The sequence below is a fragment of the Oncorhynchus tshawytscha genome, linkage group LG11, assembly GCF_018296145.1.
Source record: "Oncorhynchus tshawytscha isolate Ot180627B linkage group LG11, Otsh_v2.0, whole genome shotgun sequence".
Lineage (NCBI taxonomy): Eukaryota > Metazoa > Chordata > Actinopteri > Salmoniformes > Salmonidae > Oncorhynchus > Oncorhynchus tshawytscha.
In genome coordinates this window covers 3,156,501-3,228,589 of record NC_056439.1, presented here as the reverse complement: position 1 = coordinate 3,228,589, position 72,089 = coordinate 3,156,501, and the positions used below count along the sequence as shown (strand labels likewise).

At 42.3% G+C, this 72,089-nt stretch overlaps 2 protein-coding genes across 5 annotated transcripts; one reads left to right on the top strand and one right to left on the bottom strand.

Annotated features, from left to right (window-relative positions):
- Nucleotides 1–36,287: 36,287 nt before the first annotated feature.
- Nucleotides 36,288–46,590, bottom strand: cep44 (centrosomal protein 44). Of its 4 annotated transcripts, none has more exons than XM_024436579.2 (11): nucleotides 46,404–46,590; nucleotides 45,731–45,829; nucleotides 41,682–41,829; nucleotides 38,465–38,611; nucleotides 38,181–38,276; nucleotides 37,829–37,981; nucleotides 37,424–37,639; nucleotides 37,071–37,137; nucleotides 36,817–36,935; nucleotides 36,541–36,578; nucleotides 36,288–36,413 (listed from the first exon to the last, which is right to left on the bottom strand). In XM_024436579.2, exons 2-11 carry the CDS (start codon nucleotides 45,820–45,822, stop codon nucleotides 36,365–36,367), a joined length of 1,125 nt encoding a protein of 374 aa, XP_024292347.1. In that variant the 5' UTR covers nucleotides 45,823–45,829; nucleotides 46,404–46,590; the 3' UTR covers nucleotides 36,288–36,364. The 4 variants fall into 4 exon arrangements, with proteins under 4 accessions (XP_024292347.1, XP_024292349.1, XP_024292346.1 ...); XM_024436581.2 differs by lacking the exon at nucleotides 46,404–46,590 and adding an exon at nucleotides 46,090–46,380 and having other exon boundaries at nucleotides 38,190–38,276; XM_024436578.2 differs by lacking the exon at nucleotides 46,404–46,590 and adding an exon at nucleotides 46,090–46,378.
- Nucleotides 46,591–46,691: 101 nt separating this feature from the next.
- Nucleotides 46,692–59,014, top strand: LOC112261312 (F-box only protein 8). Its single transcript, XM_024436582.2, has 6 exons — nucleotides 46,692–46,976; nucleotides 50,710–51,107; nucleotides 52,258–52,384; nucleotides 53,002–53,120; nucleotides 53,233–53,429; nucleotides 56,260–59,014. Exons 2-6 carry the CDS (start codon nucleotides 50,719–50,721, stop codon nucleotides 56,445–56,447), a joined length of 1,020 nt encoding a protein of 339 aa, XP_024292350.1. The 5' UTR covers nucleotides 46,692–46,976; nucleotides 50,710–50,718; the 3' UTR covers nucleotides 56,448–59,014.
- Nucleotides 59,015–72,089: the final 13,075 nt, after the last annotated feature.

Genomic DNA, 72,089 nt, shown 5'->3' with positions numbered 1-72,089 from the left:
AGTTAATTTGGGGGAGAAAGAGACCACAGATTAAATATGCAACATAGAAGAGTAAATGGTTTCAACAATTAGATTACAATATTTATAATTTTCTGGATTGACTACTAAAAACTGTGCATGATTGTTTGGACCCAATATATCATACTCTGAAAATGTGTGGAAACTACAGAGAAGTATATGAGATCTAATCTTAAATGGCATTTATACTCTCCAGTATGTCGTAATAAAGAATTCTTAGTGTGTAAGAAATCATTTCTAACAGATTCTTGGTCTAAGAAAGGTATTTATACTTTCAAAGACATATTCAATATGAATGGACTCCTCAGTTTCCAGGAAATCCGCTAGTGTTTTAATGTCCCAGGTTCATCATTTTGTATTTACCTTCAAAGACGCCCATCCATGCAAGCCTATGGGGTCCCCTGGGGAGCAGAATTAGCAGTACACCAATTGGTCAAACTTCTAACGGACAGACACCCCTCAAAAGGAGTTGTTTCTGATATCTATAGTCAATCCATTTGTGCAGCACAAAAAACATTAACTCTATCCACTGTGTGGGGAAAAGGATTTTTCACTTGCTGACAGACAAATCAATTGGGAGACTGTATGGAGGAATATATTTGTATCATCTAGAAACCCCAATCACCAATTAATTCATTAAAGAATTTGCCATGAACCTATCACCTCACAAAAGACATCACACGGGTATGAGTCCGTTGCCAATATGTGTGTTCTGCACCACATGGGACCTTCGTAGTTTTCAGCATGTGCTGTGGAAATGCCAGGGGGTGGTTGAATTCTGGGGGAAATTCAATGATGTCATCTCTGTACTTATAGATCAAATACTGCCATTAGATGTTGCTTTGTGAACCACAGCTGCTAAGAAAATGATTGTACAAAGGTTGGATTCCACCTCATCAGTTACCATTGCAACAATGGCTGCTAACATTGAAATAAATTGTACTCATGGAGCTCTCCACGGCCAGGATCCACATGGCCAAAGTGTCCACTCTGGTTGTATTTATGGAGCTCTCCACGGCCAGGGTCCACATGGCCAAAGTGTCCACTCTGGTTGTACTTATGGAGCTCTCCACGGCCAGGGTCCACATGGCCAAAGTGTCCACTCTGGTTGTACTTATGGAGCTCTCCACGGCCAGGATCCACATGGCCAAAGTGTCCACTCTGGTTGTATTTATGGAGCTCTCCACGGCCAGGGTCCACATGGCCAAAGTGTCCACTCTGGTTGTACTTATGGAGCTCTCCACGGCCAGGGTCCACATGGCCAAAGTGTCCACTCTGGTTGTATTTATGGAGCTCTCCACGGCCAGGATCCACATGGCCAAAGTGTCCACTCTGGTTGTATTTATGGAGCTCTCCACGGCCAGGATCCACATGGCCAAAGTGTCCACTCTGGTTGTATTTATGGAGCTCTCCACGGCCAGGATCCACATGGCCAAAGTGTCCACTCTGGTTGTATTTATGGAGCTCTCCATGGCCAGGATCCACATGGCCAAAGTGTCCACTCTGGTTGTATTTATGGAGCTCTCCACGGCCAGGATCCACATGGCCAAAGTGTCCACTCTGGTTGTATTTATGGAGCTCTCCACGGCCAGGGTCCACATGGCCAAAGTGTCCACTCTGGTTGTATTTATGGAGCTCTCCACGGCCAGGATCCACATGGCCAAAGTGTCCACTGTGGACACATGGAAAAAAGCAGCAGCGGACATTTCTGAACTCTTAGCCAACTAACTTAAACATACATAAATGTGTATCAATAATTTGTCACTATTTCTGAGGTTATATGATGTATTGTTCAGTAGATTTACTATGTAAATCTATCTATAGATCTATAAATCTATCTATCAGATTGCAGGTGGGGGGTTTTTTAAAATATATCTATAAATGTACAGTCGTGGCCAAAAGTTTTGAGAATGACACAAATATTCATTTTCACAAAGTCTGCTGCCTCAGTGTCTTCAGATATTTTTGTCAGATGTTACTATAGAATAGTGAAGTATAATTCAAGCATTTCATAAGTGTCAAAGGCTTTTATTGACAATTACATGAAGTTGATGCGAAGAGTCAATATTTGCAGTGTTGACCCCTTCTTTTTCAAGACCTCTGCAATCTGCCCTGGCATGCTGTCAATTAACTTCTGGGCCACATCCTGACTGACGGCAGCCCATTCTTACATAATCAATGCTTGGAGTTTGTCAGAATTTGAGGGGTTTTGTTTGTCCACCCACCTCTTGAGGATTGACCACAAGTTCTCAATGCGATTAAGGACCCAAAACATCGATGTTTTGTTCCCCGAGCCACTTAGTTATCACTTTTGCCTTATGGCAAGGTGCTCCATCAAGCTGGAAAAGGCATTGTTTGTCACCAAACTGTTCCTGGATGGTTGGGAGAAGTTGTTCTCTGAGGATGTGCTTGTACCATTCTTTATTCATGGCTGTGTTCTTAGGCAAACTTGTGAGTGAACCCACTCCCTTGGCTGAGAAGCAACCCCACACATGAATGGTCTCAGGATGCTTTACTGTTTGTTGGCATGACACAGGACTAATGATAGCGCTCACCTTGTCTTCTCCAGACAAGCTTTTTCCGGATGCCCCAAACAATCGGAAAGGGGATTCATCAGAGAAAATGACTTTACCCCAGTCCTCAGCAGTCCATTCTCTGTACCTTTTGCAGAATATCAGTCTGTCCCTGATGTTTTTCCTGGAGAGAAGTGGCTTCTTTGCTGCCCTTCTTCACAACAATTGGACCGCTCTCCTTGAAGTTCTTGATGATCCGATAAATGGTTGATTTAGGTGCAATCTTACTGGCAGCAATATCCTTGCCTGTAAAGGCCAGCATCCCGGAGTCACCTATTCACTGTTGAAATTGAGACAGGTGTTTTGCAGATTCTTTTTAATGAAGCTGCCAGTTGAGGACTTGTGAGGCGTCTGTTTTTCTCAAACTAGACACAAACTGATGGACTTGTCCTCTTGCTTAGTTGTGCACCGGGGCATCCCACTCCTCTTTCTATTCTGGTGGCATGACGTTGCCCTCTTTGGGTACAGAAAGCCCATTCCCCTCTCCCTGCCTCCCCCTTTCCTCCTTCAACTAGGCTGCTGTGGTCAGAGAGACCTCGTAAATTCCTGAGGATCTCCTCACGGACACACAGTATAGAGAGAGTCAATTTTCATAGAGAACAAAGGAATTTCTCCCACCTCACAGAACTCGAGGTCCGAACAAATTTCATGTTCCGGAGAAAGTATAAAAGATCGGTGAAAAATACAGCTACGAACTTGTCCATTTGTTACAACTTGGGGAAGCTCATGGGAGACGGTGTGGCCACATTACCATAACGCTGTTTATATAATAGCCTCAGGTATGAGGTTACATCTAATTGTTGTATAAGATGAATGACTGAGTATGATACTGTTTGTAAAATTGTGTAATATGATTTTGGACTGTTTAATGCAGGAAAATACAATTCCCTTTTGATTTGAACTAAATCAGAGGACCGCCCCTGAGCCCAGTTAGGGTCAGGCATCCTAGTTAATTACAGTTACATGATTAATCAGTTGATCGCGTAATACTAATTACAGAGAATCTTTGATAAAAACTATAAGTCTTCAATTTAATGATAGTAAAGACACGACACTGGTTAGAGCCAGTTTGCACTGGTCTGTGAAGGGAGTAGTACACAGCGCTGTACGAGATGGAATTCAGTAATTTCTCACATGGAATAGCCTTCCTTTCTCAGAACAAGAATAGACTGTTTCAGAAGAAAGTCCTTTGTTTATGGACATTTTGAGCCTGTAATCGAACTCACAAATGCTGAAGCTCCAGATACTCAACTAGTCTAAAGAAGGCCAGTTTTATTGCTTCTTTAATCAGAACAACAGTTTTCAGCTGTGCTAATATAATTTAAAAGGGTTTTCTAGTGATCAATTAGCCTTTTAAAATGATAAACTTGGATTAGCTAACACAACGTGCCATTGGAACACAGTTGCCATTGGAACACAGATGGTCGTTGATAATGGGCCTATGTAGATATTCCATAAGAAAATAATTTTCCATAAGAAAATCCTTTTCGTTTCCAGCTACAATAGCCATTTACAACATTAACAATGTCTTCACTGTATTTCTGATCAATTTGATGTTATTTTAATGGACAAAAAAATCTGCTTTTCTTTCAAAAACAAGGGCATTTTTAAGTGACCCCAAACTTTTGAATGGTAGTGTATACACGAAAGGAGGTTCATGAACATTTCAATCTATTAGCTATAAATGGCAATGATAAAGCTCTAGAAGTAATAAAAGTATAGAATTACTTTAACGTTGCCCCTGACACCAGGGTTACAAAAATGTCGAACTATTTCTAAATTCCCAGGTTTTCCATCAATTTCGGTTGGAAGATTCCCGCAATCAGAAGGAAATGAGCCAGAAATCTGGTGTCCTCCAACCAAGATTTCTGGAAAGCTTGGCAACTTTGGGAAAGTTACCAGAATTGTGCATCCCTTCATGTGATACAGACCAACTTATCTGCCTTATGTTTAGAATGTCTCTGCCTGGCACTCAGCATTAAAGTTGCAATAAGCAGAAATCGCTCAGACATTTCCTGGTTGCGAAAATTGTAATAGCTCTAATTTGTAATAGCTCTAGCTCTAATTAACCTAATTTCAGTTTATGTGACAAAACAAGCAATAGTGGGGAGAATCATTGTAACATCTGAACCGCTGTAAAATAGATTTTCAATAACCCAAAATGTTGTATTTTCAGCTGTTTGAAGCTGGTGTACAAAACCGAAAGTAAAAGATGCAAGAACGAAAGTTAGGAATGGAAGCACAGAAATAACGCACATAGAACATATCTACCACTTCTTAGACTTCCTTTCAGTGAGAATGACAGATCTATAACTCACATTTCTAGTGAATGTGGTCAGGTTGCCCAAAAAGTGACATATTGCAGCTTTAAAGAGATAGATTGGTGGTAAGGCCCTGCGATAGACTAGAGTCCTGTCCAGGGGGTGTACTTGTCCATCAACCTGCCTCACAGAACAGAAGAGAGACTCCTGCTCCTATGAGCAGTTTTGGCTTGCACAAGCCAAGGCTCGTGCAAGACTACTTATACAATGTGATACAATACAACACACCCATGCTAAGTACGATAATGTGTCTGCCTAATTATGTCATAGGTCCTTATTAAATGGAGAGATGGGTGGAATTGTATAGTGATGGAATGTGTGTGTGTGTGTGTGTGTGTGTGTGAATGTTCTTTCTGCTGTTGTTGGGCTTCTAGGCCATATGTAATGATAGGGTGGGTACATTGACTAGGAGCTGGGTGTGAACTTTATAGTTGAAATCATATCATTAAGTTAACACCACCGGTCATAAACCTATATTTGCATCTACCTCCCAACCGCTGTGAATTAGACAGGATGTTCTCTCTCCTGTTCAAAACTCACATTGTGATCAATTGAAGCACGTAGCTGTTTACTCAGAATGGCGTGTACGCATGATGTATTCATCACACTGTTGAGTGCAAACTATACAATGACTAAAGTGCATGTGATAATATGGTATTTCCGTGTATCGGGGTGTTGAATGAATTTGTACAAGAGAAGGTTACACATCCTAATATGGTCCATGATGTTTCCTTTTGTGATGGTGTGCAATGTCACGCACCGCCACAACAAACAGCTTAAAGGGGCAGTTCAGTTAAAACACATTTCTTTATGATGCTTCCACACTATGAGGTAAAAATAACACTCTGAAATTGTGAAAATGATGTTAATACCGTTTTTGTGTAAGACCTGTTTGAAATAAATGCCTGAAATTTCAGCCTGTTAAGGTGGGATGGAACATTTGGCCCACATCATGATTATAAAAAACCAATGACAGCTCATCTGGTTAAGGGGGTGGGTTCTAGACCATCCTATCAGCCAATCAGGGATGTGTGTGTAAATATATGTTTATGTTGTTTCCTATTGCCCACAAGATCAGACTGAGCATTTCAAGTGTCAACGGAGGCTCAGGGAAGTAAATGATTCAAAATATATTTTGGAGTTATGTTCATTAAATAAGAACAGTGATTTATTAGAAATGTCATTAAATTTTGGCTCAAGGTAAAAGGTGTAAAAGCTGAATTTCCCAACCTGCTTCGAGAAATGCATACACCTTCAGGTGTTTAAAGAATGCTCCTGGTGAAAGTTCAAATACCATTGCCTCACTCTGTCCCAGGTACAAACATGCGTCCTTTGTCCTGAACTTATCCACCTTCTGATAAAAGACAAAAGTGTCTGTATGCACATTATTTGACAGATATTCTTTCAAAATAATATTTAATTATCTATTTTAACAAACACATTGACGCCATAAGTCAATTTTGCCACCTGTCAATGATTTTAGAGGCCGATATAATGATGATTTCACTGTGCAGATCCGTCTACACTTGTAAGATATCCAGACACAATGGAGGTGGTCGGAAGATCTGGTCACAATCTTAATCGTCTACAACTGTGGGCACAGTCAGAATGTGGACAAGATCAGGACAAAGGTTAGAACCAGGTATAAACAGGGCTTTTGAGAAGTATGGCTCAATGATTCATTAGATATTTAGAGAGAGTTTCTTTCCAATATGGCCCTTTCAACATGCACCAGTGGGAATTGAACTCACAGTGTTGTTGTTGGTAGCTTCCCACTCATACCCACTGAACCAGACGGGACCTTTTTTAAGGTTGGCAAGACGATTGGACAGACGAAAGCAAAAGCTCCACCTCAGTTTACTCAGATACACTGATTGGAAAAGTCTTGACGGTGTAAACAAAATGGTGTGTAAACAAAATGGTGGAAGCCCATTGTTAGGCTGGCTTTCACCAGAAGGATATGCTATAAAGCAGCATCAATGAGTAAGCCAACTAGCTAATTTGCCTAAATCTTCTTTAAAATTATTTTAATTTTAAAATAAAACTTGAAATTGGCATGGTCTAATTGACTCGACAACCAACAACCAAGTTAAATGAACCAGAAAATATATAGTTATTTCTGGTTGTTTATCAAGGTTAGCTGGCTAACTCATTGATCCAGCTTTGTAGTGTACCCCTCTGGTCGGTTCTTTCTGATCAGTGAAATGAATGAGGAGAGAGGACAGGCCTTTCAGTCCATGCAGAAAGAGCTAAAGCCACACAGTGATACTGGTCGCGTTCCCCTGCTCAGACGTTGCATGCATCCTTCGATGGCCGAGTGCCATGTAATCAACTGTGCAGTCGGACACCATATTGCTATAACACATGATGTGTTTAGCTGATACATAAAATTCCTTTCCAGGCGTTGAAAGATCTGGCATGCGTCGACAACGCCTGGGCAGAGGAACGCGCCCATTGTAGGAAGTAGGATACACAGCCCTCTAGTGATCTTCACTAGGCTGTACACCTGCACCTGCATGGATCCACAGCGAAGACTTATCATCACATCAAGAACCAAGCCTCTTTACCTGAGTTTTAAGTTCTTGTTTACCCATAGACTCTATGTTATTCTTACAGTGACTCGTGTTTACTTTTTATCCTCTGGAAATGCTTTTTTTAGATCTGGTTCATCTGCAAATATTGAGCAACAAGATGACTACTGTCCATGAAGAAACCCATGGGAAGGGTAAACCCATAGAGCTAGATAGAGGACTCATCTTTATGTCTGTGCCATTATAGAATCGGTGACAGCATGGGCAGGGCCATTGAGGCTACAACCCATAAGAATCGCCACCCAGTTGACTACACAGACTACTTAAAATGGCAACAAAAAAAAGAATGGTGAAAGCCCCCATGCTAAACTGGCCTTTTGGCCACTAGAGGCATCTATCATTCTCTATGGGTCAACCCCTTGAGGATCAGACATCTAGTTTCATCTAGGGAATCCTGGTGAAAACCAGTGACACAATGACTGCCATCTTGCAGGGTAACCCCACAACATGCCAGAGAATACGGTAATCAATACATTTGATAACAGGCAGTAAGAAAGAAACCAGAAACCTTTCAACCACCCTTCATACATTTAGCCATAGTGTTTCTTTCAATATTGTGTCACGCAACACAATGTCCGCATAAACAAAATGCATAATGCTTATGTCAACTTTAGCAGTATGTCAGTCTTGTGTAAGCACTATGATGATTACTTTACAGTAGTGTCACTGGCAGTTCAACACGTGATTTATTAAAACATTTTGTCTGCACATTTAGTGATATGATCTTTTAATGGCTGGGCTTTGTAACGCAGTGTGTGTGTGTGTTTTTGTTGTATTACTGTCAAATAGGTGCATCAGCTTGACCTTGTGTAAAGTACTGTGACTAGCCAGTACTGAGACAGATGGGTAGAACACACTAGGAAAATCAGTGGTGTAAAGTACTGTGACTAGCCAGTACTGAGACAGATGGGTAGAACACACTAGGAAAATCAGTGGTGTAAAGTACTGTGACTAGCCAGTACTGAGACAGATGGGTAGAACACACTAGGAAAATCAGTGGTGTAAAGTACTGTGACTAGCCAGTACTGAGACAGATGGGTAGAACACACTAGGAAAATCAGTGGTGTAAAGTACTGTGACTAGCCAGTACTGAGACAGATGGGTAGAACACACTAGGAAAATCAGTGGTGTAAAGTACCTAAGTAAAAAATACTTGAAGTACTACTTAAGTCGTTTTGGGGGGTATGTACTTTACTTTTCATATTTTTTGACAACTTTTACTTCAGTACATTCCTCAAGAAGAAAATGTACTTTTTACTCCATTAATTTTCCCTGACACCCAAAAGTACTTGTTACATTATGAATGCTTAGCATGACAGGAAATTTGTCCAATTCACACATTTATCAAGAGAACATCCCTGGTCATCCCTACTGCCTCTGATCTGGCGAAGTCACTAAACACACATGCTTCGTTTGTAAATGATGTCTGGGTGTTGGAGTGTGCCCCTGGCTAAAATGGTGCTGTCTGGTTTGCTTAATACAAGAAATGTGGAATAATTTACACGTTTACATTTGTGCTTAAGTATGAGAAATTACATTTATGTTTGATACTTAAGTATATTTAAAACCAAATACTTTTTGACTTTTACTCAAGTAGTATTTTACTGGGTGACTTTCACTTTTACTTGAGTAATTTTCTATGAAGGTAATATTTACTTTCATTCAAGTATGAAAATGGGGTACTTTTTCCACCACAGAGGAAAAGTGGGATCCCACTGGGCACAGATGTCAATTCAACGTCTCTTCACATTGGTTCAACATAATTGAATTTAAATGACGTGAAAACAATGTTGGTTCAACCAGTGTGTGCCCAGTTGGATCCCGCTCTTCTGGACACATAGAACGAGCACACAACAACATGGGGACTTTCTCTCCCGTAAGGTTCTCGTGAACTCCTGTGACTCGTTGCTTATGTTGTCTGAGGAGAAAATGGCACAGTGGAAATGACTTGAGTCACCGCTGCCAAAATTGATTTCCCTATTCTATTTTTGACTATGATGATTCTCTTCATTTCAACCAACTACTGTTACTGTAAGGTCAAAGCAGCATGTTCTGGCAGCATGAGTTCAAAAATAAAAAGTGATTTACACATAAGTTATCGATATCAGCAGGACTACACCAAACTCATGAAGCAAACTGTTGCCTTGTGCTTTATAAGATTGGCTAATTGGTGGTGGATGGATGGTGCCCGTGTGAGAAGGTTACACAGACAATACCTACCAGACAAGAAGGTCACTGACTGGCTGCCATTTAATCTGATTGGCAAACGTCAACAGAACCAGTCAGTCAACAAACTCCCTTCACGGTCTGAATAGAACACCCTTTTAAACCATATAAGCCAACACAATATGTTGTCAGTATTCCTATGGAGCGTGTAAAGCAGAAAATTATCAAATTCCTGTTGCATAGTAATTACGTTGACTCCGAGGATGGTGTGGTATTAGTGCCTCTGCTTTAGAGAACTGAAAAGCAACCAAAAGGTCAAAGGTCATAGAGAAACAATATGAGTATATATGTCTGTAAGTCGAGCCGTCAACTTTCCCAGCATTGTTGCTTTCGCAAGAATGATATGACAACATGGAGCACATGTAGCAATGATGATTGACAGCCAGGGATAAAATTAGTCACTCAAAAATAACGGCCCAATTTAAAAGAACACGCATCCATTGAAAATACCCTTAGGCTCTAATTACTGGCGACCCCTTAGAAAAAGATTGAGAGACATTCTCATTTGTTCATGGAAGTTTACTCCTTTACCCTCTGTTTATCATTTAAGCTGCATTACATGACACCTTGCTTCAGAAATGTCTAGATGTTTACGGAAACGTGTGTGACCTTGTCCTATCCTCTGCCGTGGTCGATTGGTTATCGACCACAGGGTGTAGTTATTGTTTTGGAGGGGTTCGGAACCGATTTAAGATAAGAACTACAAAAAGGTTAGTTAATATGTTCTTTACAAACTATGGTGGGAACGAGAGAGAGAGTACAACTCTCTGCCAACTCCCAGTGTTGCTCGGGGTTGAGATATCTTCAATGTAAACAGAGGCAGAAGGGCTTACATTGGTTCAGCATTCTATAAAAACTCTACAAACCCTTTGCTCGGCGAGATAGTCTTGTGTTATTTATTCTCTAAACAGCCTTTATCCCAGGCCTGTTTTTAAACCATGATGAATGGCCTGTTGCCACAAGGTCTGACAATCCGGCTGGCCTTTGCAGCAGATGCTGTTTCTGTTTTACACGGTCATGATAGAACAGATATATTTGATTAATTTTTTCCTGGACAAATACAGTTGAAGTCGGAAGTTTACATACACTTAGGTTGGAGTCATTAAAACTCGTTTTTCAACCAATCCAAAAATGACTTGTTAACAAACTATAGTTTTGGCAAGTCGGTTAGGACATCTACTTTGTGCATGACACAAGTAATTTTTCCAACAATTGTTTACAGACAGATTATTTCACTTATAAATTCACTGTATCACAATTCCAGTGGGTCAGAAGTTTACATACACTAAGTCGACTGTGCCTTTAAATAGCTTGGAAAATTCCAGAAAATGATGTCATGGCTTTAGAAGCTTCTGATAGGCTAATTCATTTACATCATTTGAGTCAATTGGAGGTGTACCTGTGGATGTATTTCAAGGCCTACCTTCAAACTCAGTGCCTCTTTGCTTGACATCATGGGAAAATCAAAAGAAATCAGCCAAGACCTCAGAAAAAAATTGTAGACCTACACAAGTCTGGATCATCCTTGGGAGCAATTTACAAACACCTGAAGGTACCACATTCATCTGTACAAACAATAGTACGCAAGTATAAACACCATGGGACCACGCAGCCGTCCTACCGCTCAGGAAGGAGACGCGTTCTGTCTCCTAGAGATTAACGTACTTTGGTGCGAAAAGAGCAAATCAATCCCAGAACAACAGCAAAGGACCTTGTGAAGATGCTGGAGGAAATAGGTACAAAAGTATCTCGTTCCACAGTAAAACGAGTCCGATATCGACCGCAAGGAAGAAGCCACTGCTCCAAAACCGCCATAAAGAAAGCCACACTACGTTTTGCAACTGCACATGGGTACAAAGATCATACTTTTTGGAGAAATGTCCTCTGGTCTGATGAAACAAAAATAGAACTGTTTGGCCATAATGATCATCGTAATGTTTGGAGGAAAAGGGGAGGCTTGCAAGCCGAATAACACCATCCCAACCGTGAAGCACAGGGGTGGCAGCATCATGTTGTGGGGGTGCTTTGCTGCAGGAGGGACTGGTGCACTTCACAAAATAGATGGTATCATGAGGAAAGAAAATTATGTGGATATATTGAAGCAACATCACAAGACATCAGTCAGGAAGTTAAAGCTTGGGACGCCAAGCATACTTCCAGAGTTGTGGCAAAATGGCTTAAGGACAACAAAATCAAGGTATTGGAGTGGCCATCACAAAGCCCTGACCTCAATCCATAGAAAATTTGTTGGCAAAACTGAAAAAGCATGTGAGAGCACGCTACAAACCTGACTCAGTTACACCAGCTCTGTCAGGAGGAATGGGCCAAAATCCACCCAACTTACTGTAGCTTGTGGAAGGCTGCCCGAAACGTTTGACCCAAGTTGAACAATTTAAAGGAAATGCTACCAAATACTAATTGAGTGTAAGTAAATGTCTGACCCACTGGGAATGTGATGAAAGAAATAAAAGCTGAAATGAATCATTCTCTCTACTATTATTCTGACATTTCACATTCTTAAAATGAAGTGGTGAACCTAACTGACCTAAAACAGGGCATTTTTACTAGGATTAAATGTCAGGAATTGTGAAAAACTGAGTTTAAATGTATTTGGCTAAGTTGTATATAAAATTTCGACTTCAACATTATGTTTTCACCACTGATTTGTGGTGTGTAGTGGACCAATGTGCCTCTTTCGGTTCTATAGCCTTCTTTCCCAGACTCTGATGCAGGTCCTGCCAACAGTCCACTGTCAGTTTGTAGCGTCTGCTCGGGCAGTGACCTCAGCAGCACATTCACAGTGTGAGAGTCGCAGTGTTTATTTTTCAACCCCATGTCCGAGTGACCTCCACAGCTCACCTAGTGTGCTCGCTCACAATGATAAGATGTTATTGTAGGACTTCCCATAGCCCTGTGGAAACTGTTTTGATTGGCAACCCAAAGGGCTTTTGGCCCGGGTCCAACTATAACAACTTGGCTTCTATTGGCCGAGAGAGTGAGAAATAAGAGTACATTTGCAATCAATCATTAGATCTAGCCGAGGAAATTATTTTCGGAACAAAACAATGAGGAGAAATAGTGGAGTTAAATTGGAGTGTTAGAAAAACAATCCTCGGGGCGTGAAGTAGGTAAATTGTTCGCAGGATGACCGGCTTGGAACCGAGACAAATGTTAGGTAAGATAATAACTGAATCTTATTGTGAATCAAATCAACAATGACTGGATGTTCTTACACAGGGGCCCTAAGCAGGATATGGTTCAGCCATGAAGGTTTAGATAGCTGGCTAGACTAACTTACTGAGCAATCTTATCGACTTTCTGACATAACAGAAGAAAAACTGCTGATGCACTAGCTACCAAATTTCTAAATTGCGCGTGGTGTATTCTTCTATGCTATTTTTCAACAATAAGTTGAGAACTGAGGTCCCCCCCCCCAAATAGTCCCCCTAGCGGCTGCGGGGCCCTACCTGCAGCGCATAGTCTGCGTATAGGCAGATAACAAAACATCAAAGTCACTCTCCTCATGAGCCCAGGAAAGAGCTGACAAACAATAACTACCACTTACTGTGGACAGTCATGGGGGGAATCCGCTATAAGCTAAGTAACACATTTGATCGCAGGCATTTCACTTCACTGCCCGGTTTGGGCCCATACATTTCAGTCATCTATACCCGCAGGGGGGGGGGTGAACTTGAATGTGGACTGGTGTGAGAGGAGGGAGGAGTGGCGGGGCGCACACAGAGGCATATAGCACCCTCACACACTCAGTACTTTGAAGGAATGTGCCGAGTGCCAGCTCCCTCTTAGATTATCTCTCCTTCTTCCCTCTCTCTTTCTTTCTCTCGTTCTGTCTGTTTTCTCAATACTGTTGAGACTGATGAAGGCTGGAGTGGAGATGCAGATTAAGGTAGATGTGGGGAGCGACAAAGCCATGTGTTCCAGGCAAGGCTAATCAACAAAAGATAATGACACATTCACTATGAACTTCTTTTCCTCTCTCTCGCTCTGTCTTAATATCAGCCTCTGGGGCTCTTAGTCTTGAGACACATTGTGATTACATCATGAATCATAGTGGTGGCTAGCGTATTTGTTTTAGAGCAGAGTGAATTGGGACTCTGATGGTTTCTGGCTTTCAGTTAAAAACTGTAGCTCAAATGGTAGAACATGGTGCTTACAAAACCAGGATAGTGGGTTTGATTCCCGGGACCACCCATATATAAAATGCATGACTAAGTTGATTTGGATATGCTGAATGGCATAGACACTGAACAAAAATATAAACGCAACATGTAAAGTGTTTCATGAGCTGAAATAAAAGATCCAAGAAATGTTTAATACGTACACAAAGCTAACTTCCCTCAAATGTGTTTAAATCCCTGTTAGTGAGCATTTCTCCTTTGCCAAGTTAATCCATCCACCTGACAGATGTGGCATATCAAGAAACTGATTAAACAACTTGATCATTACACAGGTGCACCTTGTGCTGGGGACTATAAAAGCCACTCTAAAATGTGCAGTTTTGTCACACAACACAATGCCACAGATGTCTCAAGCTTTGAGGGCAAAAGGCATGCTTACTGCAGGAATGTCCACCAGAGCTGTTGCCAGAGCTGATGAAACTGTGGGTTTGCACAACTGAAGAAGCTATGGACAACCAACACATTCAAATTTTACTGATGGCAATTTGAATGCACAGAGATACTGTGACGAGATCCTGAGGCCCATTTTCGTGGCATTCATCCACTGCCACCACCTCATGTTTCAGCCTGATAATGCAACGCCCCACATCTCAAGGATCTGTACACAATTCCTGGAAGCTGAAAATGTCCCAGTTCTTCCATGGCCTGCCGACTCACCAGACATGTCACCCATTGAGCATGTTTGGGATGCTCTGGATCGACTTGCACGACAGCGTGTTCCAGTTCCCGCCAATAACCAGCAATTTCGCAAAGCCATTGCAGCGCGACACAACATTCCACAGGACACAATCAACAGCCTGATCAACTCTATGCGAAGGAGATGTGTCGCGCTGCATGAGGCAAATGGTTATCACACCAGATACAGACTGGTTTTCTGATCCACGCCCTACCTTTTTTGGTCTGTAACCAACAGATGCATATCTGTATTCACAGTCATGTGAAACCCATAAATTAGGGCCTAAGGAATTTATTTCAATTGACTGATTTCCTTGTGTGAAATTGCAACTCAGTAAAATAATTTAAATTGTTGCATGTTGTGTTTATATTTTTGTATATATGGAGGGAAGGAATTTTCTATTGAAACAGCTACTTGTGCAGATGGTGTTTGACTTACGGTATAGTAGGTATGTTGTAGCAATAAGTCAACACAGACGTAATACTAGAGCCTTTTATCAGAAATACACTTTGTAGTGAACAGGTGGCATAGTTTGTTTATTCCTTGTTGGACACGTGTAGGCCTTTCTGCTGTAAAAGACACATTCCTTTAGGGTTGAAGAAGCATATCGGTTCACAGTCTAGTCCATAAAACAAGAAAACATTCAAATTATGACAGAAAAAATGTATAAAATATATGTATATAAAATGTATATAATAATTAAATCCAATGCCTTGGAGGATTGACTGTTTTACTGCACTTCATATTGAACTAAACTGATGACTGAGAAGACAATTGCAAAGAAAAAGATTGATGAAATCAATGGGCTTCATTCAACATGCCTTGGAGGGCTTCCCTTTATTCAATACATATCAACATTAGGGAGGGAGGGTGTATGTTTCTAGTGAATACACTTCCTCCCCTTCCAAAAGCCCTACAGCTCCGGGTAATTACTTGAAGCTGAAATGGAGCGGCTCTCTTCAACTCCACACAATGCAAGAGATGTGTTTGTTCAGGCAGGAGATCACAACAGTGCTTCATTGTACTCTTTAGTCGTGTGTTGTATTCAATTCATAGAACATTCTTTTTCTTGGGAGAGGAATTTCTCTTGATAGACTACATACAGCAAGACATAACCACATAATCCCAACAACAGTCAACACACACACAGAAAACACAGAATGCACAGTGCAGAACATAAAATTAAAACCCTCGCACACAGCCAGTAAAAACAAGCAGGGCTTAGGGAACAATCCTGAGGAAACATACCAGTGGAGAAGAAGGACTTCTCCCCGGCTTAGCCACATCTGGGTAGGGCAGGTCTCACAGTCAGGCCGCAGCAGTCCTGTAGTAACCCAGACTGGGTGTTTCAGTATGGGTGAGGGTTAGGGGTGGTCCAGGGTCTCCTGTTGGATTTGGGGGAGGAAAGGAGGGACGTGGGGAGTTTTTAAAAGGAGTTACATGCTGTTTGTTGAGTCGAAAAGGAGGAATGTGTGGATCTGCTACTTTTGGTTCTCACTCTGTAGGTCTATGATCAGACTTTACGACAGAGACTGTGTGGTCTCGCTCTGCCAGCTGGCACCCCTGCTGAGCTCCCATCATCACAGAAAGCTGCTCCACACACACACACACACACACACACACACACACATACACACACAAACAAGCAGAGGGAAACATGCACACATTCACAAACAACTAGAGACAGACACACACACCACCTCCACTGTCAGGGCTCACCTCTGATCTACCCATGTTTTCGCTGAGCTGCGTCACACACTTACTCCTGACTCACACTGAAAGTCAATAACAATGTTCAGGAACAGTGCCTTGGATTTGCAATAGCAGACTCTGTTCCAGAATACTAATGTGTACATCCTTCCAGACAGGTCCAGACACATGACCTGGATGTTTCACCTCTCCAACAGCTTCAGCCAGCTAGAGGCCTGGGAGCTGAGCTAAACAACAGGTAAGAGGGAAGGAGAGACGGAGGGAGAAAGGTCTGAGAGGTTAGGCTAGCTCTGTTCTAACTTGCTGTCTCTAGAACAAGGGGTCAATGAATGGACCCTCTAGGAATGAGCATTCAGATTTAGAGTGGCAATTTGCTCTGGAAACATTCCATCTCACAGAGCACTTTGCAAATATTCAAAGTAGCAGTGAAGGATAAGACAGATGTATTGTTCTCTTATACATAGAATGACCACTAGAGGGCAACGATGAAGCATGAATTAATCACGTCAGCTGGAATATACTGTCTGTTAGTGAACTCTAGTGGTCAAATCCATACATCACACTGTGGTCAGGGAAATAAAGGATCAGCAAAAGCGCCGCATTTTTCTACGTGCTTAATTGGTGAAATATAAAGATTTTGTATGTGAAATATACAAGCATGAAAATCAAGAGGCATTTGAACACATCGAACACATTTGTTTTTTGACTCTGTTAATACATTTGGTAATCAAATCAAATCAAATCAAATTTTATTTGTCACATACACATGGTTAGCAGATGTTAATGCGAGTGTAGCGAAATGCTTGTGCTTCTAGTTCCGACAATGCAGTAATAACGAACAAGTAATCTAACTAACAATTCCAAAAAAAAAAAAAAAAACTACTGTCTTATACACAGTGTAGGGGGATAAAGAATATGTACATAAGGATATATGAATGAGTGATGGTACAGAGCAGCATAGGCAAGATACACTAGATGATATCGAGTACAGTATATACATATGAGATGAGTATGTAAACCAAGTGGCATAGTTAAAGTGGCTAGTGATACATGTATTACATAAGGATGCAGTCGATGATATAGAGTACAGTATCTACGTATGCATATGAGATGAATAATGTAGGGTAAGTAACATTATATAAGGTAGCATTGTTTAAAGTGGCTAGTGATATATTTACATAATTTCCCATCAATTCCCATGATTAAAGTGGCTGGAGTAGAGTCAGTGTCATTGACAGTGTGTTGGCAGTAGCCACTCAATGTTAGTGGTGGCTGTTTAACAGTCTGATGGCCTTGAGATAGAAGCTGTTTTTCAGTCTCTCGGTCCCAGCTTTGATGCACCTGTACTGACCTCGCCTTCTGGATGACAGCGGGGTGAACAGGCAGTGGCTCGGGTGGTTGATGTCCTTGATGATCTTTATGGCCTTCCTGTAGCATCGGGTGGTGTAGGTGTCCTGGAGGGCAGGTAGTTTGCCCCGGTGATGCGTTGTGCAGACCTCACTACCCTCTGGAGAGCCTTACGGTTGAGGGCGGTGCAGTTGCCATACCAGGCGGTGATACAGCCCGCCAGGATGCTCTCGATTGTGCATCTGTAGAAGTTTGTGAGTGCTTTTGGTGACAAGCCGAATTTCTTCAGCCTCCTGAGGTTGAAGAGGCGCTGCTGCGCCTTCCTCACGATGCTGTCTGTGTGAGTGGACCAATTCAGTTTGTCTGTGATGTGTATGCCGAGGAACTTAAAACTTGCTACCCTCTCCACTACTGTTCCATCGATGTGGATGGGGGTGTTCCTTCTGCTGTTTCCTGAAGTCCACAATCATCTCCTTAGTTTTGTTGACGTTGAGTGTGAGGTTATTTTCCTGACACCACACTCCGAGGGCCCTCACCTCCTCCCTGTAGGCCGTCTCGTCGTTGTTGGTAATCAAGCCTACCACTGTTGTGTCATCCGCAAACTTGATGATTGAGTTGGAGGCGTGCGTGGCCACGCAGTCGTGGGTGAACAGGGAGTACAGGAGAGGGCTCAGAACGCACCCTTGTGGGGCCCCAGTGTTGAGGATCAGCGGGGAGGAGATGTTGTTGCCTACCCTCACCACCTGGGGGCAGCCCGTCAGGAAGTCCAGTACCCAGTTGCACAGGGCGGGGTCGAGACCCAGGGTCTCGAGCTTGATGACGAGCTTGGAGGGTACTATGGTGTTGAATGCCGAGCTGTAGTCGATGAACAGCATTCTCACATAGGTATTCCTCTTGTCCAGATGGGTTAGGGCAGTGTGCAGTGTGGTTGAGATTGCATCGTCTGTGGACCTATTTGGGCGGTAAGCAAATTGAAGTGGGTCAAGGGTGTCAGGTAGGGTGGAGGTGATATGGTCCTTGACTAGTCTCTCAAAGCACTTCATGATGACGGATGTGAGTGCTACGGGCGGTAGTCGTTTAGCTCAGTTACCTTAGCTTTCTTGGGAACAGGAACAATGGTGGCCCTCTTGAAGCATGTGGGAACAGCAGACTGGTATAGGGATTGGTTGAATATGTCCGTAAACACACCGGCCAGCTGGTCTGCGCATGCTCTGAGGGCGCGGCTGGGGATGCCGTCTGGGCCTGCAGCCTTGCGAGGGTTAACACGTTTAAATGTCTTACTCACCTCGGCTGCAGTGAAGGAGAGACCGCATGTTTTCGTTGCAGGCCGTGTCAGTGGCACTGTATTGTCCTCAAAGCGGGCAAAAAAGTTATTTAGTCTGCCTGGGAGCAAGACATCCTGGTCCGTGACTGGGCTGGGTTTCTTCCTGTAGTCCGTGATTGACTGTAGACCCTGCCACATGCCTCGTGTGTCTGAGCTGTTGAATTGAGCAACATTTATTGGATGCCTTCATCGAAGAAGATGCATTGGGGGCAGTGGTGGAATAAGTACCCAACTGTAAAGATTCCTTAGTAGAACATGACTTGAGTAAAAGTGAAAGTCGTCCAGGAAAATACTACTTGAGTAAAAGTCTAAAAGTATTTGGTTTTATATATACTTAAGTATCAAAAGTAAAAAGGTGTATCGGGGTGTTGAATGAATTTGTACAAGAGAAGGTTACACATCCTAATATGGTCCATGATGTTTCCTTTTGTGATGGTGTGCAATGTCACGCACCGCCACAACAAACAGCTTAAAGGGGCAGTTCAGTTAAAACACATTTCTTTATGATGCTTCCACACTATGAGGTAAAAATAACACTCTGAAATTGTGAAAATGATGTTAATACCGTTTTTGTGTAAGACCTGTTTGAAATAAATGCCTGAAATTTCAGCCTGTTAAGGTGGGATGGAACATTTGGCCCACATCATGATTATAAAAACCAATGACAGCTCATCTGGTTAAGGGGTGGGTTCTAGACCATCCTATCAGCCAATCAGGGATGTGTGTGTAAATATATGTTTATGTTGTTTCCTATTGCCCACAAGATCAGACTGAGCATTTCAAGTGTCAACGGAGGCTCAGGGAAGTAAATGATTCAAAATATATTTTGGAGTTATGTTCATTAAATAAGAACAGTGATTTATTAGAAATGTCATTAAATTTTGGCTCAAGGTAAAAGGTGTAAAAGCTGAATTTCCCAACCTGCTTCGAGAAATGCATACACCTTCAGGTGTTTAAAGAATGCTCCTGGTGAAAGTTCAAATACCATTGCCTCACTCTGTCCCAGGTACAAACATGCGTCCTTTGTCCTGAACTTATCCACCTTCTGATAAAAGACAAAAGTGTCTGTATGCACATTATTTGACAGATATTCTTTCAAAATAATATTTAATTATCTATTTTAACAAACACATTGACGCCATAAGTCAATTTTGCCACCTGTCAATGATTTTAGAGGCCGATATAATGATGATTTCACTGTGCAGATCCGTCTACACTTGTAAGATATCCAGACACAATGGAGGTGGTCGGAAGATCTGGTCACAATCTTAATCGTCTACAACTGTGGGCACAGTCAGAATGTGGACAAGATCAGGACAAAGGTTAGAACCAGGTATAAACAGGGCTTTTGAGAAGTATGGCTCAATGATTCATTAGATATTTAGAGAGAGGTTTCTTTCCAATATGGCCCTTTCAACATGCACCAGTGGGAATTGAACTCACAGTGTTGTTGTTGGTAGCTTCCCACTCATACCCACTGAACCAGACGGGACCTTTTTTAAGGTTGGCAAGACGATTGGACAGACGAAAGCAAAAGCTCCACCTCAGTTTACTCAGATACACTGATTGGAAAAGTCTTGACGGTGTAAACAAAATGGTGTGTAAACAAAATGGTGGAAGCCCATTGTTAGGCTGGCTTTCACCAGAAGGATATGCTATAAAGCAGCATCAATGAGTAAGCCAACTAGCTAATTTGCCTAAATCTTCTTTAAAATTATTTTAATTTTAAAATAAAACTTGAAATTGGCATGGTCTAATTGACTCGACAACCAACAACCAAGTTAAATGAACCAGAAAATATATAGTTATTTCTGGTTGTTTATCAAGGTTAGCTGGCTAACTCATTGATCCAGCTTTGTAGTGTACCCCTCTGGTCGGTTCTTTCTGATCAGTGAAATGAATGAGGAGAGAGGACAGGCCTTTCAGTCCATGCAGAAAGAGCTAAAGCCACACAGTGATACTGGTCGCGTTCCCCTGCTCAGACGTTGCATGCATCCTTCGATGGCCGAGTGCCATGTAATCAACTGTGCAGTCGGACACCATATTGCTATAACACATGATGTGTTTAGCTGATACATAAAATTCCTTTCCAGGCGTTGAAAGATCTGGCATGCGTCGACAACGCCTGGGCAGAGGAACGCGCCCATTGTAGGAAGTAGGATACACAGCCCTCTAGTGATCTTCACTAGGCTGTACACCTGCACCTGCATGGATCCACAGCGAAGACTTATCATCACATCAAGAACCAAGCCTCTTTACCTGAGTTTTAAGTTCTTGTTTACCCATAGACTCTATGTTATTCTTACAGTGACTCGTGTTTACTTTTTATCCTCTGGAAATGCTTTTTTTAGATCTGGTTCATCTGCAAATATTGAGCAACAAGATGACTACTGTCCATGAAGAAACCCATGGGAAGGGTAAACCCATAGAGCTAGATAGAGGACTCATCTTTATGTCTGTGCCATTATAGAATCGGTGACAGCATGGGCAGGGCCATTGAGGCTACAACCCATAAGAATCGCCACCCAGTTGACTACACAGACTACTTAAAATGGCAACAAAAAAAAGAATGGTGAAAGCCCCCATGCTAAACTGGCCTTTTGGCCACTAGAGGCATCTATCATTCTCTATGGGTCAACCCCTTGAGGATCAGACATCTAGTTTCATCTAGGGAATCCTGGTGAAAACCAGTGACACAATGACTGCCATCTTGCAGGGTAACCCCCACAACATGCCAGAGAATACGGTAATCAATACATTTGATAACAGGCAGTAAGAAAGAAACCAGAAACCTTTCAACCACCCTTCATACATTTAGCCATAGTGTTTCTTTCAATATTGTGTCACGCAACACAATGTCCGCATAAACAAAATGCATAATGCTTATGTCAACTTTAGCAGTATGTCAGTCTTGTGTAAGCACTATGATGATTACTTTACAGTAGTGTCACTGGCAGTTCAACACGTGATTTATTAAAACATTTTGTCTGCACATTTAGTGATATGATCTTTTAATGGCTGGGCTTTGTAACGCAGTGTGTGTGTGTGTTTTTGTTGTATTACTGTCAAATAGGTGCATCAGCTTGACCTTGTGTAAAGTACTGTGACTAGCCAGTACTGAGACAGATGGGTAGAACACACTAGGAAAATCAGTGGTGTAAAGTACTGTGACTAGCCAGTACTGAGACAGATGGGTAGAACACACTAGGAAAATCAGTGGTGTAAAGTACTGTGACTAGCCAGTACTGAGACAGATGGGTAGAACACACTAGGAAAATCAGTGGTGTAAAGTACTGTGACTAGCCAGTACTGAGACAGATGGGTAGAACACACTAGGAAAATCAGTGGTGTAAAGTACTGTGACTAGCCAGTACTGAGACAGATGGGTAGAACACACTAGGAAAATCAGTGGTGTAAAGTACCTAAGTAAAAATACTTGAAGTACTACTTAAGTCGTTTTGGGGGTATGTACTTTACTTTTCATATTTTTTGACAACTTTTACTTCAGTACATTCCTCAAGAAGAAAATGTACTTTTTACTCCATTAATTTTCCCTGACACCCAAAAGTACTTGTTACATTATGAATGCTTAGCATGACAGGAAATTTGTCCAATTCACACATTTATCAAGAGAACATCCCTGGTCATCCCTACTGCCTCTGATCTGGCGAAGTCACTAAACACACATGCTTCGTTTGTAAATGATGTCTGGGTGTTGGAGTGTGCCCCTGGCTAAAATGGTGCTGTCTGGTTTGCTTAATACAAGAAATGTGGAATAATTTACACGTTTACATTTGTGCTTAAGTATGAGAAATTACATTTATGTTTGATACTTAAGTATATTTAAAACCAAATACTTTTTGACTTTTACTCAAGTAGTATTTTACTGGGTGACTTTCACTTTTACTTGAGTAATTTTCTATGAAGGTAATATTTACTTTCATTCAAGTATGAAAATGGGGTACTTTTTCCACCACAGAGGAAAAGTGGGATCCCACTGGGCACAGATGTCAATTCAACGTCTCTTCACATTGGTTCAACATAATTGAATTTAAATGACGTGAAAACAATGTTGGTTCAACCAGTGTGTGCCCAGTTGGATCCCGCTCTTCTGGACACATAGAACGAGCACACAACAACATGGGGACTTTCTCTCCCGTAAGGTTCTCGTGAACTCCTGTGACTCGTTGCTTATGTTGTCTGAGGAGAAAATGGCACAGTGGAAATGACTTGAGTCACCGCTGCCAAAATTGATTTCCCTATTCTATTTTTGACTATGATGATTCTCTTCATTTCAACCAACTACTGTTACTGTAAGGTCAAAGCAGCATGTTCTGGCAGCATGAGTTCAAAAATAAAAAGTGATTTACACATAAGTTATCGATATCAGCAGGACTACACCAAACTCATGAAGCAAACTGTTGCCTTGTGCTTTATAAGATTGGCTAATTGGTGGTGGATGGATGGTGCCCGTGTGAGAAGGTTACACAGACAATACCTACCAGACAAGAAGGTCACTGACTGGCTGCCATTTAATCTGATTGGCAAACGTCAACAGAACCAGTCAGTCAACAAACTCCCTTCACGGTCTGAATAGAACACCCTTTTAAACCATATAAGCCAACACAATATGTTGTCAGTATTCCTATGGAGCGTGTAAAGCAGAAAATTATCAAATTCCTGTTGCATAGTAATTACGTTGACTCCGAGGATGGTGTGGTATTAGTGCCTCTGCTTTAGAGAACTGAAAAGCAACCAAAAGGTCAAAGGTCATAGAGAAACAATATGAGTATATATGTCTGTAAGTCGAGCCGTCAACTTTCCCAGCATTGTTGCTTTCGCAAGAATGATATGACAACATGGAGCACATGTAGCAATGATGATTGACAGCCAGGGATAAAATTAGTCACTCAAAAATAACGGCCCAATTTAAAAGAACACGCATCCATTGAAAATACCCTTAGGCTCTAATTACTGGCGACCCCTTAGAAAAAGATTGAGAGACATTCTCATTTGTTCATGGAAGTTTACTCCTTTACCCTCTGTTTATCATTTAAGCTGCATTACATGACACCTTGCTTCAGAAATGTCTAGATGTTTACGGAAACGTGTGTGACCTTGTCCTATCCTCTGCCGTGGTCGATTGGTTATCGACCACAGGGTGTAGTTATTGTTTTGGAGGGGTTCGGAACCGATTTAAGATAAGAACTACAAAAAGGTTAGTTAATATGTTCTTTACAAACTATGGTGGGAACGAGAGAGAGAGTACAACTCTCTGCCAACTCCCAGTGTTGCTCGGGGTTGAGATATCTTCAATGTAAACAGAGGCAGAAGGGCTTACATTGGTTCAGCATTCTATAAAAACTCTACAAACCCTTTGCTCGGCGAGATAGTCTTGTGTTATTTATTCTCTAAACAGCCTTTATCCCAGGCCTGTTTTTAAACCATGATGAATGGCCTGTTGCCACAAGGTCTGACAATCCGGCTGGCCTTTGCAGCAGATGCTGTTTCTGTTTTACACGGTCATGATAGAACAGATATATTTGATTAATTTTTTCCTGGACAAATACAGTTGAAGTCGGAAGTTTACATACACTTAGGTTGGAGTCATTAAAACTCGTTTTTCAACCAATCCAAAAATGACTTGTTAACAAACTATAGTTTTGGCAAGTCGGTTAGGACATCTACTTTGTGCATGACACAAGTAATTTTTCCAACAATTGTTTACAGACAGATTATTTCACTTATAAATTCACTGTATCACAATTCCAGTGGGTCAGAAGTTTACATACACTAAGTCGACTGTGCCTTTAAATAGCTTGGAAAATTCCAGAAAATGATGTCATGGCTTTAGAAGCTTCTGATAGGCTAATTCATTTACATCATTTGAGTCAATTGGAGGTGTACCTGTGGATGTATTTCAAGGCCTACCTTCAAACTCAGTGCCTCTTTGCTTGACATCATGGGAAAATCAAAAGAAATCAGCCAAGACCTCAGAAAAAAATTGTAGACCTACACAAGTCTGGATCATCCTTGGGAGCAATTTACAAACACCTGAAGGTACCACATTCATCTGTACAAACAATAGTACGCAAGTATAAACACCATGGGACCACGCAGCCGTCCTACCGCTCAGGAAGGAGACGCGTTCTGTCTCCTAGAGATTAACGTACTTTGGTGCGAAAAGAGCAAATCAATCCCAGAACAACAGCAAAGGACCTTGTGAAGATGCTGGAGGAAATAGGTACAAAAGTATCTCGTTCCACAGTAAAACGAGTCCGATATCGACCGCAAGGAAGAAGCCACTGCTCCAAAACCGCCATAAAGAAAGCCACACTACGTTTTGCAACTGCACATGGGTACAAAGATCATACTTTTTGGAGAAATGTCCTCTGGTCTGATGAAACAAAAATAGAACTGTTTGGCCATAATGATCATCGTAATGTTTGGAGGAAAAGGGGGGAGGCTTGCAAGCCGAATAACACCATCCCAACCGTGAAGCACAGGGGTGGCAGCATCATGTTGTGGGGGTGCTTTGCTGCAGGAGGGACTGGTGCACTTCACAAAATAGATGGTATCATGAGGAAAGAAAATTATGTGGATATATTGAAGCAACATCACAAGACATCAGTCAGGAAGTTAAAGCTTGGGACGCCAAGCATACTTCCAGAGTTGTGGCAAAATGGCTTAAGGACAACAAAATCAAGGTATTGGAGTGGCCATCACAAAGCCCTGACCTCAATCCATAGAAAATTTGTTGGCAAAACTGAAAAAGCATGTGAGAGCACGCTACAAACCTGACTCAGTTACACCAGCTCTGTCAGGAGGAATGGGCCAAAATCCACCCAACTTACTGTAGCTTGTGGAAGGCTGCCCGAAACGTTTGACCCAAGTTGAACAATTTAAAGGAAATGCTACCAAATACTAATTGAGTGTAAGTAAATGTCTGACCCACTGGGAATGTGATGAAAGAAATAAAAGCTGAAATGAATCATTCTCTCTACTATTATTCTGACATTTCACATTCTTAAAATGAAGTGGTGAACCTAACTGACCTAAAACAGGGCATTTTTACTAGGATTAAATGTCAGGAATTGTGAAAAACTGAGTTTAAATGTATTTGGCTAAGTTGTATATAAAATTTCGACTTCAACATTATGTTTTCACCACTGATTTGTGGTGTGTAGTGGACCAATGTGCCTCTTTCGGTTCTATAGCCTTCTTTCCCAGACTCTGATGCAGGTCCTGCCAACAGTCCACTGTCAGTTTGTAGCGTCTGCTCGGGCAGTGACCTCAGCAGCACATTCACAGTGTGAGAGTCGCAGTGTTTATTTTTCAACCCCATGTCCGAGTGACCTCCACAGCTCACCTAGTGTGCTCGCTCACAATGATAAGATGTTATTGTAGGACTTCCCATAGCCCTGTGGAAACTGTTTTGATTGGCAACCCAAAGGGCTTTTGGCCCGGGTCCAACTATAACAACTTGGCTTCTATTGGCCGAGAGAGTGAGAAATAAGAGTACATTTGCAATCAATCATTAGATCTAGCCGAGGAAATTATTTTCGGAACAAAACAATGAGGAGAAATAGTGGAGTTAAATTGGAGTGTTAGAAAAACAATCCTCGGGGGCGTGAAGTAGGTAAATTGTTCGCAGGATGACCGGCTTGGAACCGAGACAAATGTTAGGTAAGATAATAACTGAATCTTATTGTGAATCAAATCAACAATGACTGGATGTTCTTACACAGGGGCCCTAAGCAGGATATGGTTCAGCCATGAAGGTTTAGATAGCTGGCTAGACTAACTTACTGAGCAATCTTATCGACTTTCTGACATAACAGAAGAAAAACTGCTGATGCACTAGCTACCAAATTTCTAAATTGCGCGTGGTGTATTCTTCTATGCTATTTTTCAACAATAAGTTGAGAACTGAGGTCCCCCCCCCCAAATAGTCCCCCTAGCGGCTGCGGGGCCCTACCTGCAGCGCATAGTCTGCGTATAGGCAGATAACAAAACATCAGTCACTCTCCTCATGAGCCCAGGAAAGAGCTGACAAACAATAACTACCACTTACTGTGGACAGTCATGGGGGGAATCCGCTATAAGCTAAGTAACACATTTGATCGCAGGCATTTCACTTCACTGCCCGGTTTGGGCCCATACATTTCAGTCATCTATACCCGCAGGGGGGGGGGGTGAACTTGAATGTGGACTGGTGTGAGAGGAGGGAGGAGTGGCGGGGCGCACACAGAGGCATATAGCACCCTCACACACTCAGTACTTTGAAGGAATGTGCCGAGTGCCAGCTCCCTCTTAGATTATCTCTCCTTCTTCCCTCTCTCTTTCTTTCTCTCGTTCTGTCTGTTTTCTCAATACTGTTGAGACTGATGAAGGCTGGAGTGGAGATGCAGATTAAGGTAGATGTGGGGAGCGACAAAGCCATGTGTTCCAGGCAAGGCTAATCAACAAAAGATAATGACACATTCACTATGAACTTCTTTTCCTCTCTCTCGCTCTGTCTTAATATCAGCCTCTGGGGCTCTTAGTCTTGAGACACATTGTGATTACATCATGAATCATAGTGGTGGCTAGCGTATTTGTTTTAGAGCAGAGTGAATTGGGACTCTGATGGTTTCTGGCTTTCAGTTAAAAACTGTAGCTCAAATGGTAGAACATGGTGCTTACAAAACCAGGATAGTGGGTTTGATTCCCGGGACCACCCATATATAAAATGCATGACTAAGTTGATTTGGATATGCTGAATGGCATAGACACTGAACAAAAATATAAACGCAACATGTAAAGTGTTTCATGAGCTGAAATAAAAGATCCAAGAAATGTTTAATACGTACACAAAGCTAACTTCCCTCAAATGTGTTTAAATCCCTGTTAGTGAGCATTTCTCCTTTGCCAAGTTAATCCATCCACCTGACAGATGTGGCATATCAAGAAACTGATTAAACAACTTGATCATTACACAGGTGCACCTTGTGCTGGGGACTATAAAAGCCACTCTAAAATGTGCAGTTTTGTCACACAACACAATGCCACAGATGTCTCAAGCTTTGAGGGCAAAAGGCATGCTTACTGCAGGAATGTCCACCAGAGCTGTTGCCAGAGCTGATGAAACTGTGGGTTTGCACAACTGAAGAAGCTATGGACAACCAACACATTCAAATTTTACTGATGGCAATTTGAATGCACAGAGATACTGTGACGAGATCCTGAGGCCCATTTTCGTGGCATTCATCCACTGCCACCACCTCATGTTTCAGCCTGATAATGCAACGCCCCACATCTCAAGGATCTGTACACAATTCCTGGAAGCTGAAAATGTCCCAGTTCTTCCATGGCCTGCCGACTCACCAGACATGTCACCCATTGAGCATGTTTGGGATGCTCTGGATCGACTTGCACGACAGCGTGTTCCAGTTCCCGCCAATAACCAGCAATTTCGCAAAGCCATTGCAGCGCGACACAACATTCCACAGGACACAATCAACAGCCTGATCAACTCTATGCGAAGGAGATGTGTCGCTGCATGAGGCAAATGGTTATCACACCAGATACAGACTGGTTTTCTGATCCACGCCCTACCTTTTTTGGTCTGTAACCAACAGATGCATATCTGTATTCACAGTCATGTGAAACCCATAAATTAGGGCCTAAGGAATTTATTTCAATTGACTGATTTCCTTGTGTGAAATTGCAACTCAGTAAAATAATTTAAATTGTTGCATGTTGTGTTTATATTTTTGTATATATGGAGGGAAGGAATTTTCTATTGAAACAGCTACTTGTGCAGATGGTGTTTGACTTACGGTATAGTAGGTATGTTGTAGCAATAAGTCAACACAGACGTAATACTAGAGCCTTTTATCAGAAATACACTTTGTAGTGAACAGGTGGCATAGTTTGTTTATTCCTTGTTGGACACGTGTAGGCCTTTCTGCTGTAAAAGACACATTCCTTTAGGGTTGAAGAAGCATATCGGTTCACAGTCTAGTCCATAAAACAAGAAAACATTCAAATTATGACAGAAAAAATGTATAAAATATATGTATATAAAATGTATATAATAATTAAATCCAATGCCTTGGAGGATTGACTGTTTTACTGCACTTCATATTGAACTAAACTGATGACTGAGAAGACAATTGCAAAGAAAAAGATTGATGAAATCAATGGGCTTCATTCAACATGCCTTGGAGGGCTTCCCTTTATTCAATACATATCAACATTAGGGAGGGAGGGTGTATGTTTCTAGTGAATACACTTCCTCCCCTTCCAAAAGCCCTACAGCTCCGGGTAATTACTTGAAGCTGAAATGGAGCGGCTCTCTTCAACTCCACACAATGCAAGAGATGTGTTTGTTCAGGCAGGAGATCACAACAGTGCTTCATTGTACTCTTTAGTCGTGTGTTGTATTCAATTCATAGAACATTCTTTTTCTTGGGAGAGGAATTTCTCTTGATAGACTACATACAGCAAGACATAACCACATAATCCCAACAACAGTCAACACACACACAGAAAACACAGAATGCACAGTGCAGAACATAAAATTAAAACCCTCGCACACAGCCAGTAAAAACAAGCAGGGCTTAGGGAACAATCCTGAGGAAACATACCAGTGGAGAAGAAGGACTTCTCCCCCGGCTTAGCCACATCTGGGTAGGGCAGGTCTCACAGTCAGGCCGCAGCAGTCCTGTAGTAACCCAGACTGGGTGTTTCAGTATGGGTGAGGGTTAGGGGTGGTCCAGGGTCTCCTGTTGGATTTGGGGGAGGAAAGGAGGGACGTGGGGGAGTTTTTAAAAGGAGTTACATGCTGTTTGTTGAGTCGAAAAGGAGGAATGTGTGGATCTGCTACTTTTGGTTCTCACTCTGTAGGTCTATGATCAGACTTTACGACAGAGACTGTGTGGTCTCGCTCTGCCAGCTGGCACCCCTGCTGAGCTCCCATCATCACAGAAAGCTGCTCCACACACACACACACACACACACACACACACACACATACACACACAAACAAGCAGAGGGAAACATGCACACATTCACAAACAACTAGAGACAGACACACACACCACCTCCACTGTCAGGGCTCACCTCTGATCTACCCATGTTTTCGCTGAGCTGCGTCACACACTTACTCCTGACTCACACTGAAAGTCAATAACAATGTTCAGGAACAGTGCCTTGGATTTGCAATAGCAGACTCTGTTCCAGAATACTAATGTGTACATCCTTCCAGACAGGTCCAGACACATGACCTGGATGTTTCACCTCTCCAACAGCTTCAGCCAGCTAGAGGCCTGGGAGCTGAGCTAAACAACAGGTAAGAGGGAAGGAGAGACGGAGGGAGAAAGGTCTGAGAGGTTAGGCTAGCTCTGTTCTAACTTGCTGTCTCTAGAACAAGGGGTCAATGAATGGACCCTCTAGGAATGAGCATTCAGATTTAGAGTGGCAATTTGCTCTGGAAACATTCCATCTCACAGAGCACTTTGCAAATATTCAAAGTAGCAGTGAAGGATAAGACAGATGTATTGTTCTCTTATACATAGAATGACCACTAGAGGGCAACGATGAAGCATGAATTAATCACGTCAGCTGGAATATACTGTCTGTTAGTGAACTCTAGTGGTCAAATCCATACATCACACTGTGGTCAGGGAAATAAAGGATCAGCAAAAGCGCCGCATTTTCTACGTGCTTAATTGGTGAAATATAAAGATTTTGTATGTGAAATATACAAGCATGAAAATCAAGAGGCATTTGAACACATCGAACACATTTGTTTTTTGACTCTGTTAATACATTTGGTAATCAAATCAAATCAAATCAAATTTTATTTGTCACATACACATGGTTAGCAGATGTTAATGCGAGTGTAGCGAAATGCTTGTGCTTCTAGTTCCGACAATGCAGTAATAACGAACAAGTAATCTAACTAACAATTCCAAAAAAAAAAAAAAAAAAAAACTACTGTCTTATACACAGTGTAGGGGGATAAAGAATATGTACATAAGGATATATGAATGAGTGATGGTACAGAGCAGCATAGGCAAGATACACTAGATGATATCGAGTACAGTATATACATATGAGATGAGTATGTAAACCAAGTGGCATAGTTAAAGTGGCTAGTGATACATGTATTACATAAGGATGCAGTCGATGATATAGAGTACAGTATCTACGTATGCATATGAGATGAATAATGTAGGGTAAGTAACATTATATAAGGTAGCATTGTTTAAAGTGGCTAGTGATATATTTACATAATTTCCCATCAATTCCCATGATTAAAGTGGCTGGAGTAGAGTCAGTGTCATTGACAGTGTGTTGGCAGTAGCCACTCAATGTTAGTGGTGGCTGTTTAACAGTCTGATGGCCTTGAGATAGAAGCTGTTTTTCAGTCTCTCGGTCCCAGCTTTGATGCACCTGTACTGACCTCGCCTTCTGGATGACAGCGGGGTGAACAGGCAGTGGCTCGGGTGGTTGATGTCCTTGATGATCTTTATGGCCTTCCTGTAGCATCGGGTGGTGTAGGTGTCCTGGAGGGCAGGTAGTTTGCCCCCGGTGATGCGTTGTGCAGACCTCACTACCCTCTGGAGAGCCTTACGGTTGAGGGCGGTGCAGTTGCCATACCAGGCGGTGATACAGCCCGCCAGGATGCTCTCGATTGTGCATCTGTAGAAGTTTGTGAGTGCTTTTGGTGACAAGCCGAATTTCTTCAGCCTCCTGAGGTTGAAGAGGCGCTGCTGCGCCTTCCTCACGATGCTGTCTGTGTGAGTGGACCAATTCAGTTTGTCTGTGATGTGTATGCCGAGGAACTTAAAACTTGCTACCCTCTCCACTACTGTTCCATCGATGTGGATGGGGGTGTTCCTTCTGCTGTTTCCTGAAGTCCACAATCATCTCCTTAGTTTTGTTGACGTTGAGTGTGAGGTTATTTTCCTGACACCACACTCCGAGGGCCCTCACCTCCTCCCTGTAGGCCGTCTCGTCGTTGTTGGTAATCAAGCCTACCACTGTTGTGTCATCCGCAAACTTGATGATTGAGTTGGAGGCGTGCGTGGCCACGCAGTCGTGGGTGAACAGGGAGTACAGGAGAGGGCTCAGAACGCACCCTTGTGGGGCCCCAGTGTTGAGGATCAGCGGGGAGGAGATGTTGTTGCCTACCCTCACCACCTGGGGGCAGCCCGTCAGGAAGTCCAGTACCCAGTTGCACAGGGCGGGGTCGAGACCCAGGGTCTCGAGCTTGATGACGAGCTTGGAGGGTACTATGGTGTTGAATGCCGAGCTGTAGTCGATGAACAGCATTCTCACATAGGTATTCCTCTTGTCCAGATGGGTTAGGGCAGTGTGCAGTGTGGTTGAGATTGCATCGTCTGTGGACCTATTTGGGCGGTAAGCAAATTGAAGTGGGTCAAGGGTGTCAGGTAGGGTGGAGGTGATATGGTCCTTGACTAGTCTCTCAAAGCACTTCATGATGACGGATGTGAGTGCTACGGGGCGGTAGTCGTTTAGCTCAGTTACCTTAGCTTTCTTGGGAACAGGAACAATGGTGGCCCTCTTGAAGCATGTGGGAACAGCAGACTGGTATAGGGATTGGTTGAATATGTCCGTAAACACACCGGCCAGCTGGTCTGCGCATGCTCTGAGGGCGCGGCTGGGGATGCCGTCTGGGCCTGCAGCCTTGCGAGGGTTAACACGTTTAAATGTCTTACTCACCTCGGCTGCAGTGAAGGAGAGACCGCATGTTTTCGTTGCAGGCCGTGTCAGTGGCACTGTATTGTCCTCAAAGCGGGCAAAAAAGTTATTTAGTCTGCCTGGGAGCAAGACATCCTGGTCCGTGACTGGGCTGGGTTTCTTCCTGTAGTCCGTGATTGACTGTAGACCCTGCCACATGCCTCGTGTGTCTGAGCTGTTGAATTGAGCAACATTTATTGGATGCCTTCATCGAAGAAGATGCATTGGGGGCAGTGGTGGAATAAGTACCCAACTGTAAAGATTCCTTAGTAGAACATGACTTGAGTAAAAGTGAAAGTCGTCCAGGAAAATACTACTTGAGTAAAAGTCTAAAAGTATTTGGTTTTATATATACTTAAGTATCAAAAGTAAAAAGGTATAAATAATTTCAAATGACTTATATTAAGCAAACCAGACGGCACCATTACATGTATTTTTTTTACTAATAGCCAGGGGCACACTCCAACATCATTTACAAATGAAGCATGTGTGTTTATGGAGTCTGTCAGATGTTCTCTTGATAAGTGTGTGAATTGGACCATCTTCCTGTCCTGCTAAGCATTACAAATGTAACTAGCACTTTTGGGTGTCAGAGAAAATGTAGAGAGTAAAAGTACATTATTTTCTTTAGGAATGTAGTGAACTAAAAGCAAAAGTTGTCAAAAATATAAATAGTAATGCAAAGTACAGATACCCCCAAAAAATGATTTTTACTTAAGTACTTTACACCACTGATTGGGGGTTTTCCACTTAGAGAGAGCAGCAGGAGCTGCTAAAGACTGTCCAACTCCATGGACCTTTGTTTGAATGAAGGTCTTTGGTTCAGTTTGATTGAGTAAGATATGCTCTGAATTAGAATTTGATCATGTTGTGGGCCCCTCAGAACCATGGTGCTAAGCCTCAGAAGGTGACCACCCCTCCAGCGACCGATTTGGTGGTTGATCAGCCCAAGGGAGGTCCTGGCTTTTGATCCCAGTCCCCAGTTAAGTTTGTCATTAAAAGTCTATATTTTGCCTTTAACCTGCCTCTTGAGTGTTTGTACTGTGGCCAATCCTCGATTACACCACAGCTTAAGTGGCGCTTATAGGAATCAAAGCCAAATCTCTGGTGTTGCAAGCACCATGCTCCAGCACACTGGGTTGTCCTTTGGATCCACAACTCTCCTTGGTCATTGTTTTGTTTTTTATGACGCATTTCTATGATATTTTAGTCCAGGATTCAATTAAAGAGCACTTTGTCAGCAAAGGCCACATTCACGGTACAACGCTGCATATGGAAATAAGCATATCAAGAAGCTGATTAAATAGCATGATCATTACACAGGTGCACCTTGTGCTGGGGACAAAAGGCAACTCTAAAATGTGCTATTCTCAAGTTGAGGGATCGTGCCATTGACATGCTGATTGTAGGAATTCCCAAAAGAGCGGTTGCCAGATAATTTAATGTTAATTTCTCTACCATAAGCCACCTCCAACATAGTTTTAGAGAGTTTGGCAGTATGCCCAACCAGCCTCACAACCACAGAGCACGTGTAACCACGCCAGCCCAGGACCTCCACATCCAGCTACTTCACCTGCGGGATTGCCTGAGACCAGCCACCCTGACAGCTGATGAAACTGGAGGGTATTTCTGTCTGTAATAAAGCCCTTTTGTGAGGAAAAACTAATTCTGATTGGCTGGGCCTGGCTCCCCAATGGGTGGACCTATTCCCACCCAGGCTCACCCCTGACTGCGCTCCTGCCCACTCATTTGAAATCCATAGATTAGGGCCTAATTTATTTATTTCAATTAACTGATTTCCTTGTATGAACTGTAAAACTCAGTACCAATCACCGAAATTGTTGCATGTTGCATTTATATTTTTGTTCAGTATAGTTGACATATTGAAGAGGGTGTGCTAGCTCTGGAATAGATCAAGTACATGAAAGGTCTGGAGATCTCAATGAGAGGTTTGAGAAATCACTGCTTTATAACATGCCTTGAATTGAATATCGGCCTGAATTGAGGAAAACTTTGAGCAGAATTAGACTTCCTCAAATTATTCATTCCTTGTGTCCTTTCTCCTAGCCTTCTTTTCAAAATGCAATTGCTCTTCATACATTGCAGTTCATACAGGGCCTAGGAGAGCTCTACTATGAGAAGGAAGGATGATTGAACAGGAGCTGGAGTATAGCCCAGTATAGCTGGAGAAGATGGCTCAGAGAGGTCTGTTAGTGACCTCTACTGGTCAGGTCCATAGTTCAGTGGCCAGGGAAATTCAAGCAAGTGGGTCAGTTTAGGCACAACTACAGAGTATACATCAACACACCGTGAGGCTTTATTCAATTTGCATTGCTGAAGAATTACAGAATGCCTGACAGAAATGTAAAAGGTTATTTCCAATTAAGCTGACATCCAGCGTTTACCGTGAATGTAAATGTCCGCTTACACTGGAACATTGCTTATAATTTCACATGCTGAACCTGCGCTATACGGAATGAAGAGCCCTCAGTTGACGGGTATTCCGACACACCACCCTGATTGAAAGTAAGGTTACACAAGACCGGGCATTGTACGTAAAATTGTTTGTGCAAATAAAATACAGAATTACAGTACCAGTCTAACCACTAGGCTACCTGCCACACCATCACACCTCCTCCATGCTTCACGGTGGGAACCACACATTCAGGTATCATCCGTTCACCAACTCTGCATCTCACAAAGACATGGAGGTTGGAACCAAATATTTCACATTTTGACTCATCAAACCAAGTGACAGATTTCCACCGGTTTAAATGTCCATTGGTCGTGTTTCTTGGCCCAAGCAAGTCTCGTCTTCTTATTGGTGTGCTTTAGTAGTGGTTCTTTTCAGCAATTCGACCATGAAGGCCTGATTCACGCAGTCTCCTCTGAACAGTTGTTGAGATATGTGTTACTTGAACACTGAAGTATTTATTTGGGCTGCAATTTCTGAGGCTGGTAACTCTAATGAACTTCTCCTCTGCAGCAGAGGTAACTCTGGGTCTTCCTTTCCTGTGGTGGTCCTCATGAGAGCCAGTTTCATCGTAGCGCTTGATGGTTTTTACGACTGCACTTTTCCAGATTGACTGACCTTCATGTCTTAAAGTAATGGACTCATTTCTCCTTGCTTATTTGAGCTGTTATTGCCATAATATGGACTTGGTCTTTTACCAAATAGGGCAATCTTCTGTATACCACCCCTACCTTGTCACAACACAACTGATTGGCTCAAACGCAGTATTAAGGAAAGAAATTTCACAATAACTTTTAACAAGGCACACCTGTTCATTGAAATGCATTCCAGGTGACGACCTCATGAAGCTGGTTGGGATAAAGCCAGGGTGGCTACTTTGAAGAATCTAAAATATTTTGATTTGTTTAACACTTTTTTGGTTACTACATGATTCCATATGTGTTATTTCATAGTCTTGATGTCTTCACTATTATTCTACAATGTAGAAAATAGTAAAAACTAAGAAAAACCCTTTAATGAGTATGTGTGTCCAAACTTTTGACTGGTACTCTATATAATGGATTGTGAACACAAGTCAATATTTTTCCATGATTATTTTATTCATCACTCACATACTAATCCAGAGATCAATTACAAAAATACATAGTCTGAATTTACATTGAGGGTTCTATACTTCTTAAAAGGCTGGAAGTGTCTTTCATCCTAAAACAAAGGAGAAGAACAAAACGTAATGAAGTTAAACATAAATGGAGTATTATTTTATATACAGTAGATGGTGTATTGGCCTTGGTTAACAGAGGGAACACAACATAGATCTACAGTTACTTACATGTTGGCTATCCTTTCCAATCTCTCTTTCATATTCTCCTATAGAAAATGAGTCAAGAATGAATGAAAAAGAAAGGGATTGATTTAATCCGTATTGTGGAAGATCCACGTAAAAATTCTAAGGTAATTTTGGCACATGCAGAGTTTACCGTGAACAGAAGTGTGATTGACTTGGAGTTACATTGTGTTATTTAAGTATTCCCTTTAGTTTTTTAGAGCAGTATGTATATTAAATATACAAAATATATATATATACACACGTAATATCTGCCATTACCTCTGGGGGTGCCGTTGTCACACAGGGGGTGATGGGATAGCTTGCGGAAGGGGTGGAGGACTGAGGACGCTCACAGCCAGAGTTGTGTAGGAGGCTCTCTGGAGGACTGGGTCTTGACTCTGTAAGGGTATGTGAGCATCAGTTGAACTTTTATCACACTGGGAATTTGATCTTTCTATTACTGTATTTCAGTTGTTGTATACGATGGCCTCATCAATATCCAAGATACTTTTATTGTCAAAATCAGTTCCAACCCGTGACTTCTGTTGCATTATCCGCCACGTGATGACTCCAACCTCCATTGATAAGTGATGACGACTCCTAAAGGGAAAGAAAAAAACAACCTTGAAAGCTGTACATTTTTCCATCTTTAATCAGCAAACAGAGATACAGTAGACATTCTGGAATGGACTGACATCATTAGTTCAACATCTGCTTCTACTTGTCATTGGATAGAGGTAGGGAGAGTTCTCTAGAAGAGTCTCCAGATCAGACAGATGTGGTGTAGAGATCCCTTCCTACCTGGGCCATGGCTGACACACATGCAGACACACAGTATCCAAGAATCCCTTTGCAGTGGATAGGGACACACACACAAAGAGCCTACCTGGGCCGTGGCTGTGGAGAGGGTCAGTCTGGTCTCCAGCAGTAGCACTCTGCTCTCCAGGTTTTCCCACTGGTGCTTGTCTAAAGTGATCCTCCCGGCCGAGGCCTTCTCTAGAAGCTCCAGCCTCTGCTCCAGGGCCGAGAGCCCCCCCAGCCGGGTCTGGACCTGCAACAGCTGGGCCTCCAGCACTGCCAGCCTCCCCTCCACCACCAGGTCCTGGAAGGGTGGTCACAATCCAGTCTATGTGTGTGTGTGTCACTTTAGTGATGTGTGTTACAGAGAGAAAGGCTGTGTGTGTGTGTGTGTGTGTGTGTGAGTGTGTGTGTGTGTTACAGAGAGAAAGGCTGTGTGTGTGTGTGTGTGTGTGTCTGTGCTTATACTGTGGAGAAGTATGCTGGTACTCACTGTTTGAGGGACTGTAGGTGCTTGGTTCTGGACCTCCTCCAGTCCCAGCCCCTCCTCCTCTTCCTCAGACTCTTCAATATCTGAGGTTCTACTAGAGGAGCGCCAGGAGTCACCACCAATGTGTCTCTCCACTAGTGGCCTGCTTAGGGACAACTGTTGGAAAGAACCATCTCACCTAGTCATGTTAAGGCCGGGCCATGTACTCATGCGGCGTCACAATGGACTATTTTATCATTTTAAAATGTTTTCTTTAACCTTTACTTAACTAGGCTAGCTCAGGCCTCTTTGATAAAGTGTAGAGAGCTGAACAGGTCTGTTGGTCTACACTGTCATGTCCTTGGCAAAGACTTACTTTGGTGGCCATGGGGTTCATTGTTTCAGCCTGAAATGGGAGAGCCTCACTTTTGGAGTCTGAACTCGAGGCCTGAAAACGCGGTCTCGGCTTTGGCTGCAACACATGAACATTTTCTTTTACCAGGTAGGCTACTGAGAACACATTCTCTACTACAATACAGACATGGTCTGATCAAGAGGGTGCAATAGTTCATTGAACCGTGAATACCGTGTCATCATTATCATGTCGTTTGATGATACGGTTTTCTCGAGGCTCGTCAAAGCTGAGGGAGACAGACTGACCTTATTGCCTTTGCTGAGCTCTTTGTGTTTCTGCAGGGCGAAGGCGATGACATCACAGAGGATGCAGGTCTTTCTTTCTGCATAGCCAAACTGGAGGAACTGCTGCTTGGTCAGGACAGGTTTGTAGTGGAAGAGATCCCGCAGTACCTAGATGTGGGTGAACAATAGACAGTATGACACACACACACACACACACACACACACACACACACACACACACACACACACACACACGGCTGAATTGTCCCTGCTGAAAAATTGTTTCAAATCAAAAATACACCATGTTTTCTTCATTCAAACAGTAAAAAATGCAAAGATCAAAACAATATTCATTGAATTGTCATTGAAGATCACATTGCAAAGTATCTGGTACAGGGGTTTTAAACTCATTTTGCGCCGGGGGCCACATTCGTTCTTCAAGAAGGTCGCACTGAAAATGTGTTCATTTCTTCACCATCAAAACGTGCAAAGAAATTGTCCTGTAATCCAATGCTTTTGCAATTTTCGATGCTACCCGACTGTCTAGGTTTCATTTGAATGATTATTAGTAAGCTGGACACAGTATAAATGTAGATCCATGATATTTTCTAAACAGTTTCCATTTGGTTGTAATGACTTTAAAAGTATATGGAGTTTGTTTTCCCTTCCTAAATATGACGTGTATCCCTTGTCACGTGAATTAAGTGTATCGAGGCAAGGGAATAATAGGAGCTGGAAAACATGACAAATCCAAACATTCTACTGATAATTGTAAAACTCACTATAGTTGACATGAGTTCAGGGAAAGATGGCAGTAGGTATGACAGGAGGTCACCCACTATAACGCAGAGTAAATGGCTTGTCTCCTCTCTGCATTTCTTCTGTATGAAATGCTGCTGGTGTCGGCCCAATCTGTCTCCCATATTTTTGTGTGTGTGTGTGTGTGTGTCAGTGTGTGTGTGTGTGTGTGCCAGCCAGGCGAAGCAGTGACTGGGCGCCAGCCATCGCACAGAGGGTCTCGCTCTTCCTTGTCCTTTTCGGTCTCCCTCCCCTCTCTCGCGAAAATGAACCGATGCTGTGAGAGGCAGATAGCTCGCCTGCGGCCTCAGCGCTCAGAGAACAGAAGAGGGGATTCTGATCCGAGATGAGAACTTGGACCAACATGGAGTTCCTGTGTTCACCGCAGGAATCAGGATTTCATGTAAGACTTTATAAGACATAATTGCTCAAGGACGCTGTGCTGCCGACCACCGGTTGCCAGCTGGAAGGAAACACCAGAGTGTGTGTTAAATAAAGATGCTGCAGATCAGGGCCCGCTCAGTGAAAACCCTTCTGGTTCTGATAGCAGGGTTAACAGAGGCTATAGTACAGCCTCAACAAAAAGACTGAAAAACCCCTGATCCATTTACACAAGTCATTCCTTCCAAGTCCTCAGTTGGTTGTGATGAGAGAGGAGCTGTAATATTAGAACGTGAGATGAAGGAAATGGCTTAGCCTTGACCTGACCAAGCACAATATCATGAAAAAGGGAATTCCGACAGTGGAGGCCAATACCATTTCCCATAGATAAGAATTAATGGAATTCCTACACTACTTTAAGACTCCATTCATGTCATTTGAGCACCACAGGAATGAAAAGGAATCCCACATGCAGCCTACCTTTCACTTCTACAGAGGAAATCCTACACTGTTTCAAAAGGACTTCATTGGTAGTGAGTGATGCAATGCCAATGTCTTCCATGTGTGTGTATTAGGGGGAAATATTGCAGTTCAGCTCAAGCGTGGAGGGGTTAAACCACAGCAGAGTGCCTGGGTAGACAGCCGTTGGCCTCAGAAGACTCCAAGAAATAAACTGAAGTCAGTGTGCGAGTGCCTGTGAGGAAACAACTGGAAACACTTTGCCATTTTGAACCATTACGACGATAACTGTGATGTATGAGAGAGGGGATCTAGAGGGGAGTCCCTGCTATTGGGAGAAACTGTTCCGTGTTAGGGAGACGACACTGCATGGGGCTACATGGGGAGAGCGGTGGTGGGGAAAAGTGGAAAAGTAGGACCCAGGAAAGATCCCAGCACGCAGTGAATGAACAGAGCGTTAAATCATGGGGAGGGCATGAAGGAACGAGCCTGGGAGATAATACAGTCAACTGGGGAGTGATGCCAATGTGTTTCTCAAACAGGTAGGTCTAGGTCAGGATGTGGGATTGCTGCAGGGGGGGGTGGGGATACATTCGAAAACATGATTTCATCACAAAAGATGTTTGTTTAAAACAGTGTTCTAGTATTACGCTCAGCGTCTTCTTCCTACCATACTAATGGAGACCTATGGAGTAAAATCCCTCCACTGTGCATGATGATCCTTAAATACTAAGGCTGTCACGGAAACATGTTAACCTACAGTACCAGTCGAAAGTTTGGACACACCTACTCATTCAAGAGTTTTTCTTAGTTTTTACTATTTTCTACAATGTAGAATAATAGTCAGGACATCAAAACTATGAAATAACACATATGGAATCATGTAGTAACCAATGTAGATTTTATATTTGACATTTTTCAAAGTAGCTACCCTTAATGACAGCTTTGCACACTCTTGGAATGCGTTTGAGCCAATCAGTAGTGTTGTGACAAGATAGGGTTGGTATACAGAAGATAACCCTATTTGATAAAAGGCCAAGTCCATATTATGGCAATAACAGCTCAAATAGGCAAAGAGAAATGACAGTCCATCATTACTTTAAGACATGAATGTCAGTCAATCTGGAAAAATTGAAGAACTTTGAACGTTTCTTCAAGTGGAGTCACAAAAACAATCAAGCACTATGATGAAACTGGCTCTCATGAGGACCGCCACAGGAAAGAAAGACCCAGAATAACCTCTGCTGCAGAGGATAAGTTCATTAGAGTTTACCAGCCATGGGCCTCCCGAGTGGCACAGTGGTCTAAGGCAGTGCATCGCTGTGCCACTAGAGATTCTGGGTTCGAGTCCAGGCTACTTTGAAGAATCTAAAATATAATTTGATTTGTTTAACACTCTTTTGGTTACTACATTATTCCATGTGTGTTATTTCATAGTTTTGATGTCTTCACTATTATTCTATATTGTGGAAAATAGTCAAAATAAAAGAACACCCTTGAATGAGTAGGTGTCCAAACTTTTGACAGGTACTGTACAGCATTACCCTTAATATATAAAACAAAATGTAAAGAACACAATAGAATCAATGTGTGGATTTACCTTGTAGATGCATTCGATAAAACGTAGGTCGTTCTTCCCAGTGAGTTCCACTCCGAAGCGCACCAGGTGTTCAGCAAGGTGTGGTGAATAGGAGATGAATGCATAACTCACTATAGGGAGAAAGGCAGAAGGATCCCCTTTGGCCAAGCTGTAGAGGTAAAGTATAGATTGTGTTTTACAATGTGTACCACTGTTTTCATATGTATTAGTATCATTTAGGCCTAAAAATATATGAGAATAATGCCCTGTTCAGACAGGTAGACCAATTTTTCAACAAAAAATATGCTTTTGACCAATCAGATCAGCTCTGCTAAAGATCTGATGTGATTGGTCAAGACCAATTAGTGGAAAAAAAATATGATAATTGAGCTGCCTGTCTAAACGCAGCCCAACACACAGTTTGACATCAATGGAACCCAAACGAGTTCGATTTTTAAAAAAAGAAAAAAAATGGCCAACCTTTGTCTCCTGATTTAAATTGTCTCGCATGCACAAAAAAATGTATTTGAGCCACATCATTTTTTAAATTCCCCACAAGCATATTGTGTTTGATGCTCTTCACTTCAAAAGGAATCACTTCTTCCCTGCTCATCAGATGTTCAGACTGGGGGTCCTCGTCAGAGGGGGACCCACGGCTGGTTAATGTAAAGCATGTTTACAAACAGAGTTATCGTCGAGCAGGGCTCCGTACAACCCCCTCTGCCGCCTGCTGGAGACTTCAAAACAAACCCAGACCATGAACTGTACCCGTGACTACAGCCCCAATCTGGATGTTTATAGGACTACATATGTTTAGTCTGTCTTCCAGCCAAATCATTTAGTCTTCGTCACAAATAGCACCCTAAATAGTGCACTTTTTTTTCTAAACAGAGCCAATAGCACGCAATAGTGCACTATCTGGGGAATAGGGTCCCATATGGGACACATTCAGTCTCGTGACCTTATCCTACACTACAGAGCAGGTTTGCCTATAGCACGCAAGAACATCACACAGACTGTTAATAATATTCATTCTAGCCTAAATTGTCATTCTTAATTCATCACAAGTTCCATATGTCATCACACTTGCAATTTGTTGGCACTTTCAAGCCAAATAGAGTGTAATGGACAAAGGCCATAGAAATCAGTGACCCCACAACCTGGATAAAGACCTGGTCAGATATGCTCATCATAACAACGAGATCATCGGAAATTAGGCTCATGGTGGAACAAAATGTTAAATCATGAGAAATGCTACCATATGCACACCTGCCTCTCCTTCAAGGTCTCGTCTGCCCAAAACATTCTTAGATACTGCATGGATGGTTAATATGTAGAATAATAGTGAAGAAATCAAAACTATGACATAACACATATGGAATCATGTAGTAACCAAAAAAAGTGTTAAACAAATCAAAATATTTCTTAAATTTGAGATTCTTCAAAGTAGCCACCCTTTGCCTTGAGGACAGCTTTGCACACTCATGGCATTCTCGCAACCAGCTTCACCTGGAATGCTTTTCCAACCGTCTTGAAGGAGTTCCCACATATGCTGAGCACTTGTTGGCTGCTTTTCCTTCACTCTGCAGTCCAACTCATCCCAAACCATCTCAATTGGGTTGAGGTCAGGTGATTGTGGAGGCCAGGTCATCTGATGCAGCGCTCCATCACTCTCCTTCTTGGTCAAATAGCCCTTACACAGCATGGAGGTGTTTTGGGTTATTGTCCTGTTGAAAAACAAATGATAGTCCCACTAAGCCCAAACCAGATGGGATGTTGCATCATACTGATGGCAGAGTCTATGGACCCTGCCTGGTGTCAACAGCACAGGCTGGTTGCAGTGGTGTACCGCCGTCCAATCTGCAGCAACAGCATGACGCCATCGCGTCAGCATGTACCAACATCAAAGTGTAACATTTCCGACTTGTAGAATCCATGCCCCGAAGAATTCAGTGTATTCTGGAGGCAAGAGGGGGTCCGACCCAGTACCTAGACGGGTGTAGCTAATAAACTGCCCGGGGAGTGAGTATGTACAGTGCCTTCGGAAAGTATTCAGACCCCTTGACTTTTTCCACGTTGTTACGTTACAGCCTTATTCCAAAATGGATTCAATAAAAAAATTCTCAGAAATCTACATACAATACCCCATAATGACAAAGCAAAATGTAGAAATGTTTGCAAATTTATTCAAAATAAATAACAGAAATACCTTATTTACATACTGTAAGTATTCAGACCCTTTGCTATGAGACTTGAAATTGAGCTCAGGTGCATCCTGTTTCCATCGATCACCCTTGATGTTTCTACAACTTGATTGGAGTCCACCTGTGGTAAATTCAATTGATTGGACATGACTTGGAAAGGCATACACCTGCCTATATACGGCCCAACAGTTGACAGTCCATGTCAGAGCAAAAAACGAAGCAATGAGGTCGAAGAGATTTTCCTTAGAACGCCGAGACAGGATTGTGTCGAGGCACAGATCTGGGGAAGGGTACCAAAAAAATGTCTGCAGCATTTAAGGTCCACAAGAACACAATGGCCTCCATCATTCTTAAATGGAAAAAGTTTGGAATCACCAAGACTCTTCCTAGAGCTGGCCGCCAAGCCAAACTGAGCAATCTGTGGAGAAGGGCCTTGGTCAGGGAGGTGACAAAGAACCCGATGGTCACTGACAGAGATGGGAGAACCTTCCAGAAGGAGCACTCCAACAATCAAACATATTTCAGTTCCTTTTAACGGGGTATGTTAGTAGGTGCGTGGCGCACCAGTTTTTGTTAAGGACTACAACACTGCTGGGTTTTTCACACTCAACAGTTTCCTGTGTGTATCAAGACAGGTCCTCCACCCAAAGGACATCAGGCCAATTTGGAAAAAAAACTGTGGGAAGCATAGAGGTCAACATGGGCCAGCATCCCTGTGAAACGCTTGACGCCTTGTAGAGTCATGCCCCGATGAATTGAGGCTCTGAGGGCAACTCAGTATTAAGAAGGTTTTCTTAATCTTTGGTATAGTATTGGGACAGTGACACTTGTTTTGGCTCTGTACTCCAATACTTTGCATTTGAACTTCATAGTCAAATTCTGACTGTTAGCTTTAATTTGAGGGTAATTTCATATAGACCCACATTTCAGGGGACCAAAAGTATTTTAGACAAATTAACTTGTGTGTATTAAAGTAGTCAAAAGTTTAGTATTTGAACCCATATTCCTAGCGCACAATGATTACATCAAGCTTGTGACTCTACAAACTTGTTGGATGCATTTGCTGTTTGTTTTGGTTGTGTTTCAGATTATTTTGTGCCCAATAGAAATTAATGGTAAATAATGTAGTGTCATTTGAGTCAATTTTACCCTAAGTAAGAATATACTATGCTTCTAAAAACACATACATTCATGTGGATGCTACAATGATTACAGATAGTCCTGAATTAATTGTAAATAATGTTGAGTGAGAAAGTTAGACTCACAAATATCATCCCCCAAGACATACTAACCTCTCCCATTAGCATAACAGGGGATATTAGCATTTTGGGGGTGTATGATATTTGTGCATCTAACTTTCTCACTCATCATTATTCACAGTTCATTCAGATCTATCTAATAATGATTGCAAAAATGGAGGGACTATGTACAGAAAGTGTTGTCGTTTCTAAATGGTTCATAACCTCAAATTAAAGCTGACAGTCTGCACTTTAAACTCAATCATTGTATCATTTCAAATCCAAAGTGTCTTTGAATACCTGATGGTCAAATCAGGTGCTGGAGTACAAAGCTAAACAACAACAAAAATGGTCACTGCCCCAATACGTTTGGAGCTCACTATATATCAGAAAGGGGGAATATATGGGGGATGTATATCTCCAATGTAAGCAAGTAAAAGTGACACCAATGTTCATACAGCTCCTGCACTGCAACTAAGACTGAATAATGGAGCCATCAACTGAACAAACACAACACAGGTGCCGACAGATTGTATAAACTGGCTCCTTCCCTCAAAAAGTTTGGGAACGTGGCACAATTGTTTAGTTAGCACTGGCACAATTTTTATCCATGACCTAGCTAACATACCCATTATAGTCGACCTCTCTTGGGTACTTCAATGCCCGTAGTTGAGCATCCAGCTTCCGAAGACATCCTTTCAAATCACCGGTTGACATCATTGCGGACCTTGAAGATGCAAATGACAGACAGGTAACGTTACCACAACAATTCTTCCATTAACTCTTTTACAACGAATGGATAAAATACAATCTAGCTAACTAACATAAACAATATAGCTATGTAACGTTACCATTACATGTTGGCTAGCTACCAACACAGCTTGCCAGCAAGTTACTTGCTATGTTATAGGCGAACGTTAGTTTTTGTTGAGGTGACTCGTTGTTGCAGTTACTGAAACATACCACGCACAAAATATAATAAATTACCTTAAATTTGAGTAGAAGTGCTAGTCAAATTGGTTAGCTAGCTGGACGTGTATTTAGTTTGTTTTGGCCGGGTAAATAACATAATTGCCGCGATTGGTTGCCATGATAAGTGAATCAGAAAAACTAGAAGGAAGATTCATAAGAGCACATTCGTAGCTAGATGGCGGTAAAAGTTGTTTGTAGACTTCTGGTTTTAATGTCGATGGAAAACTGACGACGACTTATGAAACAAGCTGAACTAACTAAATCCATGTAAAAACGTCGTCTTTACTGTCTGTATTTGAAAGCAAAACATAATTATTCTGGTTAGCTACCTTTAATGTGTTAGAAGAAAAAAAGTCAAATGGATTTCATTAGATTCGTTAGACTGCTCTGTGTAGACCGACCTTTTTACTAGAATAATACTTTTTTAAACAAAAAAAATGAAATATTGTATATATTGTAATGAAACAGCAGGGAGCAGGTCTCGAGCCCCAGGTCCGGCGCGCTATCGACTGTGCCGCAAAAGCATGCTCTTGGGTCGTTACACTATCATAGTTAAGTACCAATCACAATCGTTAGATAGATTTACTCAGTTACAGCTACGTCATTTCCACCAATAACACGCGAAACGTCAAACCAGACAACAGTGCGTGTAAAAAGAGGAGGGCGAAATGAGGAGTTGAAGAAGCCTTATATTGAGTGATAGGGGCAGATTAGGCCTGTTGTCACTTTGAGAGCAGTTTTTCTCTACAACAGCGACGAGAGTGGGTGTTTTTGGCCAGCATTTAACGGAGATGGGAGCATCTGGTTACCAGTAGAAGACCCAAAACTATTCCCACCGAAGTTGTTTACGTTCTGGACTGTGTATACGTCGCGGCGGCGGTACAATCTTCCATACAATTCAGGTAGGTGGCGCTGGTTAGGATGGTCTGTCATTGACAAGACGAGCCTCCCCAATGGCTTGTATAATTATATTGAAGAAAGGCGAGGGCTTTAGGTCAATCTAGCTTGATAGTGGCATTATCTATCAGTTGCCGAACATAACTTCAAGTCTCCAACAAGACGCTGAACGTGTTTCCAGCCCACTACTGTCTGACAGTTTATCCAATTACTGAATTAGGCAAACGTCAACAGACGATGGGGCACATAACTCTAGTGCTTGACAGAGTATGGTCCCTCTGTTTACCAAGAGACTTCTTATTACATGACTACAGGTATGCATGAATGTCCTTCTCACTAGCGAAACGTTTGCATTAGTTTGTTAAAGATTGTACATTCAGTAGGCAGCTGATCAGAATGATTTCTCGGAATCTGTATTGTGCGTCACTTTATTGACTGTACACAGACCATTTGGTACAACATTCTCCGTACACGCATGTACAGGTAGACTACCACCGTTTTTTCCATCACGAAGGAGTCAAAACCCACTGTAGATAGTTGCTCATTTTAAACTCAAATGATATGTTTGCGACCACCAGATTCAGTTAAAACACCCCCAAACCCACCTAATTTGAATGCCCCACCCCATGAACCAACTACCAATGTAGACCAACCATATGCATGTCCTGTGCATTCGCAATACATCAATTCAGCCAATGTGATCACACCATGCACTGTGCTTTCTCTCCTTTTAAATGAGTGCAAGTTTTTTTTTTTTTTTTTACTACTGAATTATTTGCTTAAAATAATGCTTAAAATAATTGACTAGCAAGCTAGGCTGTCATAAGTATGACTGTAAGACATCAATCCACATTTGAACAAATACACCCTTAGGTCAGTTGAACTAATCCAAACAGTTTAGGCTATGTATCTAGACCTAGTCTTAGCCTACATGTCTAGAAACATCTATGACCTACAGTAACCCTCTCACCATATAACCAGTAGACTCATGTCAACTTTAAAGATGCAACATGCAGAAATAGCTCTGCCTTTTCCTGGTTGCTAGAATTCTAATAGTGTGCCTAATTTCAGTTTGTGACAAAATAATCAGTCAGTGTAGAGAATCATTGTACCGTCTAAACCGCTGTGAAATATGTTTTCCATATCCAAAAATAGTGTGTTTTCAGCTGTTTGAAGCTTGTGTACAAAAGTAAAAGATGCAAAAAAAATAAACATAACGGGAATAATGGACATAGCTTACAAAGAACATACCTACCACTTTTTAGACTTGCTTTCAATGAGGCTGACATCTAGAACACACATTTCTTTGGATTTGGTCAGCTTGCCCAAAAAGTTACATATTGTAGCATTAAGACATTCCCCAGTGTGTTTTTTGAGCAGCCTACAGTCGTAATGCTCCAGCAGCAAGCAGGGAATGCTGAATAACAAGTGCAATGGCATTGCAGCAATGGAGCAACAAGCAGCCTAGGAGCATGCCCACATCACATGGGAAACAGAGAATTGAGAACATGTGAGGAATTCCGAGCAGTGGTTAGGCTAAATAGGCTGGAATTGAGATTCAACTGTAGTGACAGGGATGGAAGATTCTAGCCTGATTCCAGATGTGTTTGGGCTGTCTTAACAATCACCACAGGAGTTGGCAAGATGGCACAAACAAATCTGGGACCAGGCTATGATTCAGCTCTGAACCATTCTAAGATGCTATTACAAGAGAGAAGAGTGTCTGTAGTGTAAACTGACATGTTATTTGTCACGTGCCGACTAAGTGTAGTGAAATGCTTACTCACAAGCTCTTTCCGAACAATGCAAGTTAAATGAGAAAAAAGGGGAAACAAACGTGACAAAAACACAATAATTAGAAATTAAGCTACAAACCCATTCACTGACACTGACTGACAGGGGAGTTGGAGAGAGTTGAATGCATATCACCTAGCGCGTTAACTGAGGCTACTTCTGGTTTATAATATTATACCACGTCAATCTGTGTTGTGGATGGGTTTTTTTTTTCCTGGAGAAAAAACAGGGCCATAGCTGGCATGATGGAGGGTAAGTGATAGCAGGTTAAATGGTTTAGGCCCTGTCTCAGTTGCACTGTCCACTGTCTGATGGGGTAAAGGTTTAGATGGCTATAAATGGAAGGGGTAAGATAGTGGTTCCTGGTCAAAGGACTGTAAGGGTAAAGATGGAGAGAGCAGGCTTGATGCATATAGTAACTACACTGAACCAAAATATAAACACAACATGTAAATTGTTGGTTCCATGTTCCATGAGCTGAAATACAAGATCCCAGACATTTTCCATACGCACAAAAAGCTTATTTATTTTACATTTTGTGCACAAATGTGTTTACATCCCTGTTTGTGAGCATTTATCCTTTGCCAAGATAATTCATCCACCTGACAGATGTGGCATATCAAGAAGATGATTAAACAGCATGATCATTACACAGGTGCACCTTGTGCTTGGGACAATAAAAGGCATTTATAAAATGTGCAGTTTTGTCACATCACAGATGTCTCAAGTTTTGAGGGAGCTTGCAATTGGCATGCTGACTGCAGGAATATCCACCAGAGTTGTTGTCAGAGAATTTCATGTTATTTTCTGTACCTCCAACGTTGTTTTGGAGAATTTGGCAATATGTCCATCCGGCCTCACAACCGCAGACCACGTGTAACCACGCCAGCCCAGGACCTCCACATCCAGGCTTCTTCACCTGCGGGATAGAAACTTAGGAGTATTTCTGTCTGTAATATAGCCCTTTTGTGGGGGAAAACATATTCTGATTGGCCTGGTCTGGCTCCCCAGTGGGTGGGCCTGTGCCCACCCATGGCTGCACTGCTGCCCAATCATGTGAAGTCCATAGATTAGGGCCTAATTTATTTATTAAATTTGACTAATTTCATTATGAACTGTAACTCAGTAAAATCGTTAATTGTTGCATTTATATTTTTGTTCTGTATATTTCGAAATAGCTTGTTGTGCAAAGTCACATTAGAATCTGCCTCGACCCCTTACAGAGACTGTTCCAGAGTGCACTTTCAGGAAGCAATTGCTTTAATTTGATTGGGCTAATGTATGCGAGATGACCCATGAAAGCAGAGGCAATCATTGAAATGTTTCTGTGGACAAACAGCTAGGGTCTGAATCCAGGTTAAATTGACCCGTCACGGATATTTCTCTATTTTGTGATAACCGCTGAGCCCTTCAATGACTCAGCATAGCAGGGTAACTCCAAGATAGATATGCCTACCATCAGCTGTTGCCATGCCAGTGACAAAAGTAACCAGGAAGTAATCCAGTTTCCCAAACATTTAAACAAGGTAGCACGATGGCCTCTGTTTTTATATTGGATTGTTAAAATAGGACTTTGGCTCAATCAAATGTAATTTACATTAGCAGATGTCACAGAGGGCTATACAGAAACCTAGCCTAAAACTCCAAACAGCAAGCAATACAGATGTGCACAGGAAAAACTCCCTAGAAAGGCAGGAACCTAGGAAGAAACCTAGAGAGGAATCAGGCTCTGAGTGGTGGCCAGTCCTCTTCTGGCTGTGCCGGGTGGAGATTATAAGAGTACAAGGCTATTTAAGGCCAGATTGAATAGCCAGGAATTTCCCAATTTAATGCTTAGTAAGTAGATCACTGAGCTACTTCTGTTTTATATTCCTCCTGAGGGAACCTATTCCCTATGTGACGCATGCAGACTGTGCTGCCTGTGTTGTCTTGCCTATACACCAGATCCTGCAGATGGGTCAGGGGCTGTGGAGGGTGGCCAGGAACCAGCAGCTGCAGCAGGAGTACGGAGAGCACTGGGACGCTGGACCTGGCCTTGACGGAGATCCCCAGGATTTGGGGATGGAGATGGGGGCTAACCCAGGCCAGGCTCCCCACTCCCCTGGGGTGGGCGACCTGCCACCTCAGCCCCACCCGCGGCGCCACCCCCAGCACTGCCAAGGGGCAGACATCTACCAGCTGCTGCGTGCCCGCCGGGGGAAGGAGCAGCAGGGTTTTATAGACCTGGAGATGCTTCCTCCAGAGCTCAGCATCACCATCCTGTCCTACCTGAACGCTACAGACCTCTGTCTGGCATCCTGCGTGTGGCAGGACCTGGGTCACGACGAGTACCTCTGGCAGGGGTGAGTAGTAGACTGACAGGGTCTGTGGAAGGGAGGCAGGGGTGAGTAGTAGACTGACTGGGTCTGTGGAAGGGAGGCAGGGGTGAGTAGTAGACTGACTGGGTCTGTGGAAGGGAGGCAGGGGTGAGTAGTAGACTGACTGGGTCTGTGGAAGGGAGGCAGGGGTGAGTAGTAGACTGACTGGGTCTGTGGAAGGGAGGCAGGGGTGAGTAGTAGACTGACTGGGTCTGTGGAAGGGAGGCAGGGGTGAGTAGTAGACTGACAGGGTCTGTGGAAGGGAGGCAGGGGTGAGTAGTAGACTGACAGGGTCTGAGGCAGGGGTGAGTAGTAGACTGACAGGGTCTGTGGAAGGGAGGCAGGGGTGAGTAGTAGACTGACTGGGTCTGTGGAAGGGAGGCAGGGGTGAGTAGTAGACTGACTGGGTCTGTGGAAGGGAGGCAGGGGTGAGTAGTAGACTGACTGGGTCTGGGGAAGGGAGGCAGGGGTGAGTAGTAGACTGACCGGGTCTGAGGCAGGGGTGAGTAGTAGACTGACCGGGTCTGAGGCAGGGGTGAGTAGTAGACTGACCGGGTCTGAGGCAGGGGTGAGTAGTAGACTGACCGGGTCTGAGGCAGGGGTGAGTAGTAGACTGACCGGGTCTGAGGCAGGGGTGAGTAGTAGACTGACAGGGTCTGAGGCAGGGGTGAGTAGTAGACTGACAGGGTCTGTGGAAGGGAGGCAGGGGTGAGTATAGTTAGAGGGCGTTCAGAATGAATTATTCAAAAATAATGTCACTAATTGGTATTTTGACCAAATAAGATCAGCTTTAAAAAATGTGAGAAGTTCTGATGTTATTGGTCAAAAGACAAATTATTGGACAAAATATCAGAATTGGGCTCCCTGTGTGAACGCGGCCAATGAGAAGTGCGCTACAGAACCTGATATGCCATTACAGATTCATCTATGTTTTTAATTGTCCACAAATCATTCAAATGGTGCTTGCCACTAGTAGGTATACCATTTACCAGGTTCTGTGGGACAATGTGCTTTTTTAATGGTTCAAAGAGTTGATTAGGTGATCATGTTTCTAATCGCAAGTCCTCCCTTTTTCTCTGTCGCTCGCTTGTTCCCTGACTTGCTCGCTCTCTCTCTATCTCTGGCTGTGCCCTAGTTTGTGTAAGTCCACATGGGGTCACTGTTCCATCTACAATAGAAGGCTTCCCTATGGCTTCTCATATAGAAGACTCTACATGATGCTAGATGAAGGCAGTCTGACGTTCAACGCGAACCATCAGGAGGTAAGTCATCTCTTTTGCACCTTTATCCCCAATACCTTGTTCTCCTTTTTAAAGCACCACTTCCCCACTGAAACACTCCGGTTTCCCGGACGTAGATAAAGCCGGCTTAATCTGTTTCCGGGAAATAGTTTCTTATATATAACATTTCGCTAGATGTATACTGGCCAATTAGCTTTTTTTCACTGTATGTTAGTGATTCTGCATAGATCAGCCTTCCTCAGTATATGAAAACAACAAAAAAATTATGATTTTAGAAATAGTAAGTACACATCACAGCCACCACACTTCAGCCCACCTTGAAGACAAATGACTACCAGCTAAATTACTTGTTTACTGCTGATGCATGCATTCTGAAAGACATCACAGCCTTGGAGGTCACTGCAGGTCAAAGCCTGGTTCCCTAGAATCTGTGGAACATTCTAATGGCGTTATTTGGTCTGTCTGTATCGCTAAGTGGATTAGGCTGACTTTGGCCAGCCACTTAAAGGGCATGTGATAGCCCCACTGTGTGATGGACTGAGATGGTGCTGCCTGAGTCTCTTCTCTCTACTCTCCCCCTCTAATCCCTCTTTCTCTGTGTATGTTTCATGTTGATCCACTCTCTCTCTCTCCAATAGGGTATCAGTTACTTCATGTCCAAAGGCATACTGGTGGACCACCCCAAGGAGCTGGCCAAGTTCATCTTCTGCACTCGCACGCTCAACTGGAAGATGCTGAGGGTATACCTAGATGAGAGGTGGGTTTTCTTCATCGAATTCTCACTGGGCTTTTCTCTAATTCTCACTGGGCTTTTCTCTAATTCTCACTGGGCTTTTTTCAAATTCTTATTGGATTGTCTCTCATTGCAGGAGAGATGTGTTGGACGAGCTGGTCACGCTGCACAACTTCAGTAACCAGTTCCTGCCCAACGCACTGAGGGACTTCTTCAGACACATCCACGCCCCAGAGGAGAGGGGAGAATATCTGGAGACGCTCATCACCAAGTTCTCCCACCGCTTCTGCGCCTGCAACCCTGTCCTGGTCCGGGACGTGGGTCTCAGCCCAGGTCAGTGCACTGCAGGGAGTTGCAGTTCTAATCTGCAGGGTGTTTATTTTAGCTGTCTACAACAGCATATTGGAGTTGAAATTAAAGAATGAATATGAGCTTTAATTTGAGAGTATTTACATCCAAAATGGGTGAATGGTGTAGGAATATGTGGTCCCTCCATTTTGTCTGCTCAGCTGTTCCATGGCCAGGGGTGTGTTATTCCATCATTAGTTAATTTACAGGTTAGCAGATAAAAGGTCTAGAGTTGATTTCAAGTGGGACATTTGCATTTGGAATCGGTTGTTCCTTAACCCTCATGAAGTCCAAAAGAGCTGTCACTGCCAGTGCAGGAAGACATCATTAGGCTGAAAAACCCAGCAGAGAGAAACATTAGGTGTGGCCAAATCAACTATTTAGTACATTCTTCAAAAGAAAGAACACATTGGTGAGCTCAGGAACACCAAAAGGCCCGGAAGACCACCGGAAACTACCAAGTCCATATTATGGCAAGAATTTTAAGACCTGAAGGTCAGTCAATTCTGGAAAATGTCAAGAACTTTTAAAGTTTCTTCAAGTGCAGTTGCAAAAACCATCAAGCGCAACGATGAAACTGGCTTTCATGAGGACCCAAAATTACCTCTGCTGCAGAGAATAAGTTCATTAGAGTTATCAGCCTCAGAAATTGTAGCCTAAATAAATGCTTGAGAGTTCAAGTAACAGACACATCTCAACATCAACTGTTCAGAGGAGACTGCGTCAATCAAGCCTTCGTGGTCGAATCGCTGCAAAGAAACCAATACTAAAGGACACCACTTAACCAGCATGGCTACCACAGCATTCTGCAGCGATACGCCATCCCATCTGGTTTGGGCTTAGTGGGATTATCATTTGTTTTTCAACAGGACAATGACCCAAAACACACCTCCATGCTTTGTAAGGGCTATTTAACCAAGCAGGAGAGTGATGGAGTGCTGCATCAGATGACGTGGCCTCCACAATCACCCGACCTCAACCCAAGTGAGATGGTTTGGGATGAGTTGGACCGCAGAGTGAAGGAAAAGCAGCCAACAAGTGCTCAGCATACGTGGAAACTCCTTCAAGACTCTTGGAAAAGCATTCCAGGTGACTACCTCGTGAAGCTGGTTGAGAATGCAAAGCTGTCATCATGGCAAAGGCTTTGAAGAATAAAAAAAAAAAAAGGATTTTTTTTGGTTACTACGTGATTCCATGTGTGTTATTTCATAGTTTTGATGTCTTCACTATCATTCTACAATGTACAAAATAGTAAAAATAAAGAAAAACCCTTGAATGAGAAGGTGTGTCCAAACTTTTTACCGGTACTATATATTAATTCAGATTGATCAGGGGGTTCTTCAGCACCTGATAATTCCCGCGGCTATGGTAAGTGGATGTTGTAATACTGGCAACAGATGGATTCAACCAGTCTAGACATAGGTCCGCTTTATAGGACCAAGCCCAAGAACACACAAGTACTGTAAAAGGCCCTTTACTCCACTAGGAGATAAAAGGAATCTGTGATGTCACTGTAAACACCTGACATCATGCGTCTGTGTCTGTCTGTCTGGCCTGTTCTGTTGACAGCGCTTGCAACCACCTGCCAGTTTCTGCCACAGTCGAACAACTCCTAACTCTGGGTCCACGCTCAACAAATCCCACAGGCTTTAGGTCTTCTCTCATCTGTTGATCTCCCCACAATGTCTCTAATTTACTAAGAGCTCTGGTGTTGCACTTGACCCAAGTTGTCCTGTCCTTGTTGAATGAATCAAATGTGTGAGAAATCTTTGTACTAACACTGTCATTGGTCCCTAAAGCCACAATAATCCCACGGGCTTAAAGTGTTAGGAGAGTGAGGGCAGCGCTCCAGCCAATCACAGGACGGCGTTGTAATAACATCTGGCGTGGTTCTCGGCCGTTCTGCGTCGTCCTGGAGGAGAAGCCGGCTGATTTATTATAAACTTACTGGCGATAGAATTGGCAGAGCAGTAAAGGAGGAGCGGCGATTGTACGCTCTCACACTTTCTCTCGCTCTCTCCCACTCTAAAGAGACCCCCTGTTCAACCCCTCTTAGTCTGCCCAGAACCAGGGCTGATACCCACACTGTAAGGTCTGAGTAGACACGTCTCTTTCCTTCCCTGTTATGCGTCTTGTCTTAAAGGACTATTATTCACACTTCAGAATATGCTTCTTTTTTTCTGAAGACGCGTCATTATGAAACTATTTTTCTATCAGTCCTTCTCTTGTTCTGATGCTCTTTTCTGGTCTTCCCTTTGCTCTGTCTCCCTGTCGTTTACTCTTAAACTCCCACCCACCCTCTCAGCCAAGTGATGACCACACAATGAACAGAGAAAGTATTGTTGGACTGAGAAAGACATCAACTAAAACATTGGGGCTGGCTAATATATTGAATACATGCATATTACTAAGCAAGATTTTTTTTTTTAACTATCTATTTGGCGTGTGTAACGTTTATGGTAGTAATTTATATAACTTTGTCTCCTCGGTAAGAAAAGCACCACTTATTTTTAAAATTAGGAATCCAATGTGCCATTTGTTTATTTCTGTGTTTACGTGACTAATGCTACTACTTTTTGGAAAATGTGTTGTATAATGTTGGTGTGTGTGCCCCATCGCCATTATTGATCTTAAGTCTAAACTAGTTTTTTTTAGCTAAACACCACTTTTATTTATATTTATTTATTTTTACTGGCCCAATGCTCTTAACCGCTAGGCTAGCTGCCACCCCCACAGCTCCATATACAACTTTATCTTCATTGGATGCTTGGACTTGTTTGACCTCTCTCACATTCTGTCCATCTCTCCTCTCCAGATGCGGTGTATGTGCTCTGCTACTCGCTCATCCTGCTGTCTATAGACTTGACCAGCCCGCACGTCAAGAACAAGATGTCCAAACGCGAGTTCATCCGCAACACGCGCCACGCTGCCCAGAACATCAGCGAGGACTTTGTCGGCCATCTTTACGACAACATCTATCTCATCGGCCACGTGGCGGCCTAACCGGGAAGTGACGAGGAGTGGAAGTCGGTGAATACACGAACCAGTGATTGCACTGATATAGGATACTACTTTGGACAATAGTTGTTGCTGGTCATTCTAAGTATAGGTTCCTGTACTGCTAGCTATGATGCTTGTTTCCATACTGGGTGGGAGGCGATCTGTTCTCCGGCTGTAGAGCCAATGGAGACCAGGTAGCGTAGAGATTTGGCCCGCCCACATGAAGTGACGAGGCCTAAAACAGGCTAGACGTATATCCAGCACACAAGTAGCATACGAACATATAACCAACTACTTCCAGCTTAACCACGCAAAAGTGTAGCTCCAGTATGTAAACGAAGTCAAGAAGAAGTTAAACATATGCCATGAACAAGAACTGAATATTATTACAGCAACAATTAGCAGTTGTGGTTCACATTATGTTTTGTGAATTACTTTAACTATGAGTTTTGAGTTTAATATTCTGGTTTTCTTTTTTTAAATGAATGTTGTTTTTGTTGGAATGCTTTTTACGATTAGAGGAACTTAAAATAATGACTAATGGGCTGGTAGAAACTCCACTGCATTTTTGTCCTTTGTGAGCTGGATTAAATTGGATGGAATGAATATGAATTTCCAAGAGGCACAACAATAATTAATCCAACCACATTTACAACATGGAATCCTTTTATTTTTATCAGAGAACTTCAAAGGACTATTTGCGTCCATTCCAAAGTATTTTATGAGTTGTAAAGTAATCGCCATGGGTCATACTCTGAATTGATGTGTGTGGATGACTCGAATGTCCATGGGAATCTCAGAGAGTCCAATTTTGAGTTTGTAATGTGAACTCCTCTACATGCATCTCAGCTGGGTCGTATTAATTAGTGTGCAAAATTGAAAACGTTTTTCGCCTACGGAAGACATGTTTCTTATTGGACAAGTCCAATTAGTTTCTCAATGTTGCAATCGATTTTCTTCTATTTGGTGCCTAATGAATACAGCACTGGTAATACAGCTCTTGATTGCTGATGGAAAAATAGGTTTCAGAGTTGAGGACAATTGTTCAGTGAGTTTTTACCTCGGCCCAAGCTGGGATAGGTAATGTTGATAAATGAAGTTGTTAGTGTATCTGTTACTTTATCCTTTTGTGTTGACATGCATTCTACCCCTTCAAAACAGGCTGGATCCCAAATGGCATCCTATTGCCTATGTGTTGCACTACAGTTGAACAGGGCCCATAGGGCTCGGGTCATAAGCAGTGCACTATATAGGGAATAGGGTGGCATTTGGGACACATTCAGGCACTGACTCTCGCACCGATGCCTGTGTTTACACAGGCAGCCCAATTCTGATTACATTTTTTTCCACTCATTGGTCTTTGGACCAACCAAATCCGATCTTTTCACATCTAGATCTGATTTGTCAAAAGACCAATTAGTGAAGGAAAAAAAAGATTAGAATTGGGCTGCCTGTGTAAACAGCCTAAGTGAAACCACAGATATGAACGCTAAATCTTTCCCACCATCCTTTGTGGACTACATTTATCTTGTGATTTGTTTTGTGTGTGACTGTGGACTGATGCCTCTATCATGTTTAAATCTTCCTGTCAATCTCTATTCTATGACTGTAACCTCTCACTCTTTCTCTCCCTAACTCTCCCCAGTGACTCTAAGGGCTTGATTATATTTGCTACAAATGTCCAGAAATATGTCATCTAGATCAGACATACCTCTCTGACATGTAGAATAAGGAATCATGTCCGCTCGATTTGTGACATTTCTATATGCAGTGTTCAGTAGATTGCACGTGACCCAGGACTACAAGATTGTTTCTTTTAATGATTACTAACTAGTGAGCACTTTAACCAGGGGGTGTTTTCTCTCCACACTGCTGTCTTCTGAATCCCATGTGATTTTTTTATATATATATATATAAAATCACACTTTAGTTCTCACATATCTGAAGGACTGTTTGTTTTCTATCTGTTGTCTTAGCCATGCAGTCTTTATTATTAGTTATAGTGCCAATAAACAAAATGTTGAAAATGACAACCAAACTGGCATGTGAACCTGAGCAGAATAACTACTGTGGTAAATTATTGCATACAATTGATTAAAACCCAGATTTTATTTTATTTGCACATGTATAGAGATTTATATTTAAAAAAAATATTTTATTTTTATGTATTTTAACAAAACAAAAAAAAATCTTGCATAAGTAGACCTGTTTTTGCACTGACATTTTGTATGAGCACTGGACTGCATGCAGAAAACTGAGTCTTTGCACAGTTAATGTTCTCCACTTCCATGATGAATTTAAATTTAAGTGATTTGAGATTATTATTGTAATATTTATGAAATGTTAATTACACTAGTTTAACAGCAGCAAATGACAGTACAGACTTTTCCTTTTCTTCAATTCCATGTACATTTTAATTTCCGGTGTGGATTTATGGATTGAGATTTTTATAGACGATTCCTGTTTCAACAGCCTAACAAAAATCATTTCCATCTGAGATAGGTTGCTGAATGACAACACTGAAAATAAAACATGTCTAGATTGTATACAAATAAAACTGAGAAAATATTCCCCTTGTGTTGAGCTGTGACTATTTCTACAGTGATCATAATGTTTTGATATTCAAGATCATGACCATTACTGATTCACCCTTTGACTGTGTACGCTATATTTACGAAGGAAGTCCCCTATATACACCTCTCAAACACTGCTCTCAAAACTACCAAATGGCATTTCAAAGCCCCGATCCATAGTGTGTATATTAACCATAGAGTTCATCTGAGCCTGTCCGTGTATAGATAGACTGGAGTAAATCGACTCCAGACACAACATGACCCTCGACCTCTAGCGGAGTGTGCTTTATGTGCTGTAAATGAAAAGGGAGAGCATCACAGGGGCCGTCAGCAGAGAGATACAGGGCCCTTGGAGCTGCATGGGAGAGGGGTCAATCTGAGAAGGTTTAGAGAGTAGTGATGCAATGTGTACCCTGACCCCTTTTTAGCTCTCCATAGCGCGGGGAGACAAGGGACCATGTCAAGGAGGGAGAATGTATAACTCAACTGTATCTGTCTTCCTCAGACTCATTTCAGGGCCTATGGGGAAAAAAGCATAGCAATGCCAAATACTAGGCTAAATTGGATGGAGAACTGGTTCATGATTGAATGGTTGGTAACCTACTTTAGATGATACGATCCATTGGCTTAATCATGCATTTAGTACCAGCTTTTTCAGTAAAACACATGTTCGTACTAATTAAGATATGATTAATAGCCTACCTATCATTGTTGCAACAACCATGGGGTTATTCTACATTGAGAACCTATAACTACAACTGTGCCAAAAGGAGCTCCAAGCGCCTTCCATTACTCTTATTATATAAAAGCAATATTATTTAATAAAATCCTACATGTAAGTTATATTATTTCATAGGAATCGTCGTGTTTAATTGACTGACATAAATTGCTTTCTGATAAGGCAGATTCTTAACTTGAGTAAAGCGAGAACGCACGAGTTGACCCTGTAAATCAGTCGATGAAGATTTGTGCCAAACAATCGATTTACGCGCATAGTGAGGAAGGATGGGACAAAAGATATGAAAATAAGGATTACAGTTAGTTCACCACACTGACCATAAAATTGTACATACAACATGAATATGTAGGTGTCTTATTATTATTTATGCACTTTGTAGTCATTTGCAACATTAAATGGAAATTGTGATTGTTTATTATTCTGCACTATTTTTACTTTTATTTATTACGCAACTTATTAGCCTAGCTCATACATGTTCATTTATTGGGCCATACCGTTCATTTAATTTAGTCTAGGTGTATTTGAAACTGAAATGTATGATGAAATTAGATGTTTTTTTCTACCTTCCAATGAACAGGCTGTATTTGATTCTGCTCTGTTCCCATAGCCTAATCAGGGTTTCCGATAGTTGATGCTGTTTATACAGGTAACATTTTTTTTCGGTGTGGCTGACACCAAGGTTGCCTTTCATTTGGAATGATTGATGAAGTCCTTACGGCTCTCCATATTCTGCAGTTTGTCAACACAACTACCTGCTGAGGGAGCGGGACGCCACGCTGTCGCTGCTGAGACGCGCAGTCTCTGGATGAAACCCGGGGAGATGTGGGTAGGCTTCGAACCCTTAGCCTAGCCTACATTATAAAACTATACGCTGTACTTTTACTACTAATAATAATTGTAATATAACATTTACCAACATTCATATTGGCTATTATTGAGGAACAGTAGGCCTATTCTAAAATTAACCTTCAGAATAGGCCATATACAAAATGCAGTCTGAGAGTTCAAGATAAACTCTACCTAAATTTATGATTTTTTTTTTAGCAAACGTATAATATCTTTCTGGATAGGTTACGGCGAATGTGGAGTTCCATTTACCAGACTTTTGGTCATGTAAATCAAAAACGGATGCTAATCTGAAAGAAGCCAGGCATATACTGCACAGGTATAATAAAAGTAATACAAAATATCATTGTCATTACTATAGTCTAATAGACCCCCCAAAAAAATGAAAAGAAGAAGAATAGGGAAGAATACGAATATTTCGATTCTGGAAATAGGCCTATCTACTATTTCGTCTAGTTGACGCCAGCATGATGGGCCTACTTTCAATGGTCTCGTACACTTTGGCGAACTGACCATCAAACTCTAAACGTGATCATGCCGGACTAATTGTGTTCATCCGAAACACAGCATTTTGCAATACTATTCATGACATCACAGTTTGAAAAGAGGCAAGAGGGGGGAAATGGCACCGCATGCATCTCCTTTCATTATTTTGGTATGGAACCACCAATAATGTTTTCTACCCAAAGTTTTAAATGTGCTTTGGCATCTTTATTATTGGCGTTACCCTCACGCAAGGCTTCCTCGGGTCCAAATGTCAAGCAGATGCCAAAGTTGGGGATGTTCTTAACAATCTGAAACCGCACCTCCCAATTCAAAGCCCAAACCCAACGCTCTTGGAAATTGGAAATTCGGTTCCCATAGCCTTTTTTCTTTTTTTTGTGTAATTTTACAATTTATGGTTTAGGATTATTGGGTTTTTCATGATTTTCTGCTCTTTTTTATGTCCTAAAATAGATCTCAATCAATCTGACATTGAAATATTGTGATGTCAACAGACAGCAGTTATAGAAAGGCAGGAGTTTTGAGTGTTTGTTTTGTTTACCGATTTGATCCATGAGTATAGGCCTATATTGTCTGCAGTTTGTTTCTAAAGCATGCCAATAACTCCATCTGACTGCAAACGTGCACTGATTACGTTACGGAAGTTTTGGTTGGATCCACTCGGCCCCATAACAACCCTGCGCACAAGGGGATGTGTCAATAAGGTTTTAAAAGCATATGAATACACCTGGAAATGATGGTGAAGATAATTTCAAGAAATCACGTTAACTAGGGGTAGTCCTTTGAAAGAAATGAATTACCCATCGGTAGTCCCGCAATGATGGTGCTTGTAGCTGCCCTCTCTGTCTCCGGGTCTTCTTTAGTGCTCTTGAGAACTCTATTTCCTATCGAAAAAGCATCGAATTGCGATTATTTTAGGGAGTTACATGGCATGATAATAATATAATTATTTGCAATAGCATCGTTATAAGATGTATCTAATAAGTTCTCAATACTTAAACAAAGTATATTGGTTGTAGGGAATAAAGCAATTTACGTGATATATAACGAGATGTCCTTATGATCATTCTTTCAACATCATTTTCTATGATGAAAATATTTCAAAAATATATTCTATTATCCTTATGAAATACGTCAGTTCACGTAAATAAATTAAAAGCAGAAACATTATCACAAACAATATTTCCCCTCGCACGTATCAAGTAGCCTTATTGGCCATATCATAAATAATTATGATACGATATTATACTGATATGATTACCTGCTATAATTGCTTGTTAGTCCGCTTAAATGTCACATTTGATTTGATCAAGAAACTGTACAAGAGATAACGGACTTTAGTTCTGTCAGAGGTTTAAAGAACGGTAATCTCCAGATGGCCTTCTAATTGAAAATGGGCTGCCTTATTTTGTCCTTAAAGGTAACAAATGAAAGACGTACGAGGACTTGATTTTTATGACCGTTATGTCAAGCATGGGGAAGTCCTTTCAAGGAAGATGGAGGAGTATTGTAGCCCACTGAATGTTTATTTATATAAATGAACGAATCCTACATTTGTTATATGGTTACATGGATACAAATTGTTGTTGGGTGGGGAAGATTAAAACAATATCCTACCCTTTTTCTGACCTGACAGAGCAGCAGCAAGTTGGTTGCAGTTGATACTAATGTCATAGTCCATCCCAAAAACAAAATGGTATAAAAAGTTAGCAAAAATCTGAAATCTTCTAATGATAATGTAAATAAATGTATGTTCTCATAATGAATTACAATATGTCCAGGTATAGCCTCTGTACACTATACTGGCTATGGGGCGGCAGGGTAGCCTAGTGGTTAGAGCGTTAGCCTAGTGGTTAGAGCATTGGACTAGTAAGGTACAAATCTGTCGTTCTGCCCCTGAACAGGCAGTTAACCCACTGTTCCTAGGCCGTCATTGAAAATAAGAATTTGTTCTTAACTGACTTGCCTGGTTAAATAAAGGTTAAAAAAATAAATTTAAAAAATAAAAATGAAGCCAAGCCAGTGAAGCAACTAATTGTATAATATAAGTCCAGTACATACCATAAGTATATACACCCTAAACATAGCCCCATCTGCAAACAGGGTCATTCCCTCCATATCCCCATACACACTCTCTCTCTCTGTCTCCTATCCTGCAGACTAAAGTGTCCCTTATTTTCTGGAGTGGACAGAGAATCTTCTGGACATCCAACAGCTCGGGCCAGCTGTTGTCCAGCTGTGGGGAGCGATCAGTGACCAAGTCTCTATACCTATCATAGACATCCCATCACAGACACGAACCATAGGCTGATTCTCTATACCTGTCCTGTCATGGCTATGCTCTGATGAAGGGGAGTTAGGGAACAGTTGTCTTCTGTTTCATACAGGGAAGAAGGAAGGAGACTTCATATCCTATTGGAAAGGGTACTTTTTAAAACCTCGGTCTGGCACTCGACGGTACATTGGGATTCATTGGGAAGGAATATAGCTGCGAATATGACATGACAATCATTTTCAGCACCAGGACAGTGCTGTCATAGCCATGTACATAACCTAGTTGACTGTTGCAGTCCGTTCTCTCTCCTTATGGTTCTCGTTTCTGAGTCGAATACCTAAAGGTGAGTTCCTGATTCTAAGGCGAGTCCTGAATAAGCCATTAGGTGATGTAAGTGGTAGGGATATGTTTTATGGGATGTTTTTTTCCTGAGACCATATCTCTCTGACAACTTACATTACATTACTGCCTCCCCTCCCCCAAACGACATAAAGATATACTAGGGAGAGCCGCCCTGCCCAGACGTGACAGGCTGGGGTGTCTGACACTTGTCAGATTACAAGGAGGGGAGATCAGTGATCACTCTATAGGCTGTTGAGCTGTTGGGTGGAACTACTGCTTTAATCTATCTGCTTATACATCCCCATCATATCGCAATCGCTGCGCTGCTACTGTTACTAGATTGGCACTGAGAGATGGAGAATAGAATAGAATGGGCTGGAATGGAATGGAATGGAATAGAATTGGATAGAATGGGATAGAAAATAATACACCAAAATATTCACTCATTTGTCCACACATTATAACACACTGGAGTACATTTCCAACATTTGGAAATGAACTCTGCTGTAAATTTGGCAATAAGCTTTTATGGAAGGAGGCAGTTCCTTTCCGGATGGCGAGGGTCAACTTATTCAAAGGCTCTCTTCTGACATACTGCTGTACAACACCAGGCCATTCAGCCGCACTACGACAGTGTTCTTAGATCCTGAGTGCATCTCAAGAAGTGTGGCCCAGGCTTTACTGGCTATGCTATTGAACATTAAAAGCCCACAAGGCATAGGAGCGTAATCTATATAATAACCCATAAAGGTTTAATTTACAGAAAGCCCGCTTGTTTCTCACCTCAGTGTCTATGTCTTAAAATGTATCCTATTCCCTATATAGTGCACTACTTTTGACCAGGACCCATAGGGCTCTGGATAAAAGTAGCACACTGTGTAGGAAATGGGGTGACATTTGGGACGCAAACCAGTGAATTCCATAAGAGTTACATTGTATCAAGCGTCAAATCTAAACAGGATCTGCTGGGCTGGTTTCCAGCTAGGGGTTCCTCTAAAAGATCCGACAGGAAATGTGATGGAAACCACTGAAACACAATCTTCGGGTTAACGCTGTTTTCTGGCCTCGCGAGGGGCAAGTTTCTGTACTGAATGAAGAGGCAATAGGTTGGGGGGGAAAGGGGGAATATGACTTTCAGTGAATCGTCCAAAGTATGCAGTATAAAGGCAGGGTACCCTGGCATATTAAAGCAAGGGTGGGAAAGCTACCATAAGGTGTGTACATCCAATACACAGATGGGGTGGCACAGTCAAACACAGACCAACAGAGTGGTCAACCACATGTTGTGAGAGTTGTTATGAATGGCGTTAGTTGTAGTGGGGTGGGTGCCAATGTCCCCACTCTCCACAAGAGCTCATCAACTCCAATGCCCCCTGCTTCAAAGCACCAGGAGGGAGACCCAGAGATCCAACGAGACCTCGGTTGGGAGCAGCCCTCTGTGGGTATGGAGGGCACCAGAGCCAGGGTACCGGGCCCTCCTGGGGCCTCCGAGGTCCAGCCCTCAGCCTCTCTAAGGGCCCAGTTCTTCCAGGTTCCTTTGGCCCTCAGGCTAAAATAATATCCAGTGGCTCCAGTCACTGAGCCTGGTTAATGCATCTGTCCAAGGTCTGCAATTACCTGGTCATAACATTACCACAGCGTTGCCAGCCAACCAATCAGGGCAGGGCTTCTATAGGCTTCTAAACAGCGCACATTTCGCCAATGTCAAGCTGTTTGATCTCTGAGGGTAATATTGCTGAAAGAAACGTATCAGGAGAGAGAGGGGAGAGGCCGAAGAGATGTATTTTTGTATTCTACCTAGCGCCTCTTGTTTGGAGGTATCCACCTTCATCACAGACTGGGACATGCGAGGCATACTACACACACAACGGTGCAGGTTTACACGTATAGAGACACACACACAGACAGATAATCATGCATTATGTTTAGACACTTTTAGTAAGAAATAAATACTATGGGCACGTGTTCAAGATGTGTTGCTTATAAATCAATCTGACATTTTTCTTTTTTATATGTCAAGTAATTATTCAGCTCTAGTTTTTAGATATAAGCTATCCGTTATATACGTGGGGTTTTAAGATCATTCAAATGATCTAATTTCTGTAGGCCTATAGCTGCTCTGCGTTGTGCCTGAATGCCGCCTCTTCATTCTAGCTTAATGAAGCATGGACGTTTTGCTTGTTTGTGATTTGTACAAGTCCAGCGTCGCCTATGTACCATGTTTTGCTGCTGGTGCCTATGAGCACTGGTGGTATAGTACCTCGGTGTCTGCCGACTGAAAAACATAAAATGTCGCGTGATTAATCGTGCAATTACCAGGGTAATTTTCCCTCTTATCGGCGCCGGACTGCAGAGTGATTTGCTTTATTGACGTCCTTGTTTTCACACATTACTACATTGTAAAAAGTCAAGGTGCGTTAATAAAAGGCAGAGGTGAGCGCTGTGTAATTATAAAACACACACATTTGTAATCACGAGCCATCAAAGCGGTGAGACATAATTGTAATTACTATGACAACCGATTATGTTTGTTTTTCAGAATGATTTGTAACGGGTTTTTGATTTGTAATCGATTCGTTTAATCATAATTATCTTAATCAGAGGTAAATAATCACATTGAGGGGATGAATTAGTGCTTTAAGAAAGCCTAGAGGAACATTTTACCGCCTGGTTTATCATTATGTCCTTTACATAGAAATGAAAACATCCTTGATTTTGACCCACTCAACATGCAAGAAACATATGGCAAACTCTACTTAAGTAGGCCTAGCCTCGGTAAATGAACGTTTGCTTTGAAATGCAATGCAATAAGGCTTTATTGATATTGTAGACGACATTGGAACTAAATCTAGGCCAGAATTTTTTTTAAACAAGGTGACATTTACCCAGTTATTCTTTGTAATGATTAATGCGATACGTGTGCGCATATATATATACGCATATATATATATATATATATATTGTAGCCCAAGGTCCGGCGCACTATCGACTGTGCCGCAAAAGCAGACCCCACAATATATATATTGTAACGACCCTGTGTTTATAAGTGCGGAAATCGACTGCCTTTGCGGCACAGTCGATAGTGCGCCGGACCTTGGGCTACGAGGTCTAGGGTTCGAGACCTGCTCCCTGCATGTTTCATTACAATATATATATATATCCTTATTGCGTTTCACTTCAAAGCAAACATATTAATTTACCTGGGCTAGGCCTACTTAAGTAGATTTTGCTGGGTGATGGGCGATTTGAGATTTTTTTTTTAAACATGGGTAACAAACGTTGGAATTAAGACATTTACGTTTTTTTTAGGTACAGTTTATTAGAGATTGAATGAATGTATCAGTTTCCGTGTGTGTGTGTGTAATGTATATGCTGTACTTTTCCTATAATAGAACATCTATAGGCCTATCGTATATATTGAAGATTGAGGTGTCCCTTCGCAATCATCCGTGCAATGCAGACTCTTCCCCCCGTTGTTGGAAGAGGAGTAATCGGCTATATAGGCCAGTCAAGCATCCTCTTTACATAGCCAGAAAAGGCAAATTATTTGATTCAAAGTGACCATGAGTCCCATGGCATTCTTTTCAAACAAGGATTACGTCGTCACGAAATCAACGAATAAACTATTCAAATGAATATTAAACGGTTCACAATCATTCGATAGTGAATAGGTCCACTAAGAATTGAAAGTGAAAAAATCATGCTTTCAAAATAACGACACTGGGGAATAAATTCACATAGACAACAATGATGGGTTCAACAATTAGATTAACATTTTTTTTTACAGTTGCATTAAGGGTTTGTGAGCGAACTGTATGCAGTTTAGGTTGTTTATATTCCCTTATTTAACTTGGCAATACGGCCAGACAAATCAAAGGCACTACATAGGCTTAGAATACATCATACACAACAACATTCCTAGAACTTTAAACATTGCTTCGAGTTGTGCTCTTATAAGATGACGTATGCATGCCACATCGCTGTTTAAATGATGTTATAGGCCGAATAAATGAATCATGTTATTATTTTTAATAAATGAACGACACATTTTTTTCACTAGGGTCAAATAAGAACGGTAGGCTGATTCATTTAGAAAATAATGGAATGTAGTATATTTTACTCTATATATCTCGTATTTGCATGCGAAGGGAAATCCTACACACCACGAGCAAGGCATTTTGACACAAAACAGGCAAAAAGAATAACTTAATTAATTCCTGATCACATTTGGTATTGCATAAAAAAAAGCCTTTCTTCAATGAGAGCATGGATTTCTCTCCAATAGTTTTTGTGTTTCGTTTTCAGATGTTTTCATTATACACTTGCCTGACATATGAATTCAATTCATGAATAGCAAATCTGCACACAATATTGATGCAATACGCCATTTGCTGTTCTATCCTTCGATGCGTCAAGGACACATTACAAGAGCTGGTCACAACGATTTCAGACCAAATAATAAGTCAAATAAGAAATCCATTCACGTAAAATTGGCCTACACTCTTAGAAAACAGTCCCAGTAGTGATTGCATCATTTCCATATACATATACCATATACACTCTCAGAAAAAAAAAAGTTTCAGATAGATCCAAAAAGGCTTATCGGGTTGCGTCATATAGGGCACCTCTTAAGGGTTCTATATGGCGCCATGTATGAAGCAAGCAATATAACCCTTTTTGGTTCAATCCGGATTTTTTTTAAAGAGTGTATAGGTTTCGTTTATGCGAAAATGGTAGAATCACTCCTGGGACTTTTTTTTCTTCTGAAGTCGACCATCTTCTCATCGAATGTGGAAAAAACACCATTGCTACCCGTAAGGTAGACCACATTCTCTCTCTCTCTCTCTGCACCAAGGCATTGTCCAGGATCACTAGGTGGCGATAGAAACCCCCACTAAAACACAACGTGGTTTCAGAGAAACCTGCCAACCTTTCGCCTCAGTCGAAACAACCAAAACAAAAACATGTCCAAGTGTAAAGCAGCATTCAGAAAGAACACAACCTCCCTAATAAACAACATCAATTACTGTTTTTCTCTAGAACATGAGTTCATATTCTGTAGTTAACTGGCAGGCCTATTCCAGCTGCTCCTCCAATCAGATCCCACTGGGAGCACACTGGTTGAATCAAAGTTGTTTCCATGTCATTTCAATGAAAATACGTTGTCTGTGCCCAGTGGGATATCAACCATATATCAAGACCTGGGAAGAGTGACTAGAAAGCTTAGGATTTTACATAGCAGGTTAGGGTTAGCTAAAATACAAAACAAATCTACTTTTGACGTCAATTTGACATAAACTGTATCCCATCTAGACATGGCCACATCTAGCTGAACAGTGAGGGAGAGAGTTCTAATTCCCACTGTTGTGCTCTTGAGTCTCTCTCTCTCTGCCTCTCTTGGCTGCTCTACCAGTCTCTCATCTTTCTTTCACTCTCCCCATCTCTCTACATCTCATTTCTCTAGAATGGTGATCGCAGCCAGTCACATCAAACAATCTCTCTCTCTAGTTCTCTATTTCTTTTAGTCTCTGTATACCTGCAGCCCCCCCTCTCTCTCTCTCTCTCTCTAGTTCTCTATTTCTTTTAGTCTCTGTATACCTGCAGCCCCCCTCTCTCTCTCTCTCTCTAGTTCTCTATTTCTTTTAGTCTATGTATACCTGCAGCCCCCCCCTCTCTCTCTCTCTCTCTCTCTCTCTCTCTCTCTCTCTCTCTCTCTCTCTCTCTCTCTCTCTCAATTCCATTCAATTCAAGGGGCTTTATTGGCATGGGAAACATATGTTAACATTGTCTCTCTCTCTTTCTCTTTCTCTCTCCCCATGGGGCCCGAGGTGACCCAGGGTGCCCCTCTCGCCCGCTCTGACCGCCTGCGTGGCCATGTGGGTGGCCGCGGGTCGTAAGGCTGGCCTGGACTGCCAGGAATGCCCCCCGGCTCCAGGCCTTACTCACAGCTGTTGGCATACACACAGTCCTCTGGCTCAGACCGTCCAGACACACTGTGCACTTTCCCCACATTCCTCCACACGTTGTTCCTCCTCAACCCCAAACTGACTGACGCCTAGTCAACCCCAAAGCCAGCCTGGACAACCTAGTCCGTGCCAGACAGAGACATGTCTGGATATTTGTTGCCTGACTGGCAAGGGAGACGCACGGTAAGAGGGTTGCACGCCGCACACAGCATGGAAAACACTGTCCATTGAACACTACAGATGGTGTAGTCAAAGTAACATTAGATACACAAAACAATGGCGGGAATAACGTAATCTTGCAAAAGATTCATTAAATTATAAAGCGACGGAAGGATACTGCAACATGACGCGCATTTTGATTACACTCCGAGTAATCTATTAGTTAGACATTTCCCTCATTATAGATCCTGTTTTTTTTATCATTAAATTATATTGATACAGTCAGCTAGAGAACTGGAACCCACATTCTAATCAAGCTCTGTATAAAATCAATCATCCTCCGGTTTCAGTGGCCACAGTTTTACGGCTGCTACAGACGTGCGGGGCCGGAGAAGCTAAAAGTGGAGGGCCTGTACCTGGATTATGTAGCCGTTTGAAGTTTCTCCCTCTCAGATGGGCCCTTCAGTGGAAAGACACAATCAAATTGGGCCCCCTTCCTAGTTTAAAGGGGCTAGAGTGGGACCACCAACAGCCAGGGAGAGCCAGGGTTGGGGCCTGCTTTTATGGCCTAGGTTGGGGCTGGGCTGAGGGGGTTGAGGTGCCGGGGTAGGCTAGTAGCTAGCTGGGAATCCATTTCAGCAATGGAAGTTAAGAGTTGGATAATGGCCTTCTTCCCTCAGGGGTGGCTCGATGCGTTGTAAATCCTAGGAGTCCCGGGTCCCATACTCCATTTTTTACTAGGTGCTTGCCTTGCCTGCTGATGTGAATGGATGAGCGAGTATCCAGTTTCAATTTAAGTTAGAAATAGTAGAAATGAGACTGAAAAAGGGCACTTATAAGGCAGAAGTCTTGTTTTTCATTCCCTGTAAAGACAAAGGCTTCAAAGCGACATAGAAGGGGAGATCTTAATCCACTTTTCTGCTGTTCATTCGTTTTTTTTCTGAGACAATCGGCTTGGGTTGCCCTGTCTGTACCAGAGAGAGAGAGAAAGAGAGAGAGAAAGAAAGAAAGAGCGAGAGGGAAAGCGAGAGATGTTGAAGTAAAACCGAACCCTTTATCTCCACCCGTCCTGATCAGTTACTCTCTCCAAAATGGCCGCCCATGTACCACTACCACACACCCCTTCCTCCTTCGAGCTGGCTACCATAGAAATGGCTCATTACCATAGATACAGGGGTCAGACCCGGTATGACCTCAGAGCAACAGGATGCCAGCGGCAAATCACGGGCCTCCCTCACGTCCCTCTGGGTTAGCGGTGGCATAGCGTGAGACGTAACAGATGCTTGCCCTCCTTCATCACTCAGCCACAGCAAGAGAGAGCCGAGCATTTCATCATCCTTCTTCACAGCTCCAGTCGCAAAATCCAATTGAAGCATAAGCCACAACCGTCTTGAGTGTTTGGGAGTCTTGCATTTAAAAACAAACAAATGTTGGCCCCAAAACATGCATTGTTTGACCATAAGGACAACACATACACTAATATTTGCGGAATCAAATCAAATAAGGAAAATTAAGTTGTTTGTTTTTTACTTGTCAGACTACAAATCAACCCTGACTGAGTTTCCAACTACAAAATGTGATGAAACTACACCTCCCATGATCCTCTGTAGTGGCGTCATCATAAACCGTGGTGGTCAGAGTAGCCTAACAACATTGTTGAAAGCTGTGGAGGAGCAGACAATACTGAACAGAGCTGGTCCCATGGTGTTAGCACCTGGGTGGGCAGGCAACTTTCCCATGTCACGGCGGTCCTCGCCATTCCTGTCACAGCGATTACACTCCCTGTCAAATACTTGAAATAGTGTCGCATTAGTGAGAATATGTGAATGAGATTGACTGTTCTGAGATAGCCGGGGTTTGCGTTCATGTCAGTGTGTCGTGGCGTGACGCCTACGTGACAGGGACAAGTAGGTGGTGCCACTTCATAACAACAACACTACTTTACTTAACGGACTGCGGAAAGGATGTTTTCCTGTTCCAATTCATCCCAAAGCTGTTTGGATGGGGTTGAGGTCTCTGTGCAGGCCAGTCAAGTTCTTCCACACCAATCTCGACAAACCATTTCTGTATGAACCTCGCTTTGTGCACAGGGGCATTGTTATGTTGAAACAAGAAAGGGCCTTCCACAAAACTGTTGCCACAAAGTTGGAAGCACAGAATCGTCTAGAATGTCTTTGTATGCTGTAGTGTTAAGATTTCCCTTCACTGGAACTAAGGGGCCTAGCCCGAATCATGAAAAAC

Excerpts from the sequence above, each read along its gene's own strand:
- cep44 (XM_024436579.2), bottom strand. The coding sequence starts at position 45,822 with ATGATGTCAACCGGTGATTTGAAAGGATGTCTTCGGAAGCTGGATGCT. Across the intron at positions 38,277-38,464 it reads AGCTCAGCAAAGGCAATAAG|CCAAAGCCGAGACCGCGTTT; the intron begins GTCAGTCTGTCT and ends CATGTGTTGCAG. Across the intron at positions 36,579-36,816 it reads TGACAACGGCACCCCCAGAG|GAGAATATGAAAGAGAGATT; the intron begins GTAATGGCAGAT and ends CATTTTCTATAG.
- LOC112261312 (XM_024436582.2), top strand. The coding sequence starts at position 50,719 with ATGGGTCAGGGGCTGTGGAGGGTGGCCAGGAACCAGCAGCTGCAGCAG. Across the intron at positions 52,385-53,001 it reads TCAACGCGAACCATCAGGAG|GGTATCAGTTACTTCATGTC; the intron begins GTAAGTCATCTC and ends TCTCTCCAATAG. Across the intron at positions 53,121-53,232 it reads AGGGTATACCTAGATGAGAG|GAGAGATGTGTTGGACGAGC; the intron begins GTGGGTTTTCTT and ends CTCTCATTGCAG.